Source organism: Triticum urartu, chromosome 2A, assembly GCF_056163025.1.
Source record: "Triticum urartu cultivar PI428250 chromosome 2A, HENAU_Tu73, whole genome shotgun sequence".
Classification (NCBI taxonomy): domain Eukaryota; kingdom Viridiplantae; phylum Streptophyta; class Magnoliopsida; order Poales; family Poaceae; genus Triticum; species Triticum urartu.
The window spans coordinates 455,269,806-455,332,948 of record NC_141874.1 but is presented as its reverse complement, the minus strand read 5'-3'; the positions used below and the strand labels follow the sequence as shown (position 1 = coordinate 455,332,948).

The window sequence follows — 63,143 nt, the reverse complement described above, 5'->3', positions numbered from 1 at the left end:
AGAGCTTGCACACTTTGTTAGCTCCCTTTGGATCGACAAAACCTTCTGGTTGCATCATATACAACTCTTCTTCCAGAAATCCATTCAGGAATGCAGTTTTGACATCCATCTGCCAAATTTCATAATCATAAAATGCGGCAATTGCTAACATGATTCGGACAGACTTAAGCATCGCTACGGGTGAGAAGGTCTCATCGTAGTCAATCCCTTGAACTTGCCGAAAACCTTTTGCGACAAGTCGAGCTTTGTAGACAGTAATATTACCGTCAGCGTCAGTCTTCTTCTTGAAGATCCATTTATTCTCAATTGCTTGCCGATCATCGCGCAAGTCAACCAAAGTCCATACTTTGTTCTCATACATGGATCCCATCTCAGATTTCATGGCTTCAAGCCATTTTGCGGAATCTGGGCTCACCATCGCTTTGTCATAGTTCGTAGGTTCATCATGATCTAGTAGCATGACTTCCAGAATAGGATTACTGTACCACTCTGGCGCGGATCTCACTCTGGTTGATCTACGAGGTTCAGTAGTATCTTGTTCTGAAGTTTCATGATCATCATCATTAGCTTCCTCACTAACTGGTGTAGGTGTCACTGAAACAGTTTTCTGTGATGCACTACTTTCCAATAAGGGAGCAGGTACAGTTACCTCGTCAAGTTCTACTTTCCTCCCACTCACTTCTTTCGAGAGAAACTCCTTCTCCAGAAAGTTTCCGAACTTAGCAACAAAAGTCTTGCCTTCGGATCTGTGATAGAAGGTGTATCCAATAGTCTCCTTTGGATATCCTATGAAGACACATTTCTCCGATTTGGGTTCGAGCTTATCAGGTTGAAGCTTTTTCACGTAAGCATCGCAGCCCCAAACTTTCAGAAACGACAACTTTGGTTTCTTGCCAAACCACAGTTCATAAGGCGTCATCTCAACGGATTTTGATGGTGCCCTATTTAACGTGAATGCGGCTGTCTCTAGAGCGTATCCCCAAAACGATAGCGGTAAATCAGTAAGAGACATCATAGATCGCACCATATCTAGTAAAGTACGATTACGACGTTCGGACACACCATTGCGCTGTGGTGTTCCGGGTGGCGTGAGTTGCGAAACTATTCCGCATTGTTTCAAATGTACACCAAACTCATAACTCAAATATTCTCCTCCATGATCAGATCGTAGAAACTTTATTTTCTTGTTACGATGATTTTCAACTTCACTCTGAAATTCTTTGAACTTTTCAAACGTTTCAGACTTATGTTTCATTAAGTAGATATACCCATATTTGCTTAAGTCATCTGTGAAGGTGAGAAAATAACGATATCCGCCACGAGCCTCAATATTCATCGGGCCACATACATCTGTATGTATGATTTTCAACAAATCTGTTGCTCTCTCCATAGTACCGGAGAACGGTGTTTTAGTCATCTTGCCCATGAGGCACGATTTTAGATAGATGGCTCGTGCTGTTGTTCCGTTGAATTTTAATGCGTTCCTTGAGAAAGCAAAGTTGAAAGATGATGGTAGCAATTACACGGACTGGGTCCGTAACTTGAGGATTATCCTCATTGCTGCACAGAAGAATTACGTCCTGGAAGCACCGCTAAGTGCCAAGCCTGCTGCAGGAGCAACACCAGATGTTATGAACGTCTGGCAGAGCAAAGCTGATGACTACTCAATAGTTCAGTCTGCCATGCTTTACGACTTAGAACCGGGTCTTCAACGACGTTTTGAACGTCATGGAGCATATGAGATGTTCCAGGAGTTGAAGTTAATATTTCAAGCAAATGCCTGAATTGAGAGATATGAAGTCTCCAATAAGTTCTATAGCTGCAAGATGGAGGAGAATAGTTCTGTCAGTGAACATATACTCAAAATGTCTGGGTATCATAATCACTTGACTCAACTGGGAGTTAATCTTCCTGTTGATAGTGTCATTGACAGAGTTCTTCAATCACTGCCAGTAAGCTACAAAAGCTTCGTGATGAACTATAATATGCAAAGGATGAATAAGACTATTCCCGAGCTCTTCGTGATGCTAAAGGCCGCGGAGGTAGAAATCAAAAAGGAGCATCAAGTGTTGATGGTCAATAAGACCACCAGTTTCAAGAAAAAGGGCAAAGGGAAGAAGAAGGGGAACTTCAAGAAGAACAGCAAACAAGTTGCTGCTCAGGGGAAGAAACCCAAGTCTGGACCTAAGCCTGAGACTGAGTGCTTCTGCTGCAAGCAGACTGGTCACTGGAAGCGGAACTGCCCCAAGTATTTGGCGGATAAGAAGGATGGCAAAGTGAACAAAGGTATATGTGACATACATGTTATTGATGTGTACCTTACTAATGCTCGCAGTAGCACCTGGGTATTTGATAATGGTTCTGTTGCTAACATTTGCAACTCGAAACAGGGGCTACGGATTAAGCGAAGATTGGCTAAGGACGAGGTGACGATGCACGTGGGAAATGGTTCCAAAGTCGATGTGATCGCAGTCGGCATGCTACCTCAACATCTACCTTCGGGATTAGTATTAGACCTAAATAATTGTTATTTGGTGCCAGCGTTGAGCATGAACATTATATCTGGATCTTGTTTGATGCGAGACGGTTATTCATTTAAATCAGAGAATAATGGTTGTTCTATTTATATGAGTAATATCTTTTATGGTCATGCACCCTTGAAGAGTGGTCTATTTTTACTAAATCTCGATAGTGGTGATACACATATTCATAATATTGAAGCCAAAAGATGCAGAGTTGATAATGATAGTGCAACTTATTTGTGGCACTGTCGTTTAGGTCATATCGGAGTAAAACGCATGAAGAAACTCCATACTGATGGACTTTTGGAACCACTTGATTATGAATCACTTGGTACTTGCGAACCGTGCCTCATGGGCAAGATGACTAAAACGTCGTTCTCCGGAACTATGGAGAGAGCAACGGATTTGTTGGATATCATACATACAAATGTATGTGGTCCGATGAATGTTGAGGCTCGTGGCAGATATCGTTATTTTCTCACCTTCATAGATGATTTAAGAAGATATGGGTATATCTACTTAATGAAACATAAGTCTGAAACATTTGAAAAGTTCAAATAATTTCAGAGTGAAGTTGAAAATCATCGTAACAAGAAAATAAAGTATCTACGATCTGATCGTGGAGGAGAATATTTGAGTTATGAGTTTGGTCCTCATTTGAAACAATGCGGAATAGTTTCGCAACTCACGCCACCCGGAACACCACAGCGTAATGGTGTGTCCGAACGTCGTAATTGTACTTTACTAGATATGGTGCGATCTATGATGTCTCTTACTGATTTACCGCTATCATTTTGGGGTTATGCTTTAGAGACGGCCTCATTCACCTTAAATAGGGCACCATCGAAATCTGTTGAGACGACGCCTTATGAACTATGGTTTGGTAAGAAACCAAAGTTGTCGTTTCTGAAAGTTTGGGGCTGCGATGCTTATGTGAAAAAGCTTCAACCTGATAAGCTCGAACCGAAATCGGAGAAATGTGTCTTCATAGGATACCCAAAGGAGACTGTTGGGTACATCTTCTATCACAGATCTAAAGGCAAGACTTTTGTTGCCAAATTCAGAGTTTTTCTAGAGAAGGAGTTTCTCTCGAAAGAAGTGAGTGGGAGGAAAGTAGAACTTGATGAGGTAACTGTACCTGCTCCCTTATTGGAAAGTAGTTCATCACAGAAACGGTTTCTACGACACCTACACCAATTAGTGAGGAAGTTAATGATGATGATCATGAAACTTTAGATCAAGTTGTTACTGAACCTCGTAGGTCAACCAGAGTAAGATCCGCACCAGAGTGGTACGGTAATCCTGTTCCGAAAGTTATGTTACTAGACCATGACGAACCTACAAACTATGAAGAAGCGATGGTGAGTCCAGATTCCACAAAATGGCTTGAGGCCATGAAATCTGAGATGGGATCCATGTATGAGAACAAAGTATGGACTTTGGTTGACTTGCCCAATGATCGGCAAGCCATTGAGAATAAATGGATCTTCAAGAAGAAGACTGACGCTGACAGTAATTTTACCATCTACAAAGCTTGACTTGTTGCGAAAGGTTTTTGACAAGTTCAAGGGATTGACTACGAAAAGACTTTCTCACCCGTAGCGATGCTTAAGTCTGTCCGAATCATGTTAGCAATTGTCGTATTTTATGATTATGAAATTTGGCAAATGGATGTCAAAAACTGCATTCCTGAATGGATTTCTGGAAGAAGAGCTGTATATGATACAACCGGAAGGTTTTGTTGATCCAAAGGGAGCTAACAAAGTGTGCAAGCTCCAGCGATCCATTTATGGACTGGTGCAAGCCTCTCAGAGTTGGAATAAACGCTTTGATAGTGTGATCAAAGCATTTGGTTTTATACAGACTTTTGGAGAAGCCTGTATTTACAAGAAAGTGAGTGGGAGCTCTGTAGCATTTCTGATATTATATGTGGATGACATATTGCTGATTGGAAATGATATAGAATTTCTGGATAGCATAAAGGGATACTTGAATAAGAGTTTTTCAATGAAAGACCTCGGTGAAGCTGCTTACATATTGGGCATCAAGATCTATAGAGATAGATCAAGACGCTTAATTGGACTTTCACAAAGCACATACCTTGTCAAAGTTTTGAAGAAGTTCAAAATGGATCAAGCAAATAAAGGGTTCTTGCCTGTGTTACAAGGTGTGAAGTTGAGTAAGACTCAATGCCCGACCACTGCAGAAGATAGAGAGAAAATGAAAGATGTTCCCTATGCTTCAGCCATAGGCTCTATCATGTATGCAATGCTGTGTACCAGACCTGATGTGTGCCTTGCTATAAGTCTAGCAGGGAGGTACCAAAGTAATCCAGGAGTGGATCACTGGACAGCGGTCAAGAACATCCTGAAATACCTGAAAAGGACTAAGGATATGTTTCTCGTTTATGGAGGTGACAAAGTGCTCATCGTAAACGGTTACATTGATGCAAGCTTTGACACTGATTCGGACGATTCTAAATTGCAAACCGGATACGTGTTTACATTGAACGGTGGAGCTGTCAGTTGGTGCAGTTCTAAACAAAGCATTGTGGCAGGATCTACATGTGAAGCGGGGTACATAGCTGCTTCGGAAGCAGCAAATGAAGGAGTCTGGATGAAGGAGTTCATATCCGATCTAGGTGTCATACCTAGTGCATCGGGTCCAATGAAAATCTTTTGTGACAATACTGGAGCAATTGCCTTGGCTAATGAATCCAGATTTCACAAGAGAACCAAGCACATCAAGAGACGCTTCAATTCCATCCGGGATTTAGTCCAGGTGGGAGACATAGAAATTTGCAAGATAAATACGGATCTGAATGTTGCAGACCCGTTGACTAAGCCTCTTCCACGAGCAAAACATGATTAGCACCAAGGCTCCATGGGTGTTAGAATCATTACTGTGTAATCTAGATTATTGACTCTAGTGCAAGTGGGAGACTGAAGGAAATATGCCCTAGAGGCAATAATAAAGTTATTATTTATTTCCTCATATCATGATAAATGTTTATTATTCATGCTAGAATTGTATTAACCGAAAACATAATACATGTGTGAATACATAGACAAACAGAGTGTCACTAGTATGCCTCTACTTGACTAGCTCGTTGATCAAAGATGGTTAAGTTTCCTAACCATTGACATGGGTTGTCATTTGATTAACGGGATCACATCATTAGGAGAATGATGTGATTGACTTGACCCATTCCGTTAGCTTAGCACTTGATCGTTTAGTTTGTTGCTATTGCTTTCTTCATGACTTATACATGTTCCTATGACTATGAGATTATGCAACTCCCATTTACCGGTGGAACACTTTGTGTGCTACCAAACGTCACAACGTAACTGGGTGATTATAAAGGTGCTCTACAGGTGTCTCCAAAGGTACTTGTTGGGTTGGTGTATTTCCAGATTAGGATTTGTCACTCCGATTATCGGAGAGGTATCTCTAGGCCCTCTCGGTAATGCACATCACTTAAGCCTTACAAGCATTGCAACTAATGAGTTAGTTGCGGGATGATGTATTATGGAACTAGTAAAGAGACTTGCCGGTAACGAGATTGAACTAGGTATTGAGATACCGACGATCGAATCTCGGGCAAGTAACATACCGATGACAAAGGGAACAACGTATGTTGTTGTGTGGTTTGACCGATAAAGATCTTCGTAGAATATGTAGGAGCCAATATGAGCATCCAGGTTTCGCTATTGGTTATTGACCAGAGACGTGTCTCGGTCATGTCTACATAGTTCTCGAACCCGTAGGGTCCGCACGCTTAACGTTACGATGACAGTTATATTATGAGTTTATATGTTTTGATGTACCGAAGGTTGCTCAGAGTCCCGGATGTGATCAAGGACATGACGAGGAGTCTTGAAATGGTCGAGACATAAAGATTGATATATTGGAAGCCTATATTTGGATGTCGTAAGTGTTCCAGGTGAAATCGGGATTTTACCGGAGTACCGGGAGGTTACCGGAACCCCCCGGGGGCTTAATGGGCCTACATGGGCCTTAGTGGAAATAGAGGGCAGCAAGGGAAGTGTGGGGCGCCCCCCCCAAGGCCCAAACCGAATTGGTTTAGGGCAAGGGGGGCCGGCCCCCTCTTTCCTTCTTCCCCTCTTTCTTTCCTTCTCCCGAATCCTATTCCAACTAGGAAAGGGGGGAGTCCTACTCCCGGTGGGAGTAGGACTCCTCCTGGCGCGCCCTCTCCCTGGCCGGCCGCACCCCCCTTGCTCCTTTATATACGGGGGCAGGGGCACCCCATAGACGCAACAGTTGATCTCTTGATCTCTTAGCCTTGTGCGGTGCCCCCCTCCACCATAGTCCACCTCGATAATACTGTAGCGGTGCTTAGGCGAAGCCCTGCGTCGGTAGAACATCAACATCGTCACCACGCCGTCGTGCTGACGAAACTCTCCCTCAACACTCGGCTGGATCGGAGTTCGAGGGACGTCATCGGGTTGAACGTGTGCTGAACTCGGAGGTGTCGTACGTTCAGTACTTGATCGGTCGGATCGTGAAGACGTACGACTACATCAACCGCGTTGTGCTAACGCTTCCGCTTTCGGTCTACGAGGGTACGTAGACAACACTCTCCCTTCTCATTGCTGTGCATCACCATGATCTTGCGTGTGCGTATGAAATTTTTGAAATTACTATGTTCCCTAACACGCTGTCCCGGTCGAGTCTCAAGGGTCGCGAAACCACACCACTCAACCCCCACTGCAGAGTACCACCGATCATCACCGACCGATGACGAGTTTCGCGCTTCCATCAGACCACTGGGCTCCAGTCCAAATTACGTGTCACTCGCTTTTTCCCCCTTGCTGAATAGGCTTCGATTCCCTGGATCCTTACACCGTAGCCCCTCAATCCAGCTCCACCTTCAACATGACTCCATGGTGGTTGTACGTGCCACCCTGCGCCCCGTCGACTCCAAGATCTCATGTGCACCGTCTTGAATCAACCCTGCGCCATAGTCTTGTCGAAGTCACACAAGCCCTCTGGACCTACGTCACGTGTTTCCACGCCCAGAAGTCGGTCACCATCGGCATCACGCTCGTATGTCGTCGTCGCCAATGCCACCACCGTCTTCTGTACCAACCGACTTGCGTCGATCCATCATACCGTTCAAGTCCGACCCAGCCGAACTTCCCTGACTGCAACCATCTGCAACTCCTCACAGTCCTCATCGTCCATCTGGCTTGACATCCCACAACGCCTTCAAGCATCCATATTGTGCCAACAAATTTTCATTCGCGGCTGCCATAACCCAAGGTTTTCAGTTCCGTTGAACTTCCCCACCTCAAACCTGGTACCCATTGGCGCCATGGTTCTTTGTACGGCTAACCCGTGAAAAAATATCCGAGCACTCTTCCTGTGATCCCCAAGTACACAACTTATACTAGTAGCAAATCCAACGATAGCTTCTGGTCTTCACGTGAGGTCACTCTCTGACTCGATTTTCAATGCTAGCTTTGCTTGCCCATGTCCTTGCCTTCCAACGATGGATGCTTTTCTGCCTTGATGTTGCACACCTGCGGTCCAGACACGAGGGACTCGGTCCCTTATTTTTTTCTCAAAAAAATCTCAAGTCTCAGCATCCCTTTGGCTCAGCCTTCGTCCGCTTCTCAACCGCAAGCTATCATGCTTCACAGGCCACCAACAGCGAGTTCCCCAACAACTGGGCCTGGCCTACGGCTAACCCTGAGACCATGGGCCTCTGCTGCTCCCGCACCTGCCCGGCCAGCCCCCCTCGCAAGCCACGCACGCATGTGCGCGCTGAACCACCTAGGGCCGCCTGCCACGTGCGTGCGCTACGCCGCCAAACTCGCCGAGAAGAATCGATCTCGATTGCTTTGTACACGCCGCAAGTGCTTCCGATTGCTATTCCAAAACGCCAACTCCGAACAGATCTCGTTGCCACCGTTCCGATCCGTCGATCGGTTTCAACTCCACAACTATGATCTCTCGACTTCGCTTCCTCTAGATCAACCCGACCGTCTCCCGGACCTTTTCAACCTTGCTCATGATACCATTTGTTAGAATAAATCCGAGGCATACCGTCGATTATCCGAGGACCAAGCAATCAGCACGACACCGAGATTTGTTAACGAGGTTCACCGATATGGCTACATCCCCGGGGCTTGACTATGGGCGCTCCTCCCCATGACACCTCTACAATACCGCACCCGGTCGCCCTGGACACTAGCACATGCCGCCGGCTTCCCCTGCGTTCCGGTGCTATTATGTTGGCATAGGTTACATCGTGTGTCTACCCCCACTATATATGAGATACAAGTGTCCTACTAGGACACGACTCCACATCCTATGTAAACACAATACAACTCGTAGTCCAACTGTAACCTACCTTGCACACAATATTCGACACAACTCCAACAATGTAGACATGACCGAGACACATCTCCGGTCAATAACCAATAGCGGAACCTGGATGCTCATATTGGCTCCTACATATTCTAAGAAGATCTTTATCGGTCAAACCGCACAACAACATACGTTATTGCCTTTGTCATCGGTATGTTACTTGCCCGAGATTCGATCATCGGTATCATCATACCTAGTTCAATCTCGTTACCGGCAAGTCTCTTTACTCGTTCCGTAATGCATCGTCCTGCAACTAACTCATTAGTCACATTGCTTGCAAGGCTTATAGTGATGTGCATTATCGAGAGGGTCCAGAGATACCTCTCCGATACACGGAGTGACAAATCCTAATCTCGATCTATGCCAACCCAACAAACACCTTCGGAGACACCTGTAGAGCATCTTTATAATCACCCAGTTACGTTGTGACATTTGATAGCACACCAAGGTGTTCCTTCGGTATTCAGGAGTTGCATAATCTCATAGTCAGAGGAATATGTGTAAGTCATGAAGAAAGCAATAACAATAAAACTAAACGATCATAATGCTAAGCTAACAGATGGGTCTTGTCCATCACATCATTCTCTAATGATGTGATCCCGTTCATCAAATGACAACACATGTCTATGGTCAGGAAACTTAACCATCTTTGATTAACGAGCTAGCCAAGTAGAGGCATACTAGGGACACTCTGTTTGTCTATGTATTCACACATGTACTAAGTTTCCGGTTAATAAAATTCTAGCATGAATAATAAACATTTATCATGATATAAGGAAATATAAATAACAACTTTATTATTGCCTCTAGGGCATATTTCCTTCACTGTCCGTCTGTCTGCCGCCATTAAGCAGGCTCGCAGGCCGAGAAACCCACTCCGGCGCCGTGCATTGAGGCACCCGGGCGCCTGGCCTCACCGGAATCCGCTATATAAAGGCAGTCACACCCGGCTAACACCACACTACAACACCAGCCTCTCCACATCCTCCTCCTTGCACTACATCTGCCATGACCGTCAGCAGGAAAGCAATGTGGGACAGCCTGTCGCTGGAGATGAAGCACCCGGCGTCCGATGGCCGCACGTGCCGCCTCCTAGCATAACCATCGTGCCAGGCGTATCGAGGGTGGCTTGCCGACCAGGTCGCCCTAGATCTCCGACGAAGAGGACGACACCATGATGGAGACGGGCTCCGACGACTCCACCCCGGCTCCCGCGCCTCCTGTGCACGCCGGCTTCACCATGGAGCAGGCGCATGCGCAGTTCAACACCGTCATGGCGGAGGTGCAGCCCGCGCCTTTGTCGGCGTTCCAGCAGGCTCAGGAGGAACAACGATACAACCTGTTCCTCCTAGAGCAGCATCGGTTGGCGGAGGGCCAAATCTAAGGCAAGCGCGCGAGGGAGGAGGCCGTGGCGGCCATGGCCACGGCGAACCCAAGTTTCGTCATGGAGCATCGTACCATCTATGATGCCGTCCGCGCTCAAGCCACTGCTCGGCAGGAAGCGACAGCCGCAGAGGCGCAGCTACAGGCGATCACGGAGGAAAACATAGCCAGTTGTGCCTCCTACAGGCTGCCGACGAACCATCAACCGGCCCGGTGGGACGAGGACAGCCAAGCCGCCGCCATTTCCCTCATGGACATCACGTCTATCGGCAAAGGACAAGGCGCGAACTCCTCCGAGAATGAGTAGGCCATGGGAGGCGGCGGGGCCTGGTATCCCATGTGGGCCAGTCCGTCTCCCGTGTTTCACTCTTCCTCGCCGGTGACCGCACCTTCGCTTCGTCGGTCTTATCGTCGATGCTCATGAAGACGACGGAAAAAGGACGACACGGGCTTGGACGCCAGACACCACCGCTGTAGGATAGGTTTAGGGACGAGTCTCTTTTTTCTGTTCTAAATGTTCGAAATGTAGTGATCCGTCATATTTTTATGAAACCGTCATGTTTGTACGAAATCCGCCTGTGTTTGCATGAATTTCATCCGATTTGTTGAAAAATAGTTTGAAATGTATATGGCTAGCGTTGGATGGCTGCCTCGCGTATCCATGTCCATGGACTGCCCCCCTGTCCATGGATGGATGCGGAAGGCTTTTTGCAAGTTGCCATTGGAGATGCCCTTATAGCGTGTGGGAACCTTAGCATATAAGTTGCTCCTTCCACGTGAAGCCAATATTCATCTTGTCTTCCACATTAAAACAACACTTGGGGTTCTAGAGTGATTCTAAGAGAGTTAAATGTGGCCCCTCAAACGCTCGCGGACGCCTCGACGCGCGGCCTGTGACCGAGTACACCTCAAATTTCACAAGTTGTATCCGAACATCTCATACTAGATTCTTAAATCTACACAAAGACACGCAAACAAAATAAACCTACATACTACGTCGGTCACCTAGCTACTCCTCGTCGGAGATGTCGACGATCTCAGTGCCCGGCTCTCGCAGCATGGGCGGTAGCTGCAGCTCCGGCTCCTCCGCTCCGGCCTCCTCCTCCTAACTTCCCGTCGAGTTTGGCGAAGAGCGCGTCGGACGCCACCTGCTCCTGCTGGGGGAACGCCCGGTTGGCCTCCACATAGGCCTCATCCTAGATGGACTCCATGATGACCTGCTTCTCCGCCATCTCCACCGATTGGGCGACGATGAACTCTGCCTCCGCCTGCTTCATGTTAAAGCCCGATAGCTCCTGCTCTGGCGGCTCTGCCTCCTTCGCATCCTCCACCTTCATCGGAGTCAGCTCCCTTTCCTCCTCTTCCACCAACTACTCCTCCTCCTTCTCCGGCTCCGGCGAGTCCGGAGGCAGCCCGGTAGTGATGCGGGCGGCGCGCGCGGCTTGTCTCGCCCGGATCTCCCGCTGGATCTCGTACCGACGCTCTGGCGTGAGCATTGCGTAGTAGGTGATCTTCCTCTGGACCATGGTGGAGCGGCGGAGCAGGAGAGGGAGGAGGTGGATGGGTTCAGGCTGGCGGCGCGAAGAGGGGGGAGGAGGGGTGGATGAGCTAGGGTTGCGGGACGCTGACTGGCTTAAATAGACAGATTTGGTCTCGGGCAGCAAGCCGGAGCGACGCCATGCGGCGTTCACACCACGGCGGCGTCATATGCGGCGTTCACACCGCGGCGACGGACAGCGTTCACCTTGTCAGATCCCATTTTCTTTCTCTAACAGTATATGACATCCACGCGTATTGGAGAGAAAAAAAATCGTTCCTGTTCTTAGTTCTCCCAGTGGATCGATCGAGTGGGATCTGACAGATCCGCTTGCGCTTATCGGATCGGAGCTCCACCCGACCTGTGCCTCTGGTGCTCCGCGGCACACGTCGGCCACGTCTTTCCACTCCATTCCCACCCGCTCCCGCGCGCTTCTTCCCATAGCCAAGCTTGCCTCACCGTGTTATCCATCCATCCATCCATCCGCACTATCCCAATCTCCGTCTCCTACGCTCTGGTCGGCGTCGCGGCGGCGGCTCAGGTTCTTTCTCGGCCTCCTCTCCCCGCCGCCCTCTCGCCTGCCTTCTCTTGCCATTTCCGCATTTCCTACTTTCTCAGGCGTGCTTAATTTTGGGAGTGATTTATTGACCGTGGATTTCTTTTTTCTCCCGGAAAGAAATCTGGTGTGGATAAGTGATTGATTCCTTGGCTCCGGGCCTACTGCCTGAGTTGGGGATGTTTTTTTCTTCCTGCTATTTTGAAAATGAGCAGTGGTAGAGTTGTTCTTGTGCAATCTCCAGCACTAAAACGTAACCAATTGTTTATGGAACAGATGAAGGATCTTTTCTTCAGAATTGTCATTTTATGTTTCACTATCTTCCAGTCTGATGCACGTAGGTTCTTTGCAGTGTGTTTTCTGGCATACTGAAATTCAAAATTTTCCCTGGAAACGCAGACTGCTGCGCAAATGTTGTCGCGGCAGTGCTTTAAACACGTCTTCCCAGCCGAAGGCTCCTCCTCCAGCGTTCTCCACGGTCCCGGCTCTAGAGGTGCAGCCAGCAGGGGCCGCACCACCCTCAACTTCCACCGGTGTTGCGTCAGGGCTAGCTTATGGAGGACCGATCACCTGCACATAAGCACCGCTCGATCGTCCGAGGTGATTGCTGATTGCTCGTTCTTGATAATAATAACAAGTTCGCTTCCCTTCTTGTTATGCTGCTGAGACAGACATGATGTTAATTTTCCCATTCATTTTTTTTGAGGAAACAAACAAACAAACAAAACAACGTGATTTTGTTTCTCTTTTGCATTTGACAGGTTAAGGTACACACATTACTGCAACTGCCAGATGTTTTCAATAGCATCAAAAGCTGGAGCAAACTGCAACTGGTCACGGTGACAGGGCTGGCGGCATGTGTGGTTCTGCTAGTCCCTTCTGCCGGTGCCACTGATGCTCTCAAGACATGCACTTGCCTGCTCAAGGAATGCAGGTGTGATCCTACACAAGACGGAATATGCCACAATACGGTTTATTCTGTTGAATTCAACCCAAATTTCTTGTTTCCATACTAGAAAGAACAATTAAGTTATGCAGATCTGTTATGTTCATGTCTTCCTCACTTAAACCAAAATGGTACCAATTTCAGGATCGAGCTGGCCAAATGCATAGCCAACCCATCATGTGCAGCAAATGTGGCATGCTTAAATACATGTAACAATCGACCTGACGAGACTGAATGCCAGGTAATTCAGTGTTCCAGAACCATGGATCCAGCTCCATGTCTCGGAAAAAAGTTAACATTTTCTTGTGCTCTGTCATCCCATAGATCAAATGTGGGGATCTGTTCGAGAACAGCGTGGTCGATGAATTCAACGAGTGCGCCGTTTCACGCAAAAAATGTGTCCCCAAAAAGTCTGATGTTGGGGAGTTCCCCGTCCCCGATCCATCTGCCCTTGTCAAGAACTTCAACATGGAAGATTTTAGAGGCAAGTGGTACATTTCAAGTGGCCTAAATCCTACTTTTGACACGTTCGATTGCCAGCTTCACGAGTTTCGTCTCGAGGGAGACAGGCTTGTTGCAAATTTGGCATGGAGAATTCCCACCCCGGACACCGGCTTCTTCACCAGGGGGGCCGTGCAGCGGTTCGTACAGGATCCCTCACAACCAGCAATATTGTATAACCATGACAACGAGTACCTGCACTATCAGGATGACTGGTATGTCCCTCTCCACCACACTCTGAAATTATACCATTGCTGTAGTACTTCAGTCTATCAGCTGAACATTTGTTCGACCGTAGGTACATTCTCTCATCGAAAATAGAGAACAAGGACGATGACTACATATTTGTATACTACCGTGGAAGAAATGATGCATGGGATGGATATGGTGGCGCTGTTGTGTACACAAGAAGCAAGGAATTACCTGAGACAATAGTCCCCGAGCTAGAAAGGGCTGCGAAAAGCGTAGGGCGGGACTTCTCCACATTTATCAGGACAGACAACACCTGTGGTGCTGAGCCTCCTCTTGCCGATAGAATCGAGAGGACTGTTGAAAAAGGGGAGAAGCTCATCGTTGATGAGGTAAAGGAGATCGAAGGGGAGATCGAGGGAGAGGTCAAAGAGCTGGAGAGGGAGGAGGAGACACTGGTTAAGAGGTTGGCAGATGGCATCATGGAGGTCAAACAGGATGTGATGAACTTCTTTCAGGGTTTGAGCAAAGAGGAGATGGAAATTTTGGATCAGCTGAACTTGGAGGCGACCGAGGTCGAGGAGCTCTTCAGCCGCTCCCTGCCGATAAGGAAGCTAAGATAGCTACCCCCAGCAGCCACTCCTGCCTATGCAAGGAGGATTGCAGAACAGGGTGCCATCCAGTGGTGAGCAAAGTAGCTTCTAATTGTCGAGACAGTACCTACAGTAACAGATTCTCCAACAGAAATCAAAACTTTGAATCTGATAATGTTTTACCCACTGGCGCAACATGTTCCCAGATTAGCTTTTGTGTAAAGCATCAGTAAGTATGTAAATTTTTTGTCCAAAAGAGGTATATAAATGTATACAACTGTTCCTATTATACTCTGGGTTAATTATATACCTGTTTCTGGGGATAGTTCAAATTCCATTATTCTCCTCTTTTTTTATGGCAATTTAGGTTCTTAATTTATGTAAAATGCTAACCATACCAAATGTTATTTATTATCAAAAAAATCTCATAATCTTGTTAACTTTTTCTCCATAAGAAGCTCTTTAGAAAACTTGATGGTATTCAGCAAGTTTAAAATCACTCTTCAGCGGTAGCTCAAATAGAAACAGTGGGGTACGGACAAACTTTTTTTGGACTTCTATGCTCTTGTAAACAAAACTGACATAAAAAAATTAAACAACGGCGTCCATTTGGCAAGGGAATGAACATATGGGGTTAACTCAGGGGGTTTAATACAATCTACAAGAATTTTATACTTGATTTTAGTGCAACCGTTATGAAGCACAGCACAACCGATCAGATATACATATAATCTCGCTCCCAACAATGTGCAAACTTCTCGTTTCTGTTCCGTTATCATCGTGGTAATGGAACCTGACTCCCAGCGAGGGAGGGGTATGGAAAAGAAAAAAGAACACGGAAAACTGCTCACGGCATACATACTTCACAATGCACGCATCTCAATGGCATCACATATATGTTCCAAATAAGCATAGAACATAAATTGTAGAACAATGCAATCATAGGTACACACTCACACCAATAGTAATGACTAATAAGCATTGAAAAGTATACAGAATATATAGTTTGGTGACAAATTCTTCACAAGAACGACTATTTGTTCCACAAGTAACCCAGGAAGTTTATCAGAACTCTCTGTGACCGTATCCCCATTTTGTCAAAGTATGCAGCAAGGACATGTCTGGAGAAAAGAGGGAAAGTTCAGTCAACGAAAAAATGTCTTTGAAATATCATGTGGCAAATGAAATAGAAACAGATAATGCTATTTGTGCTGAGCATATTGTCCACTAGAAAGATACAAACACATTTTTTTTGCCTTTATGCAAAAAGTGGTGATCCAATAATGACATCACTGATAGCATTATGTTTAAACTCCAAATTATTGAGATCACCCATAAGGCCGTAATAACCAATACAAATAAAGCAGATTTCACAAAATATTATCATTTTTTACTAGTATAACAAGTGTGCATATTAAGTATGATAAATTGTGTAAGAATTTGGCTGTACCATACACATTGAAGTTGCTAACAACACTATTTATTCCCCGCAAAAAAACACACTATTTATTCATTATTATTTTTTTCACAAAAGGTTACTATTCCATCTGCTAGCGATCTAGCGTATAGTGGATTAAAAGGTCATTACGAATCATCATTGCAATATTTATGCATGAAGTACCCATTGTTTAGAGTGAGGATGAGGTTTAACATCATGTGACTGGGCTGTTTTGTGGTACTTGATCAATTTATTCAAGCAGCATTCGCACATTTTGTAGACATTTTTATTCTGCTAGATGTGCTGCAAGAAATTGTGATAAGAATACAAACATAATTGCCTGCTGTCTTGCTGACGGCCACAGAACTCTATTACCAAATTGCTTATTCCTATTTTGTTTTGCCATGTATACACTATATGATAGTAAGGCTACCAATTCCCTTACGAAGATGCATTCATGATTTTTTTTCCAATTTGCATAAGTGATATGCAGTCGAAATTCTGAAGTCGAGCAAAGATAAGCAAACCGATGCTAGCAGAAGCTGAGGACAGCTTACTCAAAGAGTTGCTTTTACATACCTGTTGCACCTTATTTTCGTCTTTGCGATTGCCAGATGACTGCTGCCTGGCAGAAGAGTCGGGCGATAGTTTATCATCCCTCACCCTGTTGAAGATACCCGTATACTTTTCGCCTGATGCCGCGTTCGCCTCATCCCACTCACCAAATGGTGGAACAGCCACTTCATCGTCAGGCTGGATTCAGAAATGCAAAAGCAAACAGCTCATCATCTCCAAAGTCCAGACACATATATTCCCGGACCAATAAGAAAGAAGAGAAACAAAGGAATAGAATGTGGTAGTACATTGTAGCTTTGGTTGCTCTGCCTCGTTCTGCCCCTTCCAGGAGTGTGCTGGCCCTGCGCTTCGGACGAAGGCCTCCTCTCTGGAGTGTGCATTCCAGCTGCCCTGTTCCTCGGCTTTGCTGAACTGTTTGACTGCATCGGTGAAGCAGACCCTGCAGCATTTCTGTAAGGGCTTCTGGGAGTGCTGCCACCGTTGCCCCCTTGCTCCCGCGGAGGATTTGCGTTCCGTCGTGGCACGGGTTCACGGTGATGGGGGTCGGCTCCAGGCCTTCTTCCATGGAGTGGAGTCCTTGGAGCCTGTTCTCGGGGCTCAGGTGTATATGCTGATGGGTTCAGCGGTGACCTGCGAGGGGGGTCGGGCTGCTGATGTCCTGGCTCGTTTGGATTGGAGTAAACACCTGTTTTTTTGTTCTTCCGTGCACCCTCGAACTTCTGGGTGTAAGGGACGTCCTCGCTGTTCTCCCAGTCCCCAAATGCAGGAATGCGTGGTTGCTGTTTAAACAAGATGAGATAATTACTATACATCTTGACATCATTTTCAGGAGTACCATGATCTATGGTTCACAAGGAAATGAAGAATCCACCGGTTATCAGGCATTGCCATTTGACAAATACAAACAAATCTTTCAGAACGTTCCAACTACGCCGAGGATTTACCCTTAAAAAACTATGCTGAGGACTTAACAAGTATACACATGAGATTATTATTAGTCCTCAACTGATAGATGCTCATACAAAAGAACTATGTATTTCATGATGCATGCTAACCGAATTGCATTAATAAGAAATTTGCATAAGCTAGTTGGCAATTCAAATCAGTATAGGTTATGCCACTAATCTGGCTCAAGCCCCAAAATTAGATTTTTAGTATTTTGTGTTAACTAGGCCAGGATGATTGTATCCACATGTAACAGCATTTGCTGACCAATATAGATGACTCCCTGCGGTTCCCGGACAGAAATGTCTCAGACCGAACTTGCACAAACATGAAAATACTACTCCAACCTGAACAAGAAATGGTATAAATAAGAGTATATTCCTAACTAAGCTTAAATGAGAAGCTTCTCTATGCCTAATTAATTAGCTAACGTAACAAAGGGATAACACATATGCCCTCCGTCATATGAAAATGCATTATGCTTTACCAGGAGCCCAGGGGACCAAGACACCAACAACTAAAGATTTCTCCAGCACTAAGAATATGACTTGGTATGAGAAAAAGTAGAAATGAACCACTCACCGCCATTGGCCTCTTAGAAAATGCTGGGTCCCCTCCTTTCTCTCAAATTCTTGGGAAAACAGGCCACACTCCTCCGCAAGAAAGCACAGGGAGTGCCAAAAGAAATTGAGGCAACAGAAGAAATCTAGATCGAGTTCACCACAACGGAGGACCAATAGATATCCCCTTCCAATCCAAACCTTCCCAGTCCCAACTCCCAAGAATGATTGAAAGTCAAAGCTTGTGGTTTTCTTTTACAGAGGATAAACTATCCAATCTATCAAGAAAATAAGAATGACTGAAGGCAGCACCCTGGAGGAAACAAGCAAATCGAATCCCCCACAAGAAATCAAGAAACGAGGGGGCTAATTTGTCCCCACGGTTCTTGAGAGAAGCACCAAAATTCTCTCCACACAAGGTGCCCCAGCCGCCCTTCCAGCTAGTAGAACTGAGCAAACATCAACGAACCTAACGACCGATCCACGCGAAAACCAACAAAATTTCTTTCAAGAATTCTGGTCGGTCAACTCAAAGGTGGATCCTCTCACGCTAACCCTCAGACAGAAGAAAGAACAATACCAGCTCCTCAGGGTGAACTCCTGGGCATGAATCTCTCTCAGGACAAGAAAAGGAAAAACTCTCCAAGAACTAGCAGCCTCTCCAAGAACTTGTATCTCCAAGAATACAAATCCACTAATTAATTCTCTCGCAACACCCGAAATCCCCACAAAAACCACTAGAGAGAGGAGTCAAAGGTGGCTCCTCTTTCTTCCGACCTCGCAGCCTCCGAAGGGTGTTTGGTGTGTGATATATACAAGCAAACGCAAGAAGGAGATGGGAATTCAGAACGGGGAGGGGAGGTTGGGGAAGAAGGGGGAGGGAAGGAGAGCAAAGGAAGAAGACAAAGCCGTTGACGAGGGAAGGAGCGCCACTGCTCGTCAGTTCGAAGTCTTGAAAGCTTCTCTGTCTGATTTTAATATTTCAATTTGGTACGGAGATATTAATGTCTCGCTCGCATCGCATCAAATTGGCTTTATCCCTCCTTCCCTCAAAAAAAAAGACATTCTCCCTTTCGTTTAGGATAATCAAATTTTTTGACTCAAATTAAGCATGAAGCGAATACAAACAAAATGAGCACATGTTCAGCCTTTGTATAGTTAGGATGCATACAATCAACACTAACGCACACACACAAAACACTGACAAAAAATAAAGTCATATAAGACCAAAGCTACGCCTAAGCGAGGAAAAAGCAAAAAACAAACCATGAAGCGATCCACCAACTACATCAATAACCATATCCGCATCAACTATTTTTTGACACCCTGCCTATATGAACGACACTCAGGCGCCGCCGTTATCGGATCCAACCACTAAAGCCGAATCTAGGGTTTCACTCTGAAAAACAGGTCCGAGTATATTCGAGCAATGCTTTCAATAAGGTAACGATGTACAACATCACCACTGCCAGGTATAACCAAATCGGGCCAGGCCTAGGTTTTTCACTCCGGAGCTCGAGAAGCACCACAAAATCAAAGTCAATCATTTATTGTCGTTACAACTTTTTCGCGATCCCATCAGCTACATGCGATGGGCTAAAATTCCACTATCACCGCTGCACAACCATACCTTTTGCATCAAGTTGTTATTGTAGATTGCATCTCACCGCGCTAGCCACCAATGGAGGGCGCCGTCACATGACGTATCCAAGATGGAGGCCCCGAACCGATGCCCAACCATTGCGAGTCGCCACATGGACCCAACCTGGATAGAACCGAACCGTAGCCATGGTTCCTAACATGTCGTCACAGCTGCCGGACATGGGGAGGCTAGATCCGGCCGCTCCCAGCATGACGAGGCCATCGGTGCTTTGCTGCAGTGCGTTGTGGCTGCTGCATTGGATCCTCACCTGCCTGCTTCGTCTGCTACTCTTGGGCCGCCCTGTGGGTGGAGTGTCCCGGGATCCCGCGACCTCGCGCAGGATCAGATGAGAGGCGATCTCGAAGAGCGGCTGCTGCAACGGTCGTGCGTCCACAAGGAGATTTCGTCCAACGTAGCATCAATGGAGGAGCCACGACCAGCCGAAAGATATTCACCAACTCGGCATCAAATGGAGGAGCCGCGATCGGCCGGAAGATGCAGCGCAGATCAGTGGCATGGGAGAGAAAGAGGGGTAGGGGGAGAGGGGAAAGTGGGGGCGTCGAGGTGGGAAGCTCGGCCGCCGCCATTAGTCTTTGGAGGCCTCCACTCACGGCGGCCGGTGGATAGGGCGGCGGTGAAGGAAGGTCTTTTGTGGCGGCGAGGAGACCTCCGGAAGGCTGGAGGGTTGAGGATAAGAGGTTCCATGTAGCCTGAGCTACACATGAATTTTCTGTTGCACCGCTAGTTTTAAGAAAAAGGGTTTCCTTCCGCTTTATATTATAAAGCAACGAACCAATCATCTAACACATCAGTACAAAGTACAATCAAGTCATAAAGTCACACTGGGGGCACAGCAGGACAAGCCCCAAACAAAGCTAAAAAAGAGCTAATCCGGCCCGGGAGGTGGTGAAGCAAAAGCCGACGCCGAGGAACGAAGACCCGCAATGATGTTGTCAATGATGTCTCGGCCGCGCCGCTTGCTAAGCGATCTTCAGAGCTGTAAGAAGCCACACATTTTATAGATTGCATCAGTCACATGGCATGGAATCACGCGTTCGATGACTAGTTTATTACGGGTACACCATAGGGTCCATGCCAGGGTACCCAAAGCCACCCAAGTGGGGGCGCGACTAGCGCCGGGGAGCCTAAGGACCTCCTCAAATAAGTCGGGGAGGTTGTCGTGGCATCAATTGCTGCCAATCACCTCACGGAAGCAGCTCCATAGGAACTGTGCTGCAGGGCACCGGAAGAAGATGTGATTGCAGTCTTCCGGTACCAAACAAATGGGGCAGAGGCCATCCCCAGGGCCATTACGTTTTCGGACCTCCGTGCCCGAGGGGAGGCGGACTCGGAACCATTGCTAGAGAAATATGTGGATTTTCAAGGGGAGTTTGATCTCCCAAAGCACCGATAGTTCCACCGGGCCAGGGGTGGGAACAATCGCCTGGTGTAGGGAACTAGTCGAGAATCTGCCGCTTGACTCGAGATGCCAAGACAACGAGTCGGCCTCAAGGGAGGGGGATGGAGGGCAATACACTCGAGCAATTCATCCCATTGCTCGAGCTCCACCGCCCCGATGGTACGGCGGAAGGCAATCACGCCCAAGTCCGCTAAGGCCACAGCCACAAAGAGCCGCAGATGGACACAGATCGAGAATAACGCGTAAAAGCGTTCCGCAAAGGGACGGGTGTCGGTGTCAAAACCAGCTGATCTCGGGTAGGGGTCCCGAACTGTGCGTCTGAGGATCGAAGGTAACAAGAGGCAGGGGACACAATGTTTACTCAAGTTCAGGCCCTCTTGATGGAGGTAATACCCTACTTCTTGCTTCATTGACTTTGATGAGTATAGGGATTACAAGAGTTGATCTACCTCGAGATCGTAATGGCTAAACCCTAGATGTCTAGCCTGTATGATTGTGATCGCCTCTACGGACTAAAGCCTCTAGTTTATATAGACACCAGAGGGGCCTAGGGTTGTACAGAGTCGGTTTACAGAGAAAGGAATCTTCATATCCGAACGCCAATCTTGCCATCCACGCACAGGAGAGTCCTATCCGAACACGAGGGAAAATCTTCTATCTTGTATCTTCATGGCCCACCAGTCCGACCCACATCACATAGCCCGGACGCCTGGGGACCCCCTAATCCAGGACTCCCTCAGTAGCCCTCGAACCAGGCTTCAATGACGATGTGTCCGACATGCAGATTGTCTTCGGCATTGCAAGGTGGGTTCCTCCTCCGAATACTTCAAAGCAATTTGATCAAAAGAACCGTATTTGACTTTTCGGCGACGACGCAGTATCCGGCTTCTATGTCTTCGGCTTCGTAAAGTGGGCTCCCCCTGGTACTTCGGAAAGCTTCGACTTCACATTAAATATAATACCCTTCGGCTTCTGCGCCACCATCGCCTCGGCTTCCACGTGTCAGACGAATATGAAGGGTCCAAGTGTTTTTACAGATAACACCCTGACTTCGTAGGGAAGGCGCCTATTTAAGGAGATTGGATCTCAGATGCCATTCCACATTAGGCGAAAATCTTTAAAGCTTGCCATAGGAAATCGCGCAAACATGGCTGGCATTCCCGGTTCTTCCTCACGCCCCCACGGCCCTCAGAAAGGCGATTGGGGGAGCTGCTCAGTATCCCATGCCCAGCTGACCAAGCTTCAGACGCAGGGGTATCTCCCTCCCGCGGATCTAGTCCTTGTTCGGGCGGGGTTAACTTCCATCAATGGCGAAGCCCTGGCGGAAAAATTCCCCAATCCTACTGAAGGGGAGCGAGTGTGCTTCGTTCCCTTCCTATTAAGAGGCGTTGGGTTTCCAATCCACCCTTTCCTCCGAGGTCTCCTGGAGTATTATGGCCTCCAACTGCACAATCTTATGCCGGGCTCCATTCTGCACATCGCGGGCTTCGTCGCTCTTTGCGAGCTGTTCCTAGGCTGCGAGGCCCATTTTGAGTTATGGAGGAAACTTTTCTGCCTCGTCCCTCACTCCCAAAAGGGATCCATATTCGAGGTGGGCGGTGCCGAAGTATGGCGTGTCGCCGGGACAGGATACCTACCCGGCACTCTGAAGAAGGCATCCGAAGAGTGGCCCTCAGAATGGTTTTATATTGAAGACGTGGTTCTTCTAGTCCCAATCCGTCGGGGCCTTACCGAATTTTCCAACGCTCCATTAAAGAAGCGCTCCAGTTGGCGCCCCTGAAGCCCCGAGGAGGAAGACAGTGCGGATATTAAGAAGTTAATGAGCAAGATAAAAATACTCGCCCAATCTGGACTATCTATAATTGAGGTAATAGCGATTTCAATAACGCGAGGCGTTCAGCCGCTCCAATCCAGAGGACTCCCCATGTGGCATTACAACGGAGAAGATGACGCATCACGCTGCGGGCGCAAGGGTCCGGACAATTTTGCCGCCTTGGCCGCCATGTTGGTTGACCTTTACAAAGGGGAGAAAGAAGATTTTACTCATCTTAAATGCCGAGAAGGCCTTTCCATGTACAACCCTGGTGACTGGGTGAGCTTTTCGATTAGTAGCCTTATTTAATCCTCTTCTCGAGTCGTACATAGTTGAACTTAACCCAGCTATTTTTAACAGAAATGGAGAAAGATCATCGCAGGGATCCATAGTCCCGCTCCGCAGCCAGAGGACCATATTCGGGACTTGGATCCCGGATTTGAAGAGGATCCGGATATATTTATAGAGCTTAAGGAGGGTGTCGGTGTCAAAACCGGTGGATCTCGGGTAGGGGGTCCCGAACTGTGCATCTAAGGTCGATGGTAACATGAGACAGGGGACACAATGTTTTATCCAGGTTCGGGCCCTCTCTATGGAGGTAATACCCTATGTCCTGCTTGATTGATCTTGATGAATATGAGTATTACAAGAGTTGATCTACCACAAGATCGTAATAGCTAAACCCTAGAGGTCTAGCTTGTATGGCTATGATAATGAGTATCCTCCTCCGGACTAAGTCCTTCGGTTTATATAGACACCGGGAGGATCTATGGTTATACAAGGTCGGTTACAAAGAAAGGAATCTACATATTTAGTCGCCAAGCTTGCCTTCCACGCCAAGGAGAGTCCCATCCGGACACGGGTGCAGTCTTCGGTCTTCGTATCTTCACAGTCCACCAGTACGGCCCATGGCTAACAGGTCGGACGCCCGAGGACCCCTTAGTCCAGGACTCCCTCAGTAGCCCCCGAACCAAGCTTCAACGACGAGGTGTTCGGCGCACAGATTGTCAGATTGTCTTCGGCATTACAAGGTGGGTTCCTCCTCCAACGACTTCCAAGTAACGTATTCGGTTTTTAATTCAAGGTCGCGCCCCTCGGCTTATGTGCATAGATGACTTCAACTGCCACGTGTCGGGTGAATGCAGACGGTCAGGGTATTCTTTGCAAAATAACACCATGGCCATGCAAGAAAGAGCGTCTATTTAAAGAGATTGGGTCTCAGATCCATTCGGCACCATGCGGAGAAAATCCTCCGAGATTGCCAGGAAAGACCATTCCAACATGGCCAACATTCCCAGCTCCTCCTCCCGTTCCAACCCGGAGAAAGGCGAGCGGGAGAGGTGCTCCATGTCCCACAGTCGATTGGTGAAGTTGCAAACGCATCGATTTCTCCCCCCTGCGGATCTGGTCCCTGTTCGAGCAGGCTTGGCTTCCTTCAACGGCAAAACCCAGGCGGAGGATTTCCCCAATCCTTCCACGGAAGAACGAGTGTGCTTCGTCCCCTATCTGCTGAGGGGCGTGGGATTTCCAATTCACCCATTCCTCCGAGGGCTTCTGGAGTATTTCGGCCTCCAGCTACATAATTTTACCCCAGCCTCCATTCTGCACATTGCGGGTTACGTCGCTTTATGCGAATCATTCCTGGGTTGTGAGGCCCATTTTGATATGTGGAGAAGGTTGTTTTGTCTTGTCCCGCGCAACCACGCGGGATCGATATTTGAAGTGGGCGGGGCCGAAATATGGCGCATTGCTGAGACCGGATACCTATCCGGCACACCAAAGAAAGATTCCGAAGAGTGGACCTCAGAATTGTTTTATATTGACGACGTCGCACTTCCCGACCCAGTCCGGATAGGCCTCCCCGAATTTTCAAGTGCTCCATTGAAGAAATGCCATAGTTGGCGTCCTCGGAGCCTCGAGGAAGAGGATAGCACAGAGATCAGTCTGCTGCTGGGCTAGATTAAGATGCTCGCCCAGTCCGGATTGTCAATAGTCGAGGTAATGGCAGTCTCCATAACGCGGGGGTTCAACCACTCCAATATAGAGGGCTACCCATGTGGCATTATAATGGGGAAGACGATGCCTCCCGCTGTGGTCGGAAGGGCCTAGAGACTCCCGCCGCTCTAGCCAAAATACTGGACGAACTGTATAAAGGGGAGCAGGAGGAGTTCATCCGTCTCCAAAATCAAGACGGTTTTCCATGTACAATTCTCCTAACTGGGTAAGCTCTAACTCCACTATTCGACTCCTCTCCCTGAATTATTTTTGAAGGGCGATATCTTATTCATTCATGACAGGAATGGCGAAAGGCTGTCGAGGGGATCCATGACCCTGCCCCTCAGCTGGAGAATCACAATCGGGATCTTGACCCCGGATATGAGGAAGATCCGGACATATTCGTGGAGCTCAAAGATGGAGTTTTCTATCAGACGAGTTATGACGGCACATATGTACACATCATCGCTGATTACCCCGGTCTCCTTCCTGTTTCACACGTAAGTAATCAGGAGACACTTTGTCTGAGAGGGTTTTCTCATTCTTCCTCACTCACCGCACCATCCTGTGCTCAGAAGGGGAGGCACTTGGCGCGTCGTGCTGCCCTGGGGGCATCTCCAGTGAGAGCGGCTCTCGCGTCGGGCAGGCCTTCGAAGAGGAAGGCAAACAGAGATATGACCGGGCCTTCCTTGAAGAGGTACGGGTTTGTAACTATGCTCTTTTTAGCAGTCACATCCAACTGTGACTTATATGTTCATTTTGTATCAAGGAAAAGGTTTGACGGACTGTGTCTAGGGACCCGGCCAGTCGTACTCCTGATCACCAGGATTCGGTCCCAGCCGAAGAGACGGGGCCCGATATGGGAGTGGCGCCAGATTGTCCTTCTGCCAAGGGTTCGGAAAATATGTCCGTCACCAATTCGGAAGTGGAGAGCGACATGAATCACCGGAGCTGGAGGGCCGTTTTACGAAATCCCTGCTTCTCAAAAGAGGCGTTCGATGCCTTTAGCTCGGCTGATGCATACATCCGAGCTGCTCGAGATGGGCTTAACCGAGCCACCGAGCAACATTTGAAAGATGTGCATGTAAGTTTACCTTGTCCGAATTTGATAACCATGTGCCCGTAGCCCCCGAGACTTGAAGCAGTTGGGACAAATGTTTTAAGGATCGTTGTATAACCAGGTTCTTACGGAGAAGAACGACATGCTAACCCAAGAGCTGGAGCAGTGCCGGACACAGCTAACTGCTGCTACCACTGAACTGGAAAAGTTCAAGAAGGTGTCCTTTGGTAGTATTTCCCTCCATCGAGAAACAAAAAATTACATGCCAGCTGTATTGCAACTGCTGCTTGTCTCATAACAGGGTCATCGGACCAACTGGTAGAGGAACTGAAGGCCGCTCAAACAAGCAAAAAAGAGGCGAAGAGACAACATGCCGCAGGCGAGCGCGTTCTGACCCGATTCAGAGAGGAGAAAAACAAACTCCAGGATTCAAACACCAAACTGGGCGAAGAACTGAAAGATGTGCGAGCCCAGCTAGCCGACTCCGTAAAGGAGAACAAAAAGCTGCGAGGCGGCATATTCAGTATGTGACCGAATTTACCTTATAACAGTTTGGGAGTACAATTAGCTGATATAGCTGTGAATGCAGGTATGTTGACGGGCCGTCCCGAAGAGGAGGTGTCCGGATCATCAGGTGATCTTCTACAAGGGCTATCGCAGTTACATGAGCAAGCTCGGCAGGCAATGCGGAGTGTAGCCAAGGCGTTATGGCCATCCGCCTCCCCTCCAGGGAGTATGGAGAAGCTTGTAGAGCTGTTCAAGGGAGCGCGGCGGTGTATCCGACTATGGAAGATATCGGCCTGCCGAGAGGGTGCGCGAGAGGCACGGGCCATGGTAAAAACGCGGTATACCAAGCTAGATCTGAATCACATGGCCCGGGTCGGACCGCTAGGGTCAAACGGGGAAGAAATTCCTGTTAATTTAGTATATGAACAAGTAGAAGTAGCCGCCAGATATTCCTAGCAGGATTGTAAATTAGACCGCCTACTGGACGGCATAGAGGAGGAAATTTTTGAGTCGTAGTGACGATGTACTTTCCCTGACATATGTGATTCTAGCTAGATTATAAAAACAATTGTCATGGCCTACCTTTTCGCTTCGACCTCTGGACCTGAAGGTGCGGAGTGTTTTCGAATACCCTATCGGTAGAATATACCGGGGCATGCATGGGAACCAGGCGTAGGGGTCATAGTTGCTTGAATAGACAATGTGTATCCGGCTAGTTATGTTATATTACATTATGTAAGAAACATCTTCCAGAGAGAATAGTTCCGTTAAGGGTTCATTTCCCTGGGTGTGCATGCATTTAATGTGCATGTCCGAACTGTGATTGAAAAAATCATAGAGTAAGTAACTTCTGGGGTTTCACAATGGAGTGAATGCGGAAACGACTTTAATTCACCGACCAAATATTCCCTTAAGAACGCTAGCTTTCGGCTTCACCCAGTCTGAGTTACACATCCGGATGACCCGTCAGTAACAATCGCAGAGGTGCTCCCTTTATTCCCTTCATATAAATCTGGTAAACCGCCGTGATGTCATCCTTTAACTCTGTAGTAAACCGCCGTGACGTCATCTATTCGTTGAAGCCGAAGATTCCCTTCATTAATGTATATCCAACCATCGAGGCGACACCCTTATTAACTATCCATTTTTGAGCTCCTCGATTCCCGCACTTGTTGCTTTATCGCTTCGCCTTATAAATAGGACCACAGGTCCTTCTCCTTTTCCCCTTCGTATCCTTCACTTATTCTTCCTCCTCACGACATCTCTGCCCCTGAGCACCGCCACCGTCACCGAGCTTCACTTCTGCTTCGACAAAGGCCGCTGCATTAACCTGATCGTACCAGAGAAACGCGGTGATCCTCCGCTGCTTCCTCCTGCACCAGTAAGTTCCTCTTCTCCTCACCCCAGATCTGCCATTAGGGTTTGGTGTTCTTCATAACTTGAAGCTGTTCCTCCTTCAGTAATACCAATGGCCAGTTAGATCTGATTGTTTTCAGCGCCTTTTGTAGTTTAAAGTCCTTTCTTCTTGTTAAGGCATCTGCTTGATATCAAACTCACCTGAACTTACTGAACCTTTTGAGCGCTTGAGATTAAACCAAAATATATTTTGATTATCCAACACACAGCAGATCTGAAATTCCCATGCTAAACTGTGAAATCTGTTTTACCTTACTTAACCCTTTTCACCTTAGATCTATATCATCTTTACTATATAGGCGGTTTACCTTTGTAAAAACAATCTATCATATACCATTAGCCCTCTGGTAAATCGGACAAGCCTTTTACCTCCGTTGTTATACTCCGGTTCAGCAATATGTGCATTCCTTTGTTCTGATATTGTCTTGTCATTCATTATAGTGTCAGCCTCCGGTTTGCACAATTTACATACCCGTATGTCTCTGTTCCGTCGTATCTTATATATCATCATGAATGATTTGTAAACCGGTATTTCCTTTCAGCTTTTCGTTTGCAATGGCCAAACAATTTTATGCTTGCAACTGGGCTCCTTCCCGGGTTACCGAAGAATAGCTCAACGGAATGGCCAGGATTGGTACTTTGCCCAAAAAGACTGAGATCCGGTGGCGAGTTCCAGGAACGGAGAATCCCCCTACCCCTAAGCAGGGTGAGGTAGTAGTATTTGTTGACCATATTGGTCGTGGTTTCAAACTGCCTGGGTCAAAGTTTTTCCGGGATGTGTTGGCCAGTTTCCAGCTTCATCCTCAAGACATTGGACCTAACTCGGTTTCTAATATATGCAATTTCCAAGTCTTCTGTGAGGTGTACTTACAAGAAGAACCCTGCTGAGCTATTCCAGGATTTTTTTCATCTGAACCGATGCACTGAATTTGTAGACGGACCCAACACTGAACTTGGTGGCGTCTCTATTCAAAAGAGGAAAGATGTTGAATTCCCTCATGCCAAGCTGCACAGTCACCCCAAAGATTGGAATCAAACATGGTTCTACTGTAAAGATACTTCTCCTGAAGACGAGAATCCTCTGTCGGGTTACCGCGCCCACCGGCTCTCCAACACTCATCCACTGCCACAACGTTTAAGTGCTGCGGAACGGGCCTCATATGCCCTCAACTCGCCAAGCTCCGAGCCTTTATGGCCAACGGTTTATCAGGCATCGACTTTGTGCGTTGCTGGATATCCTGGAGCATCTTGCCATTAAGCCGCCGCTCCGGTTTCACCCAACGCCACATCAACATTCAATTATCCGATGAAGAAGTCACTGAAAGTGTCAAAAAGATTTTGAATGAATCGGAATCTGTCTGCCGCCAAACCGGCTTGAACCCCTTCTACACAAAAAACAAACCGCCTGCTGTAAGTGCTGCCTTTCCGCTTCACACTTGATATCTTGTAGACGTACAACCTGTGAACATCCTTCTGTTTGTTTATAAACAGGGTGACGATCCGTTCTGGAAGAAGAAACCTATAGAGAAAGCTGCAAAGCCCTCTCGCCCCAAAACAAAAACCTTCAAGAAAACCTCAAAGCGGAAGGCCGCTAAACGCATCAACATGGAATTGGATGACGACACAGATGAACCGAAAGTTGAGGTAGAACTTGATTCACTTGGTTCCCTATTTATGCATCTCATTAACAATGATGTTTATCAGGAGGGCACGAAAGGTAGCCAAGCTGACGATGTAGAGGTAATTGTCCTTTCCTCCGGTTCAGACTCTCTGCCACCGCAAAAAATCCGTCAAGCGATTCGGAAAGTAAGCTTTTCACATCCTCTTGCTTACTTGGATCCAACATTTATTTTGAAGAAGCAGCAGCACGAAGCTCGCCGTACAACCCGGCACAGCGGCCAAAAGGTCACCTCGACCGGTTTACCTGACACCCCGGTTCAAAAACGCCGATCTGAGGTCTCACCTCCTTCTGATAATTATTACCCCAAGGCAGGTTATTTCCGACAACCTCTTAATCCGTCTGATTCAAATTATCAGGTGACACCTCCCTCATCATTTGGCGAGTCAACAGCAACCCAACTCCCTCCTCTCAAAAATGTAGCTGGGTAAGTACTCAAACCCTTTCGTTGAACATTTTCATACCTTGAATACTATGCTTAATTTTCACCTCTTTTACTTTTGTTTGTAGAGCCAAAGCCAGACCCAGCAAAAAAGCTCGGGTGAACAATCCATCTGAAGACCAGGTGGCTCATGAACCGATGCAAACTGGTGAACCACACCAAAATGGTGAACCGGAGGATCCCAATCCTGAAGTCACCTTTGATGAGCCACCTCCTCAAGATCACAATATCGATGAACAACCAGAAGCTGATACTGCTGTGCCTGATACTGAACCGGCAGATCCAATCCGGTCTAGTCCGATGAGAGCTACTGAAACTCCCTCAGCTCCAGATAAAGCTGCTGGAGATAAAGAAGGCGAGGTTACCATCACTAGCATTGGTTACACCTCTCTTGGCCATCCTGTAATCTTGGCCCAACATAGTGCCAAGGAAGAGCATGGTGCCATGGAAAAAGGCAAATGGAGCACTGACTTGTCAAACTACACTCACCTCAGCGCTCAAGAACTCCACTCCGGTTTTCTAAACCGTCTACACTCAAACTGTGATTATGAAGCTAGTTTGGTGAGTTTGATGAAAGAGCACTATGAGGTATTATTATCACCTTCCTTTCTTAAATCCAAAGTATAGACATCAGTCCAAGTAGCCCCCAAGGGCTGGTTTATGATGTTAATCATGAACCGGGACTTTGTAATATCTTAATCCTTGCATGCTGATCCTCAATATGTCAAGTCCTTAGTAAAAACAAAACTGATACTTTATCATTGCATTCATGTAGTTTGCATCGGTGTAGCCCCCAAGGGCCGGTTTAGCTTTGCGAGGTAAACCAGGTCTTGAATCAATGGGTCAGTTTTGAACAGATGTACATTAGCCCCCAAGTATTAAGGATAATGCTTGCATTGTACTTGAGACTTGTGAAAAATTTGTTGATAATAGAGCAAATAGGCATTAGCCCCCAAGTACAAAGTGCATAACTTGTTATACGCTTGGTACTTAGAAAATACATATCCTGTTGTTGACATATCTTCGTCTTTGCAGGCCGAGCTGAGTAAGAGGGATGCTCAAACCACTGATCTTCAAGAGAATGTAAAGTCCCAACAAACAGAAGCTGCCAAAGCCAAAGAGGAGCTGACCAATGCCCTAGCAACTATGGAGAAGTTGAAAGAAACCTTCAACAGGGAGCGTGCTGACTGGGAAACAGAAAAGGCCGGTTTGACCAGGAAAGCTGAGGACGCAAAAGCAGCCCTGAAGCCAGTGGTAGACGAACTAACCGGCTTGAAGCGGCAGATTGATGCCATGACGTTCGCTGTGTTTGGTAAGTACCTCCTCATGCCATTTGTCTAATTCATAATATCTTATCATTGACCGGTTTACTGATACTAAACTGTGACAGACACCCGCATTGCCCATCTAGGCTCTGACATGCAGATGAAACTTAAAGCGGCGTATACCTTAATGGAACAGCTATATTCTGGATCCCAGCGTGCTATTTGCACTGCAACATATAACAAGCTGGCGCCATCGTTGATAAAGGAAACGCTTGAAAAGCTAGCCATGCTACGTGCCTGGATCACCGAACTGAAGAGAGCAGCCGCAAGATCAGGAGCGCTGACCGTGCTAATCCAGGCCAAGGCATGGATTCCGGATCTTGAACCGGCAGACATCATCAAATGATATCTTGGCATGAAGGAAGACGACTCAGACTTCAATAATGACGATCTGCGAAGGTTGACAAAGGAGGTGCGGCCAATAGCAAGCAAACTGGCGGAGGACACAGATTTATCTCACTTCCAACCGGTTTACGATGCTGAGGGAAAGAGGCAGCCCGCTATAATCCATGAAGTTAAAGAGCTTGTGCCTCCAATCCGTAAGCATACTTACGCTCCTGACATTGACCCCTCCAGCCTTATCCATGAAGAGGCCGTGTTTCAAGCTTTAACCAGAATCGATTGGTCAACAGTTGATTTCCAGCGTCTGGGGAGGGATGAAGAGGAGGTGATTGCACAAGATGACCCTCAATCGTCAAGCCGTCCTGATGAAGCATCCTAAAACGGCAACCGGTTTATCAGCTACAGTCTGCCACTGCTTGAAACAATTATTCAATTTGGGCCATTTTGAAGCTCCTTGTAATAGGATAGCAAAAACACCTTTATCTACCCTGCCATTGAGCATGCTTGTGTTGCTTGATATGTTGAAAACTTGTTCCACTTTTGGGATCTATTTATGCGTAGGCCATTATACTTTGTGTTCCTGCATATAAGAACTTGAAAGCGTCCTAGTGGTTTACCACTAGACAGGTCATGATGCCCAAAAGATGTACATAACTTGGATGGATAACCAAGATTTATATTAACCAGATAAAATAAATAATATCTATGATATACCTCACTGGCTGGCCAACTGCTTGTATGGTAAAGGTGAAAAAATACCAATCCGGAGTGTTGTCAACTCCTTGCCCTCCTGCCGGTTCATATAGAAACCATATTGGGCTATAACAACCGCATAATGCTGGTGACATCTAGTCAAAACCAGATCGGAGCAGTACGCTACCGGTTTAAAAATTGATCATGTACTGACAACTAAGCGCTGAAAGTCATGCCGGGTTGTAACGAACACCGGTTTACCAGAAAAATATTTATAAATCCCTTATCATGAAAACAATAAAAACAAAAGAAATATGCAAGGCTTTTCATGGGTTGCCAGGCTGCTAAGTTAAACCATTTTACAAAGCCTTTTAAGATGGACCTCAATCTTTAACCAATCACCGTTTTAACTTTGGCAAGTTCAGGGTCCATGGGATTGACTTGTCAAACGTTCGATGGGTCATACCAGGTTTACCTGGGCGGAGTGGCTTACTTAAAGAGGCAGGATAACCCGGGGTTTTAGGTGAATACACCTGACTTCCAAGCCTGGCTTGATAGCCTATTACAAGGGTTAAAGCTCACTGTTCTTTGAGAAGCAAGGAGCCCCCAGGTAATATGTGAGCTATGCTCAGTGGTTACCTATGTTTGAACTATGCTTAATGCAACAGATTCTCTTTGGCTCCACATAATTTCCTTTTGGCTTTAAAGCCTATCAAGAGGTGTAGCTATGGTGTGAATATGTAAGTGCATCTAGTGCCACCCCTAGTTGGTTTTGGAGTATTGACGACAAACCTGGTTGAGGGACTAATGTGTTTGTGAGAATTGTAGGATAACACAGGTAGTAGTCCCTCATTGATTCGGTTTACCCACCGGAGATGACCCCTAAAAATGTATGAAGACATTGAAGACAAAGGTGGTATGTGAAGATATTCACATTGAAGACTATGACAAGAGAAGACATCGCGTGAAGACTATGGAGCGCGAAGACTTAGTTGTTTCGTTGTTTCCTTTTCTTCTTTGTTGAGTTATAGGAACCACCGTACTATTAAGTGGGGTCCCAGTGAACAAAGTCAGAGTGACTGAAGTGATGCTTAACCAAAATCCTATGTCTTCGAGCGAAGACAATGAGAGCAAATCTTATCCAGAGCTGGATGAGTCAGCTTTACTTGTAGCCCAAGTAAAGTTGCCGTGTGTGTTTGAAATCTGACCGTTGGAACACATGTCAGTTCCTTAGTGACCCAGGGTCATTTCGGACAAATCAGGTCGGGTTGCCTAGTGGCTATAAATATCCCACCCCCACACCATAAATTGGTGGCTGCTCAAAGTTAGTGCACGGCTTTTGTCGTTTGAGAGCAACCCACCTCGAAGCCTTTGAGAGAGAAATCCTTGCGAGGACAAAGCCCTAAACACCCAGAGCCAAAGAGTGTTAGGCATCACTGAAGTCTTCCTGTCTGTGTGATCTGAAGACTTGTTACACTTGAGGACTGTGAATCCTCCAGCCGATTAGGCGTCGCGTTCTGAGCATCCAAGAGTCATTATGGATTGCCGGTGAACGAAGTTTGTGAAGGTTTGGAAGTCTACCTTGAAGACTTACCAGAGTGATTGGGCGAGGACTAGGTGTCCTTAGCTCAAGGGAAATAAGGTGAAGACACGGTCTTCTGAGTTAAATCTCAGCCTCCCTAACCAGACGTACAGTTGTCACAGCATCTGGAACTGGTCCAACAAATCATTGTCTTCAACAAGCCACTGGTTCTATCCTTCCCATCTCTTTATTTACAGTTGGTCCTTGTGAAGTCATTGCCTGTTTGCATTGTCCATTTGTCTTCACTGTGTGACTGTTTGTTGAGATTGGTTTCATATTATCGTCCATCCTGATCTGTACTGCCTAGCTGCTATTAGTCTTCATGCTATCACTTCATGGAATACTTGACTATGGCTTGTCTAGTGTAGTCTACCTTCCGCTGCATGGTTATAGGTTCATTTCTATCGTTTGTCTTCGAAAATCCAATGTTTGAAGATTTTCATAAAAATCGCCAATTCACCCCCCTCTAGTCGATAACTAGCACTTTCAATTGGTATCAGAGCCTCGTACTCCCTTGTTCTGTGTGATTCGGTTTAACCACCTGGAGTTTTAGCTATGTCGACTGCAGGGATAATCAAAGTCTCAGCTGCGTGCCCCGTCTTTGATGGAACTGAATATCCCTACTGGAAGAACAAGATGCACATGCATCTTGAAGCCATTGATGTCGACCTCTGGTATGTTGTCAAGAATGGCGTTCCCAAGGCTGGTGAAGGTGTCATCACTGCAGATGTCAAGAAGTTCGTTCAACTGGATTCCACTGCCAAGAACATCATCTGTGGTCATCTGACCAAAGGGCAGTATGGCTGTGTGAGTGCTCTGGAAACATCAAAGCTAGTCTGGGACTGGCTCTCCAAGGTCAACGAAGGCGTCTCAACCCAGAGAGATCAAAGGATCAGTGTCCTTCGCAACCTCTTCAACCGCTTCAAGAGAAACGACAATGAGAATGTTTAGCTCATGTTTGATCGCCTCACTGACATCACAAATGAGCTTCAAGCTCTCGGCGCTACTGAGATCACCAAGCATGAAATCGTCAAGACACTCCTGAGATCACTTGACAGCTCGTTTGACACCCTAGCCCTGATGATTCAAGAACGCCCTGACTTTAAGACACTCGATCCGTCTGACATACTTGAAAGGCTCAACACACATGAGTTTCAGCTTTTTGAGAAAAGAGATATCTACGGTCCCAACTATGGCCGAACTCACGCCTTGAAGGAAAAAGTTGTTTCCTCATCTGAAGAAGAATCTGACTGCAGTTCTGATGATCCTGAAGACATTGGAAAGGAACTTGCTATGCTTGTGAAGAAGTTCCAGAAATTCACCAAGAAGAAAGGCTTCAGAAAGTCTTCACGATCCACCTCAATGAATGATGAAGCTTCAACTCATGACTACAAGAAGAGAACATGCCACAAGTGCAAGAAACCTGGTCACTACATCTCTGAGTGTCCGCAGTGGGACAATGAGAACAACAAGAAGAAGAAGAGCAAGAAATATGATTCTGACGACAATAAGAAGAAGAAATACTCAAAGCCTTCTTCCAAGTCTTCCTCAAAGTCTTCATCACACAAGAAGAGCTCATCTGGCAAGGCTCGTGCGTTTGTTGGCAAGGAAATGGATTCAGAGGAGGAGTCTACTTCTGAGGAGGCGGAGGTGGAGTCTGGGGAGGAGTCCGATTCTGGCGTTGCAAGTCTGGCTGCAGCCTACGTTGCCAAGTCCATCTTCAACACTGAAGACAATGACTTCTTCACCAACACCGATGCTAATGACAAGGACAACTCCGCTCCCACCTATTGCTTCATGGCACGCGGTGCCAAGGTAAACTCACACAATTCTCACTATCAAACATCCAGTGAAGATGACTCTGATTGTGGTTCCAAACCCAGCTACAAAACACTTGCTAAAATTGCAACTGAACAACAGAAAGCTATGGAACATATTCAAAAACTGTTAGACAAAGGCGATGACCTGTTGGACGCTGAAATGCCTCGATCTCAGTCCTTAATTGAAGACATAAAAAATCTTCATGTTAAGTATGAGGAACTTGAAAGTTGTCATGAAACGCTCTCAATAACTCATGAAAAGCTTTCCTATGATTATCTTCAAAGGAAGCAAGAACTTGAGAAATTGAGAGCGGTTCATGAAGATCTTCAAAAGGAAAACGAGTCACTTCGCACTGAACAGATCAGTTCCGCTCAAGGGGGCCTACTGGGGGTGTCAAGCACTGATTGGTGCTTTTCCGCGTTGCTTTCATAAAGAAGCAAGAGCGGAGAAAAGCACGCTAACAATTAGTGAAGAAACGGAGGTCGAGGTTTCCAAACCGACCGACCGTAGTTCGGAATAGAGTAGTTCCACTCGTGAGAGTGGTTTCCTAAAATTTAGAAAAATTTAAGTTTTTCTAAAGTTTAAGCCTCTATGGGAAGGGCACCTTCCCTCGATCAGTGGCTTCGACCCTCGTCGGGTCGAATGGATTAGTTCTTGAATATAGTTTCCCGTGAGGGACATTACTTAACTGAACACGCCAAAATATTGCATTTGGCATGGACAGGTGCATAATGAATTTCCGTCCATAGTCATGAGGGAGATCTGATCCTGGGATCATACTCCCCATACCCAGTATGGAGCCGGCGTCAACTTTGGTATGCAATTTTTACTTCTGGTTCCGGCGAACGAATAATCATTAAGTCCTCCTCTTTCCGGACAAGACATACAAAGCGACCCGCCAATTGTCTTTTTAGTGAATCTTTGAAAGATATATTTTGAAAGATAGATTTTGAAAGATAGATATTGTGATTAGTTCTTTTCTTTACTATCTACCATCCTTCTGTCTGTTTACTTAGCTTGATCTTTGTGCTCTCGGCATAGGTAGGATGTATCTCTGGATTATCCATGGTATGCTTCCATTGTTGCACCTTAGCCCGGTATAGTAGAAGGCGATCCATGCTATTCATGAGTTGATAAGCTCCATTCCAGCCAGTATGACAGGCTCGAAGTCTAAGGTCCCCACAGTGGCTTCGGAGCTCAAGAAAACTAGGGCAGCTGAAGCCGAAGCCCGAAAGAGCAAGACCAAGGCCACCACTGATGATGCTCCACCGACCAAGAAGAGGAAGACAAAGAAGAAAGACCGGGATGCTCCCACAGAGCCCCTTGTTGTCGAGCCAATCTCAGTGGCTCGTCCCGCATCTGAACATCGTGAGCGCCAGTTGATAGTTCATGAGCCTGCTTCCACAGAGGCTCCAAAAGTTGAAGACATTCCAGCTGTTGACCCCACCACAGCTGAAGACATTGGTCATCAAGACAATGTTGAAGATGATGAAGTCCTTCCTCAGATTGAACACAATGTGGTATCATCGCCTGTTCTCAGAAACAGCGAACTCATCAGCATTGGTCGTCCATTGACGCCAATTGCTCAGGATGACTCATGGGCTGATCACCCACAAGACTCCCCCCGTCAAGAAGAATCCCCAAGTACCCCCCACCTCAAGTCACCACTTCGGGGCTTGAAGATGATGACCTTGTGGCCCAGCCAAGTCCCTCTCCAAAGGCGTCACCCGCACTCCGCAGGCTTCGCAAAGGACCAAGGCCACAGGTCACTTTGTCAAGTGTTCCAGAAGGAAAAGAGCGCCAATCCGTTTCACGCCAAGTCTTTCCTGAAGCCTCTCCTACTACGAACATCCCTGAGTCTGAAGCCAAAGCGGCTGAAGATATTCCGGCTGCATCAGCCGATGAACAAGAAGAACCAAGAGAAGAAGAACGTGTTGCTACACCCCCGTCCAACCCTGAAGTTGTTCTCGAGGAGAACGTGTCCGACCCTCCAGCTACTCGAGTGGAGGTTGAAAACTCTGAGGCGGCCACTAACACCAACACTGACACCAATGACGTTGTCATGGCTGAAACTACTGTGGCACCTGAAGCTAATGTGGTGCCAGAAGTGATTGCACCTGAAGCCAATCTGCAGCCAGAAGTCAATGCCACTGCTCCTGTACTGCCTCCACGGCCACACACCCTTGAGCAAGCATTCTATCAAGGCCAACTTACAACCGTCCGCTGGCCCATTCTGGTACCTCCACCTGCTGCCGGTCCACAATTTGACTATCATGTGGAGCACATGCCTCAGGTCCAGAATCCAAAGCCAAGGCTACCAATGTTTCCAGGTACTGCAACTTCACCAGGATCGTTTAATCTAAATGGCTTCAAGGCACACAATACATTCTTTGACAGTGCCAAGAACCCCTACACAAGGCCAAGAATATCCTCAGATCGATTCTGGAGTTATCAGCAGCGCAGCTACTATTCCCACATCTTATACAATCAGGGGCGCATTTTCCCTCATATGCGTCTAGACAGGGAAGCCATGGCTCGCCTGCCCTGCCTAGAAGAAGCCCTTGACTTCTTCAAAGATGCTGGCCTTATACAGTTTGTGACTGCCAAAGAACATTGGAATGGAGAGCTTCTGCTACAATTCTATGCTACCCTTCACATTCACGGCTACAACAGGGATCCAAAGATTTGGATCCTTGAGTGGATGACAGGCGATGTACACCATGAAGCTAAAGCCTAAGACATCATTGAGCTTACTGCCCTGCCCACTCTAGGCGAACATCATGAACCAGGTTGTCAATTACACCAGAATGCGTTGGAAAGCATTTTCCAGAAGCCAGAGCCAAATATGAGCCAAATGCTGAGCATGATGAGGCCACTGCCACAAGGCGCTGACTATCCTAAGGAGTTCTTTGTTGAAGACCTAGAGTATCTGCCCCGCACTATTTATCATATTATCAGGCGAACTCTCTGTCCGGTCAAAGGACATTCTCCTGCAGCGAAGCTTGAAGGAGCAATGAAGACATTGGTTTTCTATATCTTCGACATCAGCTTCAATGCTCAAGACTTTTTCATCAGGCAATTGGCTGCATCTGGCTCCAATATCTTTGGTCTGAAGTTCTATGCTCCATGGGTAATGCGCCTCATCAAGCTTCACTCTGCTATCAACTATCAGCCGTCTGCGTGCAATCACCTTATATTCTTGCCAGAGGTTGATCTGTCCGTCGATGCCATTTACCCAGAGCCTGCAAAAGAGCCAATTTATCTTCACAATGTCGATCATCAAAGCTTCACCCAGCCCATTGAAGGAGTTCAGGGTTTTTCTCGTGTTTATCCCTTGGCTGGCAATACACGTGCCCCTCTCACCCAAACTGAAGCCACTACAAGTACCATCGCCCAAAGGCCTCGGAAGCGATCTCGTGTTCTCAATGACCGAGAGCTTCTCGTCGCTCTACATCAGAAACAGGATAAGCATCATGACTGGCTTAAGCGTCAGATGCAAAGCCTCTTGGTGGACGTCCATCGCATTCGAAATCTTGCCACCAAGAATGCCTTTGTTACACATGAAACCTGTCGGAGGTCTTGGAAGAGTTTGACGTTACTCAGTGCTGAAGCTGATCTTCAAGACGATGGCTTCACAGATAGATTCAAGTTTGACTCAACTCCTCCGAGGAATGCTCACTTGCGTCGGACTCCCTCACTTGAAGACTCTGACTATTCTTCCTCAGCTGCAACAGTTAATGCCAGAGTCATGTATGATTAAGATGATGCTACCTCACCACCTCCAACTTCGGCGCGTATCGACACTGCACCAAGTTCGTCTGCACCACCAAACCTCAACGACGACCCTGCTTCATCGCCTACTCCACATGGGAACGAGTAGCAAGCTCTATGTCTTCAAACCTTTTTGGTCATTACTGACAAAAGGGTGAGAAGCATATGAGTTGATAGTCTTCAAGCGGGTCCATATGGATGGTTACTATACTTTTGCTACATTTGCCAAGTGCTTACAACTCTCGCTTTTGATACATTGGTTCATTTTGAGTTGTAACACTTAAACTTAATGGTCGTCTGCTACCTTTTCAACACTATGTGATGCGATGATAAATTCCGCATGTGCGATGATAAATTTCGCACGAAGTCATTTTGCAGATGTCCATTTTCATTATGCATGTCATTATCTTCGTTATATCCTTTCATGCATGATAAATTGTCTTCATAAGTAGAAGAGGAGCTCCGCAAGTACAACCTGCCATGTGTATTTGCATTCAAAAGCAAAATACTTATATGCACATCTTCAGGGGGAGCCTTTCTGCTACTTACGAAGACAATACCTAAATCCTTTACAATTTCACATACTTTTATCCCCGTTGAAAACTTCAACCAGTTTGTCATCAATCACCAAAAAGGGGGAGATTCTAAGTGCATCTAGTGCCACCCCTAGTTGGTTTTGGAGTATTGACGACAAACCTGGTTGAGGGACTAATGTGTTTGTGAGAATTGCATGATAACATAGGTAGTAGTCCCTCATTGATTCGGTTTACCTACCGGAGATGACCCCTAAAAATGTATGAAGACATTGAAGACAAAGGTGGTATGTGAAGATATTCACATTGAAGACTATGACAAGAGAAGACATCGCGTGAAGACTATGGAGCGCGAAGACTTAGTTGTTTCGTTGTTTCCTTTTCTTCTTTGTTGAGTCATAGGAACCACCGTACTGTTAAGTGGGGTCCCAGTGAACAAAGTCAGAGTGACTGAAGTGATGCTTAACCAAAATCCTATGTCTTCGAGCGAAGACAATGAGAGCAAATCTTATCCAGAGCTGGATGAGTCAGCTTTACTTGTAGCCCAAGTAAAGTTGCCGCGTGTGTTTGAAATCTGACCGTTGGAACACATGTCAGTTCCTTAGTGACCCAGGGTCATTTTGGACAAATCAGGTCGGGTTACCTAGTGGCTATAAATAGCCCACCCCTACACCATAAATTGGTGGCTGCTCAAAGTTAGTGCACGGCTTTTGTCGTTTGAGAGCAACCCACCTTGAAGCCTTTGAGAGAGAAATCCTTGCGAGGACAAAGCCCTAAACACCCAGAGCCAAAGAGTGTTAGGCATCACTGAAGTCTTCCTGTCTGTGTGATCTAAAGACTTGTTACACTTGAGGACTGTGAATCCTCCAGCCGGTTAGGCGTCGCGTTCTGAGCATCCAAGAGTCATCATGGATCGCCGGTGAACGAAGTCTGTGAAGGTTTGGAAGTCTACCTTGAAGACTTACCAGAGTGATTGGGCGAGGACTGGGTGTCATTAGCTCAAGGGGAATAAGGTGAAGACACGGTCTTCTGAGTTAAATCTGACCCTCCCTAACCAGACGTACAGTTGTCACATCAACTAGAACTGGTCCAACAAATCATTGTCTTCAACAAGCCACTGGTTCTATCCTTCCCATCTCTTTATTTACAGTTGGTCCTTGTGAAGTCATTGCCTATTTGCATTGTCCATTTGTCTTCACTGTGTGACTGTTTGTTCAGATTGGTTTCATACTATCTTCCATCCTGATCCGTACTACCTAGCTGCTATTAGTCTTCATGCTATCACTTCATTGAATACTTGACTATGGCTTGTCTAGTGTAGTCTACCTTCCGCTGCATGGTTATAGGTTCATTTCTATCGTTTGTCTTCAAAACTCCCATGTTTTGAAGACTTTCATAAAAATCGCCTATTCTTCCCCCTCTAGTCGATAACTAGCACTTTCAGAATACAACCAAGCCCCCTAGTGATATCCCTTTTTGATTTTAAACCGATCAAGAGGTGTAGCTATGGTTCGGATACGACCTAGCCCCCTAGTGATTTTCTTTATATCCGTGTGGCCGTAGAGGCCGGTTTAACAAAACTCCGCTTTGTCACTAGAAGCTCTTGTAGGCTCACACATGATGTAAAAAGAACATAGACCCTGGTTTATTCGAGGCTCCGGTTTATTATATAATATATACATTGTCATAAATATGTACATAAGAAGAGCCTATGGCTCAAGTATAGTAAGGCCGAAGAAGAGCTATATTCCACAGCCGCTTGGTCTCCTCCTCCGATTTACGTGAGTCTTTGTGCTCTCGAACATCAATGAGGTAGTATGACCCGTTGTGCAGATTCTTGCTGACCACAAACGGTCCTTCCCAAGGTGGGGATAACTTGCGCATATCAGTCTGATCCTCGATGAGCCGGAGCACCAGATCGCCCTCTTGAAAAGTTCTGGTCTTAACCCGGCGGCTGTGATAACGTCGGAGATCTTGTTGATAAATCGCCGAACGTGCTTCTGCGAGATCACGCTCCTCATCTAACAGGTCCAGTGAGTCCTGACGTGCCTTCTCATTATCAGCTTCAACACAAGCTGCCACACGGGGCGAGTCATGACGGATGTCACTAGGAAGAACCGCCTCTACTCCATAAACCATGAAGAAAGGCATGTAACCCGTAGATCTGTTAGGTGTGGTGTTGATGCTCCATAACACAGAAGGTAACTCCTCCACCCAGCAACCCGGCGTCCCCTTTAAAGGAACCATAAGCCGGGGTTTAATACCTCTCAAAATTTCTTGATTTTCCCTCTCCGCTTGACCATTAGATTGGGGGTGAGCCACTGATGCTACATCAAGCTGGATGTGCTCACGTTGGCAAAATTCCTCCATCTCACCCTTTGACAGATTAGTACCATTATCAGTTATAATACTGTGTGGAAAGCCAAATCGGAATATCACCTTTTTGATGAACTGAACCGTCGTGGCCGCATCACACTTACTGACTGGCTCTGCTTCCACCCACTTGGTGAACTTGTCAACTGCCACTAACAGGTGGGTCTTTTTGTCCTTGGATCTCTTAAAGGGTCCAACCATATCGAGCCCCCAAGTCGCAGACGGCCAAGTTATTGGAATCATCCTCAACTCCTGAGCCGGAATATGAGCGCGGCGTGCAAATTTTTGACAACCATCGCACCTTTTGACTAAATCCTCAGCATCAACATGAGCTATTAACTAATAGAAACCGTGATGAAAAGCTTTAGCCACCAAAGATTTTGAACCGGCGTGGTGACCACAATCCCCTTCATGGATTTCTTGCAAAATCTCACAACCCTCTTGAGGAGATACACAACGCTGAATTGCTCCTGTGATGCCGTAATGATGTAACTCCCCGTTGATTATGGTCATTGACTTGGAACGCCGGATTATCTGCCGGGCCGAGGTTTCATCCTCCGGTATCTCGCCCCAGTTCATGTAAGCCAGGTACGGAATTGTCCAATCCGGCATGACATGCAAAGGTGCCACCAATTGAGCCTCCGGGTCAGGAATAGCCAACTCCTCCTCTGTTGGTATCTTGACCGACGGATTATGCAGTACGTCAAGGAAGACATTTGGTGGGACCGGTTTACGCTGAGAGCCAAGGCGGCTTAAAGCGTCTGCCGCTTCATTCTTTCGCTGGTCTATATGGTCAACTTGATAACCCTTGAAATGACCAGCCACTATGTCCACCTCTCATCGATACGCAGCCATGAGTGGGTCCTTAGAATCCCAAGTGCCAGATACCTGTTGAGCCACTAGGTCTGAGTCACCGAAGCATTTAACTAGGCTTAAGTTCATCTCCTTAGCCATCCGAAGACCGTGGAGTAGGGCCTCGTACTCAGCTGCATTGTTAGTACAAGGGAACATTAAGCGGAGAACATAACAAAATTTGTCACCTCGCAGGGAAGTTAATATAACTCCAGCCCCCGAGCCCTCCAATTGCCTGGACCCATCAAAGTGAATAGTCCAATATGTGTTATCTGGCTTTTCCTCTGGTTCCTGCAACTCTGTCCAATCATTGATGAAGTCCACAAGTGCTTGAGATTTGATTGCTGTGCGAGGTGTATACTTGAGCCCGTGAGGTCCAAGCTCAATAGCCCACTTGGCAATCCGGCCAGTTGCTTCTTTGTTTTGAATGATATCTCTGAGAGGGGCTGAACTGACCACTGTGATAGGATGACCCTGAAAATAATGTTTGTGCTTCTGGCTTGCCATAAACACCCCATACACCAGCTTATGCCAATGTGGATACTTCTGCTTTGATTCAATAAGCACCTCACTGATATAGTAAACCGGCCGTTGAACCAGATATTCCTTTCCAGCCTCCTTGCGCTCCACAACAATAGCCACACTAACAGCCCTGGCATTAGCAGCCACATACAGTAGTAAAGGCTCTTTATCGATCGAAGCTGCAAGCACAGGCGGTTCAGCTAACTGCCTCTTCTGATCCTCAAATGCTTTATCAGCCGCATCGCTCTAGACAAAGTCATCTGTTTTCTTTAACATCTGGTATAAAGGGATAGCTTTCTCCCCGAGACGACTGATAAACCGGCTCAAAGCCGCAATCTGGCCGGCCAAACGTTGAACGTCATTTGTACATGCCGGTTTAGCCAAAGATGTGATTGCCAATTTTTTTCCGGATTAGCCTCAATGCCCCTGTTTGACACCAGAAAACCCAAGAGTTTGCCTGCCGAGACACCAAAGACACATTTGTCCGGATTGAGCATCATCTTGTAAACCCGGAGGTTGTTAAAGGTTTCTCTCAGGTCATCTATCAATGTTTCCTCCTTCCTGGACTTTATCACAATATCATCCACATATGCATGAACATTGCGCCCAATCTGCTTATGAAGACAATTCTGAACACAGCGTTGATAAGTCGCCTGGGCACTCTTGAGCCCAAAGGGCATGGAGACATAGCAGAAGGCTCCAAATGGAGTTATAAAAGATGTCTTATCCTGGTCCTTAACTGCCATTTTGATATGATGATAACCAGAATAAGCGTCCAAAAAACACAAGCGGTCACAACCCGCCGTAGCATCAATAATCTGATCAATACGAGGGAGGGCAAAGGGATCTGCTGGGCAAGCCTTGTTCAAGTCTGTGTAGTCCACACACATACGCCAAGTGCCGTTTTTCTTGAGAACCAGCACCGGATTAGCCAACCACTCCGGGTGAAAGACCTCCACGATAGACCCTGCGGCCAACAACCAAGCTACCTCTTCACCAATAGCCTTGCGCATTTCTTCGTTGAAGCGGCGGAGAAACTGTCTGACCGGTTTAAACTTAGGATCAATATTAAGTGTGTGCTCAGCGAGTTCCCTCGGTACACCTGGCATGTCAGAAGGCTTCCATGCAAAGATGTCCCGGTTCTCATGGATGAACTCGATGATCGCGCTTTCCTATTTGGGATCCAGGTTAGCGCTGATGCTGAACTGCTTAGATGAATCTCCAGGAACAAAATCAACCATCTTAGTGTCTGTGGCCGATTTAAACTTCAACGCCGGATCATGTTCCGTAGTTGGCTTTTTCAAAGAAGTCATATCTGCCGGATCAACCTTGTCTTTGTAAAACTTCAGCTCTTCTGTGGCACAAACCGACTCAGCATAAGCCGCATCACCTTCCTCACATTCCAAAGCAATCTTCCTGCTCCCATGTACTGTGATGGTCCCCTTATGACCTGGCATCTTAAGCTGCAGGTAGACATAACACGGCCGTGCCATGAACTTGGCATAAGTCGGTCGCCCAAACAGAGCGTGATACAGACTCTTGATTTTTACCACCTCAAAAGTCAATGTCTTTGACCTTGAATCATGATCATCTCCAAAGGCCACCTCTAGGGCTATCTTGCCCACTAGATATGCAGACTTACCGGGCACCACACCATGAAAACCGGTGTTTGATGGTTCAAGATTCTTATCTGTCAACCCCATACGGCGGAAGGTATCATAGTAGAGAATATTGATACTGCTTCCCCCATCCATGAGCACTTTGGTGAACTTGTACCCCCCAACTTGAGGTGCCACCACTAAGGCCAGATGACCCGGATTGTCAACCCGAGGTGGGTGATCCTCTCTACTCCATAAAATGGGTTGCTCAGACCAGCGCAAATACTATGGCACAGCCGGTTCAACAGAGTTTACGACCCTCTTGTGAAGCTTCTGATCACGCTTGCACAAGCTAGTGGTGAAGACATGATACTGCCCACTATTTAACTGCTTCGGATTGCTCTGATAACCCGATTGCTGCTGCTGCTGCTGATTCCCCTGATGGTTATAACCTCCCTGGTTGCCCTGGTTCCCTTGATTGTTATGGCCGGTTTGATTGCCTTAAAATCCTGAACCAGAGCTACCACCTCCATAACCCGGCCCATGAAAACTACCTCCTGAACCACCGGGGGGCCATTGTTGTATTGAAACATATTGGAGTTCCTGAACTCTCGCATGATATAACAGACCTTCCAAAGATGTGACGCTGGCTTCTCCTTTGATCCATGCTTTGGACAAGGTTGATTTAACAGGCGCTCCTGATTGGGGCCTGAACCTCCGCCCCTCTGGGGTTGCTTTCCCTTACGACGCTGACCATTATCTTGAGCATTGGTGTTAGCTACAAAGTCCAAACTATTGTCAGCCTTGCGCTTACCATTATTCCCATGACCTGCCGGGTTATGCTGCCGTCCCTTGTTGCCGTTTTTCTTTCCTTTACCTGGTTTGTCCTCCTCTGAGTCAGGGTCTTTGGTATTATCTGAATCGACATATTTAACCAAAGCGGCCATAAGCGTTGACATATCATTGCAGTGACGTTTGAGCCTTCCTAACTTCTGTTTGAGCGGCAGAAACCGGCAGTTGCCTTCCAATGTTAACATCGTGGTATCTGCATTGATGCGATCCGAAGAATGCAAAGTAGCTGAGACCCGCTTCAACCAATGGGTTGTAGACTCCCCATCCTCTTGAACACAAGCAGCCAGATCCAGAATTGACATAGGCTGCTTACAAGTATCCTTAAAATTCTGGATAAACCGGTGCTTTAATTCGTCCCATGATCCGACAGAGTTAGCTGGCAAGCTCTTTAACCAAGTACGAGCTGTCCCCTCCAACATCATGGTGAAGTATTTGGCACACACCGCTTCATCCACATCTAACATCTCCATCGCCATCTCATAGCTTTCAACCCACGCCTCTGGTTGCAATCCGGCGGTGTAATTGGGTACTTTGTGAGGTCCCTTGAAATCCTTGGGTAGTCGTACATTACGTAAAGCGGGGGTGAGACACGGCACCCCTAAGGAACTGAAGACCACACCTGGCTCCACTAAAGCGGTAGGGTGAACCGGAGTAGGTTGACGAACTCCATGTAGAGCTGCTAACTTGGCCTCTCGACGTGCACGACCATGATCCACCACATCCTGCACATTAGCACCTCCACCTGCCGGGTTATGCCTTCGCGGCGAGTTACAGCGACGTGCACTGCTTGATACGGCCGGTTCATCCTCAACATGCCTGCTGTAACTCCGGCTTGGGCGGGGGGTGGAGTGAATCCTCTCGCGAATATGCGAATAAGCCTGCTGCTAGTTTAAAGCCATTTGAAGGAGCTCTCTGGCTCGTCGTGCCTCAATCGCAACCGGTGACTCGCCGTCGGTTGGGAGGGCTGCCAATCATGAAGCGGCGGCCACAATGTTGTCCAACGGGTTGGAGTAATGCCCCGGGGGCGTCGGAACATACTGCGGCACAATGTTGTTTTGACGAGGCAGGTCCATCGTGCGCGGCTGAACCGGCGCTCCTGCGCGCCTTCGTCCGGTTTAACACTGGCTGATTACTAGTTCCTGCTCCTGGCGTGTTAAAGAGATTTCTTGGCTCATAACCCGGCGGGAGATGCGACCGATATCTTCTTCTCATGACCTCCTCTGAGGTATTCTGATCCAGCCTAAGCCGGTAGGCCCGAGCTTCCAACTCGGCCCGTTCTGCAGCCATCCTAGCGTTCTCTGCTGCTAGGTCCGCTTTAGCTTGAGTTATCTGATCTTTCACCTTGGCAATCTCCGCATCGTGCTGGTCTCGGGCTATTGCATCCACCTCTGCGGCCATCAATGTTGCCAAAGTGTCGAACAAATCAGACAAAAATTGAGCCAGAGGCGGCGCAGAGCCCCCTGCTCCCGCCGGTGTTGCTGTTGCTGAACCGGAGAGCATTGCCGCGGTGGTTGATGAGTGGTGTGCTAATTGTGTACCGGCCATGAAGATAGCGACCCGGTTTGGCTGATCGAGGGGGTCTGGAATACTGTTACCATCGGAACCTCCGATAATCCGGCCGTCCTGCAAGTGATACAGCGATTTGGTCTCTCCAGTTGAAGACTCGTCATCAGAGCAGACAACGGTTTCTCCATGAGATGTCGGTTCATCCTCATACTCCGCTCCATGGATGACACCTACGAAAACATGCCTTGCTGCAGGCTGAACCGGGGAAGGGCTTGCACGCTTAGCCGTCTCGATGATGTCAGTGCAGGTGTCCGACTCAGGGCCCGGTTCGCCGATCTTGCCGATGAAGACGTGAATCCCACCCAAGGGGACCCGGTACCCGTATTCGATTGAACCGGCCTCGGGACCCCATCCCGCGTCGTCGATGTAGAGCTTGCCGCGACGACGTCATCCGGCCCACAGCGTACCCCTTGAGTCCATCAAAGCCGCCCTTCAAGAACTCAAAACCATCGTGCGATAGACCCATGGTGGGCGCCAACTGTCGTGGGTTTGTCACGGCAGATGTCCTCGTGAAAGGACTTAGTCGTGGAGCCATCACTACGGGTTAGCTTAAAGGGGTTAAACCGGACAAGGGGACACGCGGGGTTTTATACTAGTTCGGCCCCTTCGATGAAGGTAAAAGCCTACATCTAGTTGTGATTGGTATTGCTAGGGTTCGATGACCAGGGAGCGAATCTGCTTTGCCTAGCTCTCGATTTGTTGTCTGTTGTCCCCAAACCACGGCCGGGTCGTCCCCTTATATACATAGGTCGACGCCCGCCGGTTTACAGAGTCCCGAGGCCGGATCTTAGATGTGTCCGGCTCGGTCTCTATTCCTCTAACTTACAATACAAGTTACATGATAGCGTCGGTTTACATCTACAGGCTTTAACCCGCCTTTGGGCCTTGGGGCTTCATAAAGCGCCACCACCTTCACATCTTCATGGGCTTCTATCCTCGTGGAGCTAACCCGGCCACTCCTAGCCGGTTTACCTCCAGTAATCATATACCCAACATAGGGCATAAGCACAGGAGCCAGGCAACCCAGCTTGGCCAAAACTTAAGTCATATCGATGCATATAATGGCGAAGAAAAGACACATATGGGAAGAACACATATGTGGTGAGATTGATGCTCAAATAATAATAGCAAGCTTCAGTACAAGAAGCTCCCAGGTATAATGGACGTACATATTTGGAGATGTACGCATCATGGGAGTAAAGCCGTATGGCTAAAGAGCAAAACGATAAAAGATAAAAAACGAAAAGAGAGAAAAAATAACATTAATAACAGGAGGAAGGAGATGAACACAGAGTTCGGCGCTAGGCATAGAATCGTCGGAGTCTGGCCGCATTCCAGGGGTTCGGCTCCAAGTGATTGTCTGACGCATCACGCAGGCGGTACGCTCCTCCGGTGAGAACTTCGTCAATGATGAAGGGACCCTCCCACTTGGGCTTGAGTTTGTCCTTTTTCTTCTCTGGCAGGCGTAGAACGAGTTCACCAATGTTATAAGTCTTGGCCCGCACTTCTCTGCTTTGATACCTGTGAGCCTGCTGTTGATAAAATGCGGAACGGGCTTTTGCGACGTTGCGCTCCTCCTCCAGGGCATCTAAGATGTCATGCCGATCAAGCTCGGCCTCTCTCTCTCTTCGTACATGCGCACTCGAGGTGAGTCATGAATAATGTCACAGGGTAACACTGCTTCCGCACCGTACACCATGAAGAAAGGTGTATATCCAGTAGTGCGGTTGGGCATGGTCTGCAGCCCCAGAGTACGGAGTCAAGTTCATCCACCCAGTGCTTGTCCGATTCTTTCAAAGACCGCACTAGTCTAGGTTTGATGCCTCTCATAATAAGACCATTAGCCCGTTCGACTTGACCGTTTGTCTGCGGGTGATAGACAGAGGCGTAATCGAGCTTAATGCCCAGATTAGCACACCAAGTTTTCACTTCATCGGCTATGAAATTAGAGCCATTATCGGTGATGATGCTGTGTGGAACACCATAACGGTGTACCACGCCGGATATGAAATCTATTACCGACCCCACCTCGGCCGTTTTGACTGGTTTGGCCTCTATCCACTTAGTGAATTTATCCACCATGACCAGCAGATACTTTCTCTTATGGCTTCCTCCTTTAAGGGGTCCGACCATATCGAGTCCTCAGACCGCAAAAGGCCAAGTGATGGGGATTGTTTGTAAGGCAGTGGGGGCATATGGCTTTGGTTGGCGAAGAGTTGGCATCCGACGCAACGTTGGACAAGGTCCTGTGCATCTGCTCGGGCCGTCGGCCAATAAAACCCTGTATGAAAGGTCTTGCTAACAAGGGCCCGAGCTGCAGCGTGGTGACCGCTAAGTCCGGCATGAATTTCCGCCAAGAGCTTCCGCCCCTCTTCCTCGGAGATACATCTTTGAAGAACTCCGGTGGCGCTTTTCTTATAGAACTCTCCGTCATGAACCTTGTAGGCTTTCGAATGCCGAACAATGCAGCGGGCCTCATTCTGATCCTCGGGAAGCTCCTTCTTATTAAGTTAGGCCAGGAATGGTTCGGTCCATGGGGCAATGACTGCCATAATGAGATGGGCCGATGGTGTTATTTCGGTGGTTGAGCCTCCGACAATATCGGTGTGTTCGGAATCTGGGGTTATGTTCGGATCCGGACTAGTGTTGCCGCCCTCCCCCTGCCACACCACGGATGGCTTAAAAAGCCTTTCCAGAAAAATGTTGGGTGGGACGGGGTCGTGCTTAGCGCCTATGTGAGCAAGAACGTCCACCGCTTGATTACTTTCTCGGGCCACATGATGGAACTCGAGTCCCTCGAACCAAGCCGACATTTTTAGGATGACAGTATGATAAGCTGCCTTCTTTGGGTCTTTGGCATTGAAGTCTCCATTTATTTGAGATATTGCGAGGTTTGAGTCCCCGCGCACTTCCAGGCGCTGTATTCCCATGGAGACAGCCATCCGGAGACCATGCAATAAGGCCTCGTATTCGGCTGCGTTATTGGAGTCTGTGTATAGTATTTGGAGTACGTACTGAACGACGTCTCCAGTAGGGGACGTTAAAACGACGCGCACTCCTAGTCCTGCCAGCATTTTTGAGCCATCGAAATACATACCCCAGTTGGAATATGTGCCGTACTCTTTACGGAGTTCGGCCTCTGTCCATTCGGCGACGAAGTCAGCCAGTACTTGGAATTTAATAGCTCGACGTGGTTTATATGTAATGTCAAATGGGAGGAGCTCAATGGCCCATTTGTTAATCCGGCCCGTGGCATCACGGTTGTTTATTATGTCGTTGAGTGGTACTTCAGAAGCCACCATGATCGAACGCTCCTGGAAGTAGTGTCGTAGCTTTCGGGATGCCATGAGGACCATGTATGCTATCTTTTGATAATGGGGGTACCGGGATTTGCATGGAGTAAGGACAGTGGTGTCACGCCCTCGATGCGGCTATATCTCCCACGTGTCGAAGCACGACTTAGAGGCATAACCGCATTGAAAGCAATGTCGCAAGTGAGGTAATCTTCACACAACCCATGTAATACATAAGGGAAAGAGATACATAGTTGGCTTACAATCGCCACTTCACACAATTACAGGAATAAAGCATTACATCAACCAGATACAATCAAGGTCCGACTACGGAACCAAAATAAAAGAAGAACCCCAAATGCGACAAGGTCCCCGATCGACCCCAACTGGGCTCCACTACTGATCAACTAGAACGAAACAACACAAAGGACAAGATCTTCATCGAGCTCCTCCTGAGCTTGGTTGCGTCATCTGCACGGTATCATCAGCACCTGCAAGCTGGTTTTGGATGTATCTGTGAGTCATGGGGACTCAGCAATCTCGCACCCTCGCGATCAAGACTATTTAAGCTTATGGGTAAGGTAAAGGTATGAGGTGGAGCTGCAGCAAGCGACTAGCATATATGGTGGCTAACATACGCAAATGAGAGCGAGAAGAGAGGGCAAAGCACGATCAAGAAACTATGATCAAGAAGTGATCCTAGAACAACCTACGTCAAGCATAACTCCAACACCGTGTTCACTTCCCGGACTCCGCCGGAAAGAGACCATCACGGTTACACACGCGGTTGATGCATTTTAATTAAGGTCAACTTCAGGTTTTCTACAACCAGACGTTAACAAATTCCTATCTGCCCATAACCGCGGGCATGGCTTTCGAAAGTTCAAAACCCTGCAGGGGTGTCCCAACTTAGCCCATCACAAGCTCTCACGGTCAACGAAGGATATACCTTCTCCCGAGACATTCCGATCAGACTCGGTATCCCGGTTCTACAAGACACTTCGACAAGTTAAAACAAATCCAGCAACACCGCCCGAATGTGCCGACAAATCCCGATAGGAGCTGAACATATCTCGTTCTCAGGGCACACTCAGATGAGACATCCTACGAGTAAAACCAAACCTCAAGTTGCCCCGAGGTGGCCCCGCAGTCTGCTCGGTCAGACCAACACTCAGAGGAGCACTGGCCCGGGGGGGGGGGGGTTAGAATAAAGATGACCCTTGAGTCTGCAGAACCCAAGGGAAGGTGGTAGGTTGTTAGTGCAAATGGTAAAACCAAGGTTGGGCGTTGCTGGAGGAGTTTTATTCAAGGCGAACTATCAAGGGGTTCCCATTATTATCCAACCGCGTAAGGAACGCAAAATCCGGGAACATAACACCGATATGACGGAAACTAGGGCGGCAAGAGTGGAACAAAACACCAGGCATAAGGCCGAGCCTTCCACCCTTTACCAAGTATATAGATGCATTAATTAAATAAGATATATTGTGATATCCCAACAAGTAAACATGTTCCAACAAGGAACAACATCTCCATGTTCCAACAAGGAACAAACTTCAATCTTCACCTGCAACTAACAACGCTATAAGAGGGGCTGAGCAAAGCGGTAACATAGCCAATCAACGGTTTGCTAGGACAAGGTGGGTTAGAGGCTTGGTTCACCAATATGGGAGGCATGATAAGCAAGTGGTAGGTATCGCAGCATAGGCATAGCAAAAGAGCGAGCAACTAAGCAAGCAAAGATAGAAGTGATTTCGAGGGTACGGTCATCTTCCCTGAAATCCCACAAGGAAGAAGAAACGAGCCCATGAAGAAGACAAACGGGCGTAGTTGAACGGATCCTCACACACACGACGTTATCGGAACCAAGCCGAAGAAGCAACACCGGAAAGAAGCAAACAACATAGTAAACAACCAACACATGAACATGGCATGATGCACAATCAAGTATGATGCATGTCCGGTTTAAATATGCATGACATGGCAAAGTGCACAAACAAACCTACAAATTAAGTGGCGCTCAATATGCAACGAGTTGCATATTGACGGAACACCACGTGACTTATTTAGTTCACTCCCGGTTAGGTACCCAACAAGATTAAATGTTGTTAGCGTGGCAAGAGGTGAACCAAATGAAAACTACCTATCTAGTCAAGGTTAAATGAGGCCGGAACAACAAAACAACAAGTACGGAAACTCCTCATATGCATTTATTAGGTTTGGTACTATTCTGCCCTAAACACAATTTTAGAGTTGTTAAACATGCAAAGTGATGCCACCATGTTAAACTAGACATTATTCTACCCCATTTACATATAAAGTTTATTAAAAACCGAGCTACGGTTGATTAGTTATGAATTAAAGCATTTTAACATGACATAGGAGCAAATTCAACCAAACAACATTTTAAACATTTTAAACATGGATGAAAATGACATATTATGAAACTACACAAAATTCTAAGCAACTTTCATATAAGGTTTGTTTTAATCCGATGCATGGTTGTGAAGTTATAAAATGAATGAAGCATGAGGGTTTTCCTGCAAAACTGCAGTCTCAGGTTTAATTGCTAAAATCGCAGACAAGGGAAAAAAATACATTAGGCAGAATCTATTCTTGGGCCAACAGAGAGGCGCTCGGGAGCAGCTCACCCCTTGGGCTTCGGCCCGCTCGCTGGAGAGGCCAAGGCAGGCCGCAGAGGGGTGCTGGCGCGCTGGGCCTCGCGGGCGAAGGGATCTGGGCCTGCGCGACTGAAGAGAGCGGGTTAGGGATCGAGGTGGTCGAGGCCTGGTCCACAAGGGCGCGGTTAACGGAGCTGGCTGGCGACCAGATCGAGGCTCTAGACAAAAATGACATGAGGCAGGGGCGCGGGCAGCTTCGCTGGCGTCGGGACTCGACGGAGATGTAGCAGGCGAGGTGGGAGAGGGTCATGGGGGTCGGGAACGGGCGCGGCGGCACCGATCTCCTCCGGATCTGGCGCGATGGCATTGGACGCTGACGAGGGCACCCGGCGGGGTGGTTGCTTCTTCGAGCACCATGAGAACTCCTGAGAGAGAGAAATCAGAGAGACATGAGGTCGTTCAGAGGAGGAAGGAGGGAAATAGGAAGAGAAAGGGAAAGTGGACGGCGGCTTATCTGATCGGGGATGCTTGGGATGAGCCCCTGCTTGGGCGTGGGCGGCTGCTATGTCGAGGCGAGCGACGCGTCTGAGGCGGAGGAGGGCTCCGACGATGGAAAGGCTACAGGGCGGCGGGTCTATGACGGACGAGCATCGGCTCGGGGAGCTCCTGCTCAGCCCCGACCGCGGAGGGAGGCGCGGGCGATGAGGTGTTGTGCGAGGGGAGGAGCGCGTGGCCTCGAGCACCTGGCTGCCGATGCAGAGGAGCGGGATGACGAGGGGTGGATCGGGAAGGAGGATGGTTGGGTGGATCGGGCAGGGGAGATCCCGAGGGGGGATTTGGTGTAGTGGCGGCGGCGATGGGACAGACTCCCTAGAAGTTAGGGTTTTTCCAAAATAGACTAGGAGTGGAGTATATATACATCACAGATTAGGTTAGGGGCTACCTCGTCCCTTCGATCGCAATCGGACGATCGCGAATAAAATAGCTAGGGAGTCTAGAAAGGAAAAAGGAGATGTTTTGTAGATGTTTGGGGATGATCCGGACACGACGATGACGACTGCTCGGGTCGGGTCCGGGACAATTTTCAGACGCGCGCGCGAGGAGGGCCGCGGGCTGACGAGAGAGGTTAGGTTGGACCTGACTGTAGGTAGTGGGTTGTGTAGACGGTCTCGAGCTGAGAGAAGAGAAGAGAGGGAGGCCCGGAGACTGTTTCCGGAGACCGAAAACGTCCGACGTTAGACCGGCTATACTGCCGCTATAGTTATCCGTTGGGGCATCAAACGATCTCCAAATGCGATGAAACTTGACAAGCGGTCTATCTACACTATAATAAGACCACACGTCAACTCTCATCCCATTCCGAGAACATTTTCCGGCCACTTATAAAATACTATTTCGGACATGCCGCGGGCGCGTGCAAGTGTGTCTGGGCTCAGAATGGACAACGGAGAGAACGAGGAGGCCGGGATGGATGCAAGTTTTGAAAACATGATGATGCATTGCACATGATGGCATGTTAAGCAATGCATGACACGCAAGCACAAGACATGGCAACAACAGCGAAAAAACTGGAAGACACCTGGCACATCGGTCTCAGGGCGTTACAAGTGGATATGTAGTATACTGGCTTCTGAAGCAGGAATTTGTATCCTTCCTGTTCTCGTTCAACAACGAGTACGGCGCTCACCACTTGATGTGTTGCCGATATGTATAGCAACATGGGTTCGCCGACGTTTGGTGCGGCCAGGATTGGGTTGCTCGCTAGAAGGGTTTTTAGTTCTTCCAGTCTGGCTGTTGCCGCGTCCGTCCACTCGAAGTGATCGGTTCACCGTAGAAGACGATAGAGTGGAAGTGCCTTTTCTCCCAATCTGGAGATAAAGCGGCTTAGAGCTGCCACGCAACCCGTGAGTTTTTGGACTTGTTTAAGGTCTGTTGGCGTTGCCAATTATGACATAGCTCGGATTTTGGCTGGATTTGCTTCAATTCCTCTACTGGAAACGATGAAGCCCAACAGCTTTCCTACGGGGACGCTAAAAACACACTTTTACGGATTGAGCTTAATGTCATATGCGCGAAGGTTGTCAAATGTGAGGCGTAGGTCGTCTATTAGTGTTTTGACGTGCCTTGTCTTGATTACGATGTCATCCACATAGGCTTCAACTGTCTTTACGATCTGTTTCTCTAGGCATGTTTGGATCATGCGTTGATAAGTGGCGCCGGCGTTCTTGAGTCCGAAGGGCATGGTGTTGAAGCAGAATGGCCCATATGGGGTGATGAATGCTGTTGCAGCTTGATCGGACTCCTTCATTTTAATTTGATGGTATCCGGAATATGCGTCAAGGAAGCATAATGAGTCGTGTCCTGCAGTAGCATCAATGATCTGGTCAATGCGGGGGAGGGGAAGGGATCCTTAGAGCAAGCCTTGTTGAGGTCTTTGAAATCGACGCACAGGCACCAGGACTTGTCTTTCTTTGGAACCATCACCAGGTTTGCCATCCAGTCTGGATGTTTTATTTCTCTAATGAATCCTGCCTCGATTAGCTTGGCTAGCTCTTCCCCCATAGCTTGACGTTTGGGTTCAAAAAAGCGCCGCAGTGTTTGCTTGACTGGTTTATATCCCTTCAGTATATTGAGGCTGTGTTCGGCCAACTCATGTGGGATTCCTGGCATATCAGAAGGGTGCCAGGTGAATATATCCCAATTCTCGCGCAGGAAATCTCGTAGTGCAGCGTCAACCGTTGGGTCTAGTTGTGCTCCAATGGATGCTATCTTCTTGGGGTCCATTGGATGGACTTGGAATTTTACTATTTCTTCTGCTACTTTGAAGGAGGTGGATTTGGGTCGTTTGTCTAGGACCACATCATCCCTGTCCACCGTGGAGCACAGCACGGTTAATTCTTCGGTCGCGAGGGCTTCAGATAATGCCTCGAGGGCCAAGGATGCAGTTTTATTCTCGGTGCGGAGTGCTATGTCCAGATCACTAGCTAGAGTGATTATACCGTTGGGCCCAGGCATCTTAAGCTTCATGTATCCATAATGGGGTACCGCTTGGAAGCGCGTAAATGCATCTCGCCCTAAGAGGGCGTGATATCCATTGTTGAAAGGGGCCACTTGGAAGGTTATTTCTTCGGACCGATAGCTCTCCGGTGTGCCGAATACCACATCAAGTGTGATTTTTCCCGCACACCGTGCCTCCCGACTGGGAATGATTCCTCGGAAGGTTGTGTTGCTTTGCTCGATGCGGCTCCTGTCTATTTCCATTTTTTGTATTGTATCCTCATAGATGAGGTTTAGTCCGCTGCCGCCGTCCATGAGGACCTTGGTGAGCCGAAAGTCGTCCATGATTGGACTATGGACCAATGCGGCTACTGCTCGGACTGTCCTGTATTTTGGTTCGTCACCGGCATTAAAAGTTATACCCGTGTCGTTCCAAGGGTTCAATGCTGCTATTTGACAGACTTCGGTGAGTCCCTGTAGTGCTCTTTTGCGCCTATTATTTGAGGTGAATGTCTCGAAGACCATCAATACTTTGGGGTCGTTGTCCTCTGGGGGGTGCTGTTCTGGGTTATTCTTGGTGAGGATATCCTTGCCGCTCTTAGCCACTTGCCGGAGTATCCAACATGCTCTAAGGCTATGTGTTGGTATGTTATCCGGTGTTGCATGTATTTTGCATGGCCCATTGAGCCATCCTTCCAGAATGGTTCCACGCCCCATACTGGACTTGTATTTCTTTACTATTGAACTGGGCGTGTTGCAAGGGTGCGCCCTTTTCGCCTGAATGAGGGGTTGAGTGGGGACCGATGATTCCCAACGGGCTGCTTGAGTTTTCCAGGCGCTTTCCATGGCGCTGTACTTTTGTACGATAGTTGCCAAGTCAACAAAGTGTAGGATGCGACGGCGGTTTATGGCATTGAGGATTCCTTCGTCCCTGCAATTGTTGCGGAACACTGAGATCACTTCCTCGTCACGGCAATCTTTAATCTTGTTTTTGACAAGAAGGAATCTAGCCCAGAAGTAGTGGACCGTTTCCTGAGACTGCTGTTGTATGCTCATGAGAGCGCTTGTATTCGGGTGGGTGGGTGGTTTTAAATCCGAACCCTGACCTAGTTTTGGATCCGGAGTCTGAAGGTCTCTCGAACTTAGCAGATCGGGCTCCGGGATGTCCACTAATTTCTCAGGCCCGTCGTCCAATTCTATGTTCGGAGGGCAGGATGCATCTCCTTGCGGGTAGGTGTCCGGATCTTCGAGACCAAAGATCCGGACATAGTACGTCCTTAGTATGGAGGAAGAGTTGTCGACTCGCTCCTCGACTACCGCTATCTGGTGGGTGATCGGTGGAGATTTGATTTCTCTCTGATCGGGTTTAAGCCCAATTCGATCATAGTCTGTGGCAACCCCCAGGGCGGCGATGCGATCTAGGAGCTCGTTTAAGGACGAAAGCTCCGCCGGATCAATCTGCTTGGAGTGCTCGGAGTCGATACGAAGGGGGTTTTCGATGACCTGAGAGGTCATCATCGGCTTAACGACCGAACGGGCGGTCATGGTAAAGCCGCCCAGCCGGAGGGTTTGGCCTAGAGCCAGTGTTCCTTCGGTGGTGATATTATCCTTGAGAACAAGGCGAGACATCGATCCTGTCATCGACGTTATAGTGGAACTCTCAATGAAAGCACCAATGTCGGTGTCAAAACCGGCGGATCTCGGGTAGGGGGTCCCGAACTGTGCGTCTAAGGTCGATGGTAACAGGAGACAGGGGACACAATGTTTTACCCAGGTTCGACCCTCTCTATGGAGGTAATACCCTACGTCCTGCTTGATTGATCTTGATGAATATGAGTATTACAAGAGTTGATCTACCACGAGATCATAATAGCTAAACCATAGAGGTCTAGCTTGTATGGCTATGATAATGGGTATCCTCCTCCGGACTAAGTCCTTCGGTTTATATAGACACTGGGAGGATCTAGGGTTACACAAGGTCGGTTACAAAGAAAGGAATCTACATATTTAGTCGCCAAGCTTGCCTTCCACGCCAAGGAGAGTCCCATACGGACACGGATGCAGTCTTTGGTCTTCGTATCTTCACAGTCCACCAGTCCGGCCCATGGCTAATTGGCTGGACGCCCGAGGACCCCTTAGTCCAGGACTCCCTCAGAGGGGGTCTTTTATCAGGCGAGCTACGATGGCACAGAAGTAGCCATCATAGATGATTATCCCGGCCTTCTCCCCTCCTCCCACGTAAGTGCCCAGGAGACATCCTTTCAACAAGAGCTTTCTCGTTGCGTCTCACCCACCGCACTATCTCATGCTCTGAAGGGGCGGCGCTCGTCCCGCCAAACCGTATCGAAGGCTTCCTCCAAGAAGACGACGCTCGCGCAGGGCGAGCCTTTGAAAAGAAGGGCGGACGGTGAAACTGCTGAGCTTCCTCGTTTGCCGAAGAGGTATAATTTTCAACCTGCACTCCGCAAATAGGTTGGATCGTGATGTGCTCCACTGTGCTATATTTCAGGAAGAGCACACACCGGACTGTATCCGGAGGTCTCGCCGGCCATGCATCGGCCAATCCGGCCCCGGACCCCGCCACAAGGACTAGGGTTGATATGGGTGCCATGCTGGATTGTCGCCTCCATGAGGATTCAGATAATGTATCCGTCACCAATTCTAAAGTGGAGAGCGCGATGGTCCATCGGTGGCGGAAGGAGGCCATGCACGATCCAAGTTTCACCAAAGAAGTGTTAAATGCCCTCAGCTCTGCGGATGCATATATCTGCGCTGCTCGGGATGGACTTGCCGGAGCTACACACCAGCTTTCAAAGGATATGCGGGTAAAGGCTTTATGTAGATTCAATAATCATATGCCAGTAGCCCCCGAGACTTGAAGCAGTTAACGCAACTGATTTAAGGATCATTGTATAATCAGGTACTCGCGGAGAAGAACAACATGCTATCTCAAGAGCTTGAGAACTGTTGGACCCAGCTAACTGTTGTCACCGCCGAATGGAGAAGTCCAAGAAGGCATCGACTCGTAATGTCAATTACTATCTGGAAAATATGATTCTGTGCCAATGATGTTTTTGAAATAAGCACTGTTTTGCTTACGGCTGCAGAATTGCCGGATCAGCTGGAAGAGAGACTGAAGGCCGCACAGGCAGATAAACAGCATGTCGAAAGGCAAGAAGCCATTGGTCAACGTATACTGACACAGACCAGGGATGAGAAGAACAAGCTACAGGATGCCAGCATCAAGCAGGCCGAGGAACTGAAGGACGTAAGAGCCCAACTGTCAGATGCCTTGAAGGAGAACCGAAGACTGAAAGGCGGCATATTTAGTATGTCCCTTATTCTAACTTTCATGAGATTCCGTGATGGAGAAAATTGTTGTTTTTGACGAGATTTGTTCCTGTGGGTTTGTTAACTGGGAGCCCGAAGGAGAAGTCTCCGGATTTCAAGGCGACTTGCTGTAAGAGCTATCCAAAGTGCACGAGCGACATCGGAATGCAATGAGGAATATGGCTATTTATGGCCATCCGATTCTCCTCCTGGGCTGATGGTGAGCTCGCAGAGCTATTTAAAGGAGCTCATTTTCGCTTCGAGCCGTGGAAGGCATCGACATGTCGAGAAGGTGCACGAGAGGCCTGGGCCATGGTGAAAACATGGTATACCGGACTTGATCCGAATCATATGGCCCGGGTCGAACCTCGGGGACCAGATGGACAAGAAATTCCGGTTAGCTTGGTGTATGACCAAGTAAAGATAGCCGCCAAATTTTCATAGCAGGACTAAGGGAGTCCTGGATTAGGGGGTATCCGGACAGTTGGATTATATCCTTTGGCCGGACTATTGGACTATGAAGATACAGGATTGAAGACTTCGTCTCGTGTCCGGATGGGACTCTACTTGGCGTGGAAGGAAAGCTAGGCAATACAGATATGTATATCTCCTCCTTTGTAACCGACCTTGTGTAACCCTAGCCCCCTCCGGTGTCTATATAAACCGGAGGGTTTTAGTCCGTAGGACAACATACAATCATACCATAGGCTAGCTTCTAGGGTTTAGCCTCTTCGATCTCGTGGTAGATCAACTCTTGTAATACTCATATCATCAAGAATAAATCAAGCAGGACGTAGGGTTTTACCTCCATCAAGAGGGCCCGAACCTGGGTAAAACATCGTGTCCCCTGCCTCCTGTTACCATCCGCCTTAGACGCACGGTTCGGGACCCCTACCCGAGATCCGCCGGTTTTGACACCGACATTGGTGCTTTCATTGAGAGTTCCTCTGTGACGTCGCCATAAGGAAGGATGCCTCATCTCGTTGTTAAAAGCAACATTACCACCGGGGGAGCTCTGGCTATCGGCCAAACTCTCTGGCTAGGTAGTTTCGTCATGACTGCCAGTTCGGCCGCTGCACCGACGATGACTTCTCGGGTCATCAAAAACTGCCTCCACGTCGGCTCGGAATTCGCCGAGTAGATGGATCCAATGGAGCTCTCTTCCCTAAACGAACTCTTGGATCACATCGCCGCCTTGGGAGTCGCTACGGACTATGATCGGATTGGGCTTCAACCCGATCAAGGGGAGATTAACTCTCCATCGGTCACCCATCACATTGCGGTGGTGGAGGAACAATGCGGCAACTCTTCCTCTATTTTGAGGACTAACTATGTCCGGATTCCTGAGCTCTCCGAGCCGGATACCTGCTTATGGGAGGACATCACCCAAGGCCTGAACCTAGAATCAGGCAGCGGGCCAGACTTATCGGGCAACACTCCGGAACCCAAACTTCCAAGATTGGAAACTCCTCGGCCCCTGGGTCTCAGATTGGGTAGGGGTTCGGACTCAAATGAACCCACCCACCCAGACATAAACAATCTTTCCCACATCAGGCAAGAGCCCCATGAAATAGTACATCATTATTGAGCCAGATTCCTCCTTGTGATGAACACGGTTAAGGACTGTCGCGAGGAAGACGCAGTCTCACTTTTCTGCAATAATTGCACGGACAAGGGAATCCTTAACGCCTTAAGTCGCCGTGACATATCACGCTTCGCTGACTTGGCGCCCATAGTACGAAAGTATTGTGCGATGGAAAGCGCCTGGAAAACCGAAACGAAATTTTGGGATAATCCGGCTCCGAATATACACCCAGTCCGAAGTAAAAGGGTGCACTATCATAAGACACCCGATCTAGTTGCAAAGAAACAAAAACCCTCTACTGGGCATGGAACCATACTGGAGGGATGGCTTAACGGACCCTGCAAAATTCATAGTACAGCGGATACAATACCAACGCACAGCCTTAGAGCATGTTGGATACTCCGGTAGGTGGCCAAAAGTGGTGAGGATCTTCTTATCCCAAATGCCACAGAGCACCATCCCGTGGATAACAATACGGTGTTAATAGTCTTTGAGACCCTTGCGTCAAATAATAGGCGCAAGCGAACACTCCGCAGCATGGCCGAAATCTGCCACGTAGCAACAATAAATCCACATAGCAGCATGATCAATGATTCGACGTGTTTGGTTTTGATGACTACATCATCTACATATGTCTCCACCGTCTTGCCAATTTGTTTTTCCAGGCATGTTTGAATCATGCGTTGGTAGGTGGCGTCGGCGTTCTTAAGTCCGAAAGGCATAGTGTTAAAGCAGAAAGGCCCATATGGAGTGATAAATGCCGTTGCGACCTGATTGGATTCCTTCATCTTAATCTGATGGTATCCGAAGTATGCGTTGAGGAAACACAATGAATCATGTCATGCAGTTGCATCAATGATTTGGTCACTACGGGGCAGTGGGAACGGGTCCTTGTCGGTGTCAAAACCGGCGGATCTCGGGTAGGGGGTCTCGAACTGTGCGTCTGAGGTTGATGGTAACATGAGACAAGTGACACAAAGTTTTACCCAGGTTCGGGCCCTCACGATGGAGGTAATACCCTACGTCCTGTTTGATTAATATTGATGAGTATGGGGGTTACAAGAGTTGATCTACCACGAGATCGTAATGGCTAAAACCCTAGAAGTCTAGCCTATATGATTATGATTGCCTCTACGGACTAAACCCTCCGGTTTATATAGACACCGGAAGAGACCAGGGTTGTACAAAGTCAGTTACATAGAAATGAAATAGTACATCCGTCCACCTAGCTTGCTTTCCATGCAAAGGAGAGTCCTATCCGGACACGGAAGAAAGTCTTCTATCTTGTATCTTAATGGCCCAATAGTCCGGCCTACGTCACACAGGCCGGACGCCCGGGGACCCCTTAATCCAGGACTCCCTCAGTAGCCCCCAA

At 47.7% G+C, this 63,143-nt stretch overlaps 2 protein-coding genes across 3 annotated transcripts; one reads left to right on the top strand and one right to left on the bottom strand.

Moving 5' to 3' along the window:
• The first annotated feature begins 12,192 nt into the window (after window positions 1-12,192).
• On the top strand, window positions 12,193-14,957 carry NPQ1 (non-photochemical quenching 1). 2 transcript variants are annotated; one of them, XM_048701064.2, is made up of 6 exons: window positions 12,193-12,376; window positions 12,791-12,991; window positions 13,153-13,325; window positions 13,482-13,578; window positions 13,662-14,053; window positions 14,137-14,957. In XM_048701064.2, exons 2-6 carry the CDS (start codon window positions 12,803-12,805, stop codon window positions 14,648-14,650), a joined length of 1,365 nt encoding a protein of 454 aa, XP_048557021.1. In that variant the 5' UTR covers window positions 12,193-12,376; window positions 12,791-12,802; the 3' UTR covers window positions 14,651-14,957. The 2 variants fall into 2 exon arrangements, with proteins under 2 accessions (XP_048557021.1, XP_048557022.1); XM_048701065.2 differs by having other exon boundaries at window positions 12,234-12,376; window positions 12,744-12,991.
• Window positions 14,958-15,479: 522 nt separating this feature from the next.
• LOC125537747 (RPM1-interacting protein 4) lies at window positions 15,480-19,093 on the bottom strand. Its single transcript, XM_048701067.2, has 4 exons — window positions 18,162-19,093; window positions 16,922-17,413; window positions 16,638-16,811; window positions 15,480-15,741 (listed from the first exon to the last, which is right to left on the bottom strand). Exons 1-4 carry the CDS (start codon window positions 18,165-18,167, stop codon window positions 15,718-15,720), a joined length of 696 nt encoding a protein of 231 aa, XP_048557024.1. The 5' UTR covers window positions 18,168-19,093; the 3' UTR covers window positions 15,480-15,717.
• Window positions 19,094-63,143: the final 44,050 nt, after the last annotated feature.

Coding starts and splice junctions, on each gene's coding strand:
- NPQ1 (XM_048701064.2), top strand. CDS start 12,803: ATGTTGTCGCGGCAGTGCTTTAAACACGTCTTCCCAGCCGAAGGCTCC. Junction 13,326..13,481: donor TGCCTGCTCAAGGAATGCAG/GTGTGATCCTAC, acceptor TACCAATTTCAG/GATCGAGCTGGCCAAATGCA. Junction 13,579..13,661: donor CTGACGAGACTGAATGCCAG/GTAATTCAGTGT, acceptor GTCATCCCATAG/ATCAAATGTGGGGATCTGTT.
- LOC125537747 (XM_048701067.2), bottom strand. Junction 16,812..16,921: donor AGAGCAACCAAAGCTACAAT/GTACTACCACAT, acceptor TTCTGAATCCAG/CCTGACGATGAAGTGGCTGT. Junction 15,742..16,637: donor ACGAAAATAAGGTGCAACAG/GTATGTAAAAGC, acceptor TCTTTTCTCCAG/ACATGTCCTTGCTGCATACT.